The 60,948-nt window shown below is 37.2% G+C and overlaps 1 protein-coding gene across 2 annotated transcripts; it reads left to right on the forward strand.

The window, feature by feature from the left end:
• The first annotated feature begins 4,111 nt into the window (after positions 1 to 4,111).
• On the forward strand, positions 4,112 to 60,576 carry B3GLCT (beta 3-glucosyltransferase). 2 transcript variants are annotated; one of them, XM_064645490.1, is made up of 15 exons: positions 4,112 to 4,320; positions 12,378 to 12,439; positions 14,783 to 14,822; positions 17,765 to 17,874; positions 30,891 to 30,967; positions 34,577 to 34,688; positions 38,964 to 39,100; positions 40,408 to 40,471; positions 46,169 to 46,300; positions 47,178 to 47,247; positions 51,405 to 51,518; positions 53,375 to 53,474; positions 54,428 to 54,547; positions 55,717 to 55,861; positions 58,989 to 60,576. In XM_064645490.1, the coding sequence occupies exons 1-15, from the start codon at positions 4,230 to 4,232 to the stop codon at positions 59,154 to 59,156; spliced, it is 1,542 nt and encodes a 513-aa protein (XP_064501560.1). In that variant the 5' UTR covers positions 4,112 to 4,229; the 3' UTR covers positions 59,157 to 60,576. The 2 variants fall into 2 exon arrangements, with proteins under 2 accessions (XP_064501560.1, XP_064501559.1); XM_064645489.1 differs by lacking the exon at positions 4,112 to 4,320 and adding an exon at positions 4,329 to 4,792.
• The last annotated feature ends 372 nt before the right edge of the window (positions 60,577 to 60,948 follow it).

Consider the following 60,948-nt stretch of genomic DNA (forward strand, 5'->3'; position numbering starts at 1 on the left):
AGTGGCTTGGTCCGTAACAGTTCAAAGATGTTGAAATACCTGTGTCCTGCCCTCTGCTCTGAGTGTATATACTTTGCCTCTTGGACAATCCCATAATGAGCTCCAGAAAATATGCTACATAAGGTATTTTCACTGTTTCTGTGGCAGATGACACAGAGGAGCTGACTGCCACAGACAATTAAGCAGTCATTAGTGCCCCATAGGAAAGTAATTGTCTTTATCCTTCTTTACAACCTTCTAAGAATCTGTGACTGATTGCTTCATGCCCAGTGTTTTTCCAGGTCCTTTCTAGCGAGTGTGTAATCTAATAAAAGCAGTCTCTATCATGAGAAATTTCTTGATTGAACTCAGTTCCCGTGACTCTCTGCTACAGCCCCAGATCGGTTCTCTACAAAGCTTTGACTTTAAGACTTAGCTCAAACTTTGGAGTCCTCAAACTTTAATTAAGAGGCAATACTTCCCAGATTAACCCAGGAAGAAGGGAGACTAAACTCAGATTATACCACATGTTGCCATAGTGGCTGACTGCAGTGCTCAATGGTTTGGTTGTCAGGCTTACAGCGTGTGCGTGCTGGTACTGCAACATTATCAGTTCTTCTAAAAAGATGGGGCAAGTCCCAGACCAAGTGTCACTGACTGAGTCATGTCTAGAGCACTTGGGGCTTTCCCCACTACTGTAGATTTCTCCCAGGGAGAGCAGTTTAGAGTACTCCAACGGGGACAAGGAAGTGTATGTAGTTCAGATCTGAGTGACGCAGATTATCAGAGCTTCCATGCTCAAGCTCATTACCTAGCGTTTGACAAGTGTAGGTGTATTCCCAATGTATTAGTATATTAGGTTATATATTAATGTAACTATAATTGAGTTACTGTCTTGAGTGGCTGAAAGATGAAAAACTGTTTTCAAATGCATGTTGTGATTCAAAAAGTAACTGTGTGATTCTGAACTCATTTGGATCGGTTTTACTCATTTCCACAGGATTAGTCATAGCTTAAAGTTATGCCTCTCCTTATGTAACTTCCTGAGTAGGACAGAGAGGTCCAACTGCAGAAGCCTGCAGAAGAGCTGGAACTCAACTCACGTGATTTGCAGGTCTGTCTCTGCCAAAAAGACCTTTCTATTGAAAGAAACTCTACAAATACTCTGTTGTTCCTGGATTCATTAAACATTTCTCAAACAGCTGATATAACTAAGTAGTTGCAGTCAAGTTCTCTAACTCAGTAACTGCTGTTGTATCTTGTTCGTAATTTCTGTCTTTTCCCATATTATAGTCCTTCTACAGGAACAGATGGCAGACCCACCAGAGTAAGACACTGCTGCAGTGCCTGTACAAAAGGGCACCCTTGAATCACACACCAGCCTTTGCATTTGATATGTATAACTTTCCATACATATATTTATATATATATATATGAGAGGATTATTTCGTATTTGCAGCTCCCCTTTTTAATCTGAGAAGTGGGACAGCAACAGTGCTACATTTGTATTATTTATGAATGTAAGAGATATGTAATACTATAAGGAAAGGAGGATTGGTGGTGTTCTAAACCTCTGTGTTCCTCACCAGAAAATTCATTATTTTCATCCTTTCCAAGCTGGAAATTCTCAGTGGGGTAGTTAGAACAACAAACAAACACAACCTGAGTTTGTATGTGGAGCAGAATTCCAGAAAAATTTTTATTTCCTACTTCATCCTCCCAGCCCTGAATATAAGATTTAAAACACTTCAGTGCTATTTTTCTTAGCAATCTTAGAACATTAGGTTTCATGGCAGAGTTCCATATATCTTGGGGGTTGTTACCATGAAATTTTTCTTATATTTGTGAGAAGCCAAAATATTTATTACATCTCAGCAAAAAGTTGGGGTTTTTTTTCTTACAGACTTGCTGAGTGGGGAAATGTTTGAACATGGGTATATCTTAAACCATTTTGGAAGTGAAAAGTCTTATGTTTAGTCCCGCTGTTGTGGGCATGATCTTTGTGACCTAAATACTTATGGAAACCAGCACAAAACACAAAAATGGGAGAAAGGGCAGGAAACAGTGCTGAAACTTAGAAGGAAAACCAAGCAAATGCAGATATACATGTTAAGTAGAAGGTTTCATATCTGTTATATTGTTATAGTTCTATAAATGGAAGGATAACTTGACATTTCTCTTTTTTTCCTGGTAATGAGCATGCACATAAAATCAGAAAGAGACTTATAGTATGAAAGTTTCTACTTCATTTGCATCAGAATTATTATTCTTGAGGCCAGTAACTTATTTAGTGAGTTGGAATGTCGACAACAAGCAGTTGTTCTGTAAGGCAAATAACAAGCTGTGGTTGCTCACACCTGTGCTTCATTTTCCCTCTCTCAACCACCTGCAATATCAGGTGTGTGTAGCAAATACATAAAGCAAGTTGAATACTCCAAGCAAGTCTGGCTAACACATTTCTATTGAGATAGTTTTAAAGGAAAGTGTGAGGTCTACAACCAAATTACTGTGATATAGATGTGCTTGCCTGAACTTGCAGTGGGAATGAGTGTTTATCACTGTGAAAAGGTTTCCATTCACCTTCACAATCATCTCTCTTGCATATTTAAGGTACTTTATTGTAACCACTTGATCTGTCAGGATAATAATGCCGTAGATCTAAAAGCAGCAGAGTTTTGAAGAAAGGTCCAAGTTTGGGTCCCATTCTGTTGGCCTTATGGGATTAAAAATAGTTTATGGTTGACCTGGATATTGGACCATTTGTGTCCAGTAAGATCAGTGCATACTGAATGGTTGGGTTGGTAGGAGGGGTCTGTGTGGAAAGTATTTGATGGGAAGAGTGTTCATATAGACTTGGCTGGAATTCACTGTACCCAGCATGTAAGGAATCATTACCTAGGGTCACCAGGTAACACTCAGAGTCATGTTTAAGGCAAAGAGGAAGCAGGCCTTATATGTTATACACCAAGAATTTCTCATTTCTTGTTACTATGTGAAAATTCTAATAATTATTAATGCAGATCTAACTGCTACAGAAAAAGAAAGAATAACAGTGCAGTGAAAATTTTAGACACACTGCTGGTTTTCTACTCCTATTACTGCTTGTCTTTCTGTGGTTTCCCTGGGTCTGAAGGCAAGCAGTTTCATTCTGGGATGTATAGGAAGTGTAATAGCAAGTTGTCAGAGTGTAGAGTGCTTCACTGGGACAAATCTGACATTCCTGCAGATGATTTCTTCTTCCTTGCTCCAGAATTCATATTTGCTAACAAGGTTTTACACTCTTGATATTTCTTCATTGGTCTGCAGCTCTGTTAGAGCCAAATTTACTGTCCATAATGTCCACACTGACATTTATGCATGTTAGATATGCATAAATGAATCTGCTTTACCCCTAAAACCAGCTTTATGTGGCTCCATGTCTGCATTTCTTTGACCAAATATGGCTCAGGCATTGGCAGCTGTCGAGTCTCCAATGCTAAGGCTGTGCCCAGGGTCACATGCCTATACTCCCTGTTGCTAACCGTATCCCCACTTCTGGTCACACAGGTAGTTAGGAAAGGCTGTCTGAAGGTGCCACGTGCTCTCTTGGGTAAGAGTTTGTGAGATTGTTTCAGAGATGAATTAGGCCACTTTTTAGGGTAGACCAGGTTCCTGTCAAAAGCGTTGGGTAACATTTCACAGAATCACCGAATCAATTCAGGCTGGAAAAGGCCTCTGAGATCATCGAGTCCAACCTATGACCGAACACCACCATGTCAACAAGACCATGGCACTAAGTGCCACATCCAGTCTTTCCTCAAACACCTCCAGAGACAGCGACTCCACCACCTCCCTGGGCAGCCCATTCCAATGGGTGGTTAAGGAGAGTTAATGACTAAGAGGAGCTGTGCTCCCTGGGATTATTTAATTATTTATTATTATTAACTGGGCTAGATATTTAATCCCTAGCCCTAGGAGCGCCGTGGAGCTGAGGGCCGGCAGCGCGGGGCCGCAGGGCGCCGCCTGTGCCGCTGCCGCCCGCCAGAGGGCGCCGGGGCCCCCGCTCCGCCTCCCGCTCCTGCCGGCGCTAGCGGCCGGTCCTGCCAGGGAGGAGGGAAGGGGAGGAGGGAAGGGAAAGGGAGGAGAAGAAGGAGGAGGGCGGGCTGGCGGCGGCGGCACCGCCACCAGCCAGAGGCCGCTCGCCGGCGCTCCTGCGGCAGAGGCGGGCAGGCGGGCGCTCCGTGCCCCGCGGCTCTTCGGCCCCCGCCAGGATGTCTCGGGAGCCGGGCTGCTGCAGCCTCTGGCTCCTCTTCGCTGCCTGCGCCCACCTCTTCTTCCTTCTCCCGCCGCTCCGCACCCGGGGTGAGTGGCGGGGGCCGGGCCGGGACGCCATGGCGAGGTGAAGGGAGGAGACCCGGGACGCTCGGCCCCTCCGCGGAGGTGATGAGCGGGAGGAGGGCGCGGAGCGCTGGAGAGCCTGGAGGAGCGCCGGAGCCGCTGCCTCCCCGCTCCGTCCCGCCCCGCGGGGGGAAGCGGGCGGGAGAGCGAAGGTGTCCCTTCCCCCGAAGTTTGTTAGGAAGCCTGGCTGGAGTGCGGCCGGGCAGCGCGGGGTTCCTGCGCGGCCCCGGCTCCAGGGGAACCGCCGGGAGCGCCTCCCGCCCTCGGGGCGGTGTGCGGGGCATGGGGCGGCGCGGGCAGGGGCAGCTTGCGCCGGGGAATCGGCCCTCAGGTCGGGAACATCTTCGTGGAGCAGCCGGGCGAACCCAGCGCGGAGTTGTGCTCGTGTTGGAGCAGCGCCGCGCTGACGGGGGCTTTGCCGGGGGCAGATGGGAAGGTAAAACTGCCCGGTTAAAATGCCATCCGAGAGGAAAGCAAACTACTGCAGTGTTTTAGAGACGTTTGTAATGTGTCTAGTGAGGTGGGAGAAGATTAAAGGAGAAGGAATACTAGTATGGGTTGCTGTTGGGTTGCTGCAGGCTCCTGGAGTTGGGAGCTGCTGCTGTGAGTGTAAGAGACGGAAATAAATGTTTATATCTGTTTTGTTTCTCATTCTTTCGGTTCCTGAATGTTTCCATCTCTGTCAGCGTAGACTTGTCAGTTTCTTGTAAGCCTTTGGATTTGTTTCTCCTCTCCCGCTATGTCTTGTGCACCAAAATCATGCAGGGGAAACCTGGTACTAATAAATCCCATTTTCAGCAAAGTAAAACTGATATTTTGGTTTTTCTTTTGCAAAACACTTTTCCTTTCACTGACACAACTTGGTTTTTGGAGGAATCCTCATACTCTACAGCTCTTTCTAAAGCTGCATTTCATATTTTCTGGGATGAGTAGTTTTGCTCTAGTGCTTCAGCAAGGTACTGTAGCACTTGATAACCTCAAACAGATTGTAATAACAGTCAGAGAATAGCAGCTTCAGTTTGTCCTCTGTGTGTATGTGTATTTATTCTACATACTCACATGCAACTAGAAGGCAGAAATGGAAACACTTGTGTTCTTGTTTAATAGGTCTTGATTAATGTGTGGAATTTGCTCACCAGAAGCTTATTGCAGTATCATGGTTTTCTTTTTTTTTTTTTTTTGAGTATCCTTTTACATTAAAGAGTCCATCTTTCCTAAATAACCCATGCTTTTGAGATGGCCTGGATAGTAAGTTTGCGAAACAATCAGCTTTGTTCTTCGAAACCATATAATTTGGATTGCCTTTCAGAGAAGCAAACGTCTGTAGGTAGTTAAGTAATTTCATAAATTGCAGCTTGCAGGTGGCAGCTTACAGAATGGGAAAATGTATTCAGATGATTTTGTATGGTCTAACTTCTAGACAATCAGAAGGGATAATGATGATGCTTTTTCTTCTATTGTTTTTCTTTGCTTGCCTTTTATAAAGATACTGGTGTACACAGCACTCATTTAGACATTTCAGTGGTTTAGGTGCCCTCTTCCCATATGTGTAAGGAAATGTAATTAGTTGCTTTTATTTTATGAAAAGCTTCAGATGCTGTAAATTTGCTTGCATCACCCCTTCTTCCTCTTTCACCCTTCTCTCTTCCCATTTTAGTAGATAAATCCATAATCATTCTTATCTGGATAGACCAGTGTCTTTGATGCTGATAGAGTAGCAACAATGAAGAAATATTATAAAAGCTTGCATGTAAATACATGAAACTAATTTATATTGCTTGCTAGTGCTCACAGGCTGCCTCATCATGGAACATCCCATCTCTTTGACTGACAGCATCAGTGCAGATTTTCTCTGGAATCGTGTCAATCCATAGAATCTTATGTTCTTTGAAAACTTGGGAGGGGGAAGAAACACAACCAACCCCCAAACAAAACAAAAATAGACCTTTCATTAAATTATTATTAGAAGTATAAAGAAATTCTGTTTTAAATGTTTTGTCTACTATGTGCAACGTAATCACTGGCTTCATTATTTGAAGTGGTTATTATTAGTCATGGTTTTGTCATACATTGTCATAGAATTGTAAGTTTCTTGTAGCTCATTTAAACTGACCCAGAGTCCAGCGAGGTGGCTGGAATGACTTTGGGATCAGTCTGTAAAATCAAACTGTAAAAGAGTAAGATAACAAGAGGTGTTGCCTTTCTGTCTCAGACAGATTTGTCTGTGAAAGAAAAAGAGTTAACTCCTCAGTTTTTACTATCCTTTGCACTTCAAGGACATATGATTGCAAATGTTTGGAAGTTGTTTATGCTTGAAAGGGTAGTACTGCAGAAAGAATTGCTTCTGTGTTTAAAATGTGGTATTATATCATTATATATATTCATACAGTGTATTTTAATACTGCAGTATTTACATTCATTTTTCTAATGGTTTGTTGGCACATATTCCTGTGGTTCAGCTGCTGCACAATGAAAATAAAGGATTGAGTTTTACTTTCTAGTGTTATAAGCAAGTGTTCTCATCAAAATTTTAATGGAAATAATGGAACACTTGACAAAAATAATTAGTAATTGAAGCTGCTTGCATTACATTTTCAGATTACATTTCCAGGTTTTGAGTGGATCCAAAAATGTTGTAGTCCTGTTCTCAAAAGAAATAAAGATAAGATTGATGATAATAAAGAGCTTTAAAGTCTTTCTAAAATTTCTTTCCTTTTCTTATCCTTAGTTCTCGGACATCTGGGCAAAAGTAGGAGAGGACTAGCAATTGACATGATCTGCTTATGCCAAAGGACATGATTTTAATGCATGAAGTGTATTAACAAACTTCAGAATACACAGTACATTAAATAATGAAGTGACAAATACTAAATTATGGGTTGGATTTAAGATGGCACCTTGCTGGCCTGCCTGTGGTTTTTTTCTGCTTTGTTTGTGAGAAATTGTGCAGTTAATCACCTAGGCCTTTTGGTTACTGTGGTCCCTACACAGCTTGAACTTTTACCATCTAATAACTTTCTTCTTTTGTTATATTTTCTCTGTGCTCTATGGCAAGGCAGCAGTCCACCTGAGGTATGCTTGCATTGTATCAGAAAATGCAAAGGGATTAGAGGAAATTCTGGATTTAGCAAAGGTACCTCTAGCTCTAGAGATTGATCTGTATTTTAGGGAGTTATGCTGAAAGAAGTATGTCCGAATTAATAATGATGTTTGCGTGTGAAAAGTTACTGTTCTGTTATGGTAGCATCTGATAGCTCCTAGAGAGAGGTCATCCTTCTTTGTACCTGTGTACTTTGCACACAACAAAAAGATATCCTTGCCATAGAGAGTTTATGGTTTCTACCTGTGTCGTACAACTGACCTGGTCATGAGCTGCATGTGTACGTAGAATTTTTCTGTTGGTGGTCCATTCCTGGGCACACCTTTTTCAGAAACCTCTTGGGATTGAATTGCAGGTGGATGAATTAACCTTGGAGATGTCCACTTGTGCACATCTACCTACACTGTGGTACCTTTGTTGATATGTTGTAGGCCAGCTAAATTTACCACGTTCTTCTTCTGCCACCCTTTTCCCAGTAAATCCTTAGAAGAGGATATTTATTTCCAGGCTGAGAGATTGGGTTGCTTAGCCAGAACAGTCTTGGCCCCAGTTTACTCCTGAAGACTGCTTTATTTGTATCAAATATATGTGTATAACAGATTTGCTAATAAGGTAGTAGAGTGTTGCTAAGATAAATTTATACAATCTGTGTGAGTGAAAAGCTTGATTACTGGGTGAAGACTATTGAAGCTTTTTTTGTACCGTCTTCAGGGGTCTACTAGTCTGTTTTTTTAATGGTTCTTCAGTAGTTTAAAAATAGTCTGTACAGTTCTTATTAAAATGTATTAGCTGGAAAAAATCTTCCTGATATATTTAATGTAAAGGATATCAAGTAATTTTAAGGTGTTTATTTGTTGGAAAAGAAGTGGACGCTGCAGTTCTGCAATCACAGGGGATAAGAATAATGGTGTAGAGGGAGATTTTAGCATTCATTACAGGTATTGGTTGTTGAATAAATTACATGTCTGCATGTTGACGTTGCATTGTGTCAGGGCAGCTGCAACAAAAGTCATTTTCAGCTGTTGTCCTCAAAAAAGAGATGGATTGATATGGGAGATGGTCATAGAGAGCTGGTTGATTTTCAGCATTCATCTCCTACAAGCTCAAGAATGATCCATCCCCACATGCCGGAAGGCAAGTAAAGATGGCAGGAGGCCCACATGCATGAACAAAAAGCTCCTGGCAAAACTCAGCCATAAAAAGGAAGCACTCAAGAGGTGGAAATACAGAGACACTGTCTAAGAGTGCAGGTATGTCATTATGAAAGCCGGAGCCCACTTGGAGCTGAATCTAGTGAGGAATTCTACTTGTGAAAGGCAAGATAATGGCCTTCTACAGGTTTATCAGCAAAAGGGAACTAGGGAAAATGTGGGCCTGCTTCTCAGTGGGGGAGCGACTTGGTTAAAAGAAGGACAGGGAAGTGGGTGAGGAACTCGGAACCTTCTTTACCTTGATCTGTACTATGAAGACCCACCTTCAGCAATCCCAGGCCCCTGAAACTCATGGGAAGGTCTGGGGCAAGAAAGAGTTACTTTCACTGGAGGAGGACCAGTTTAGGGAACGTTTAAACAAACAGGACATACAGAAGTCCACAGGACTTGATGGGAGGCACACACAAGTGCTGTTAGAGTTTGATGATCTCAGTGCAGGCTACTTTTGATAATCTTTGAAAGGTCGTGGTGACTGGGGGAGATTGCTCAAGACTAGAAGAAAGAAAATATCAGCCCTATCTTCAAGGAGGGCAAGGAAGAGAATCTGGGGAAACTGTAAGTGGGCTGGTGTTATCCCAGTCCCTTGAAAGGTGGTGTAGCAAATAATCCTGGATGTCATTGCCAAATAAGAAAGGACAAGAGGGTGATTGGGAGAAATCACTGTATTTTTATGAATGGGCGGTCATGCTTAACCATCCTGAAAGACTTCTGTGATGACTGCCTTCGTGAATGTGGGGAAAGCAGTGCATATTGTTATCCCAAGTTTAGCAGGGAGTTTGAGTTCAGTGCTGTCTGCTATAATGTCACATACAATCTGATGAAGTGTGGACTGTATACGTGGACAGTGAGGTGGATAGAAAGCTTTCTGACTTGCTGGGCTCGTGAACTCTGATCAGTAGCATGGTGGCTCCACCTCTTCATTAATGACATTGACAATGGGATAAAGTGCACCCTCAGCAAATTTGCAGAATATACAAAATGGGCAGGAGGGATTGATGCACAAGCTGGTTGAGCTGCTATTCAGAGGGACCTCCGCGGTCTGGAGAAGTGGGCAAACAGGAAGCTCAAGAAACTGAGTTCAGTGCAGGGAAATACCAAGTCCTACCTCTGACAAGGAGGCACCCCATGCACCATTGCACACTGGGGGCACGTTGTCTGGAAAACAGCTTTGCAGAGAAGGACATCAGAGTCCTGGTTTGCACAAAACTGCTTATGAACTAGCAGTGTGCTACTGTGGCAAAGATGGCCAGCAGCACCCTGGGCTACACTAGAGAAAGCGTTGGCAGCAGGGCAAGGAAGGTGATTCTTCCTGTCTGCTCAGCACTGGTGAGATACATCTGGGGTACTGTGTCCAGGTCTGGGCTCTCCAGTACAAGAGAAAGATGGATGCACTGGAGTGAGTCCAGCAAAGGATCATGAAGAGTATTAATTGATTGGAACACCTGACAGATGAGGAGAGGCTGAAGGAGGTGGGGCTGTTTAGACTGGAGAAAAGAAGTTCAGGGAGGATCGTACCAACACTTGTAAATACCTGATGGGGAGCAGACTCTGGCGCTTAACAGGACATGAGGTAGTTTGCACAAACTGAAATAGAGGAAATTCCATTTGAACATAAATGCTTTTTTGTTTGTTTTTCTTTTTCTCTTTTTTTTTTTTTTTTTTTACTCCAAGTGTGATTGAGCACTTGAAGAATTTGCTCAGAGACTTTATGGAGTCTCTGTCCTAGGAAACACTCAAAACCTGACTAGATAAGGTCCTGAGGATCCAGCTTTGGGGGTTGAACTAGATGACCGTTAGGGATTTTCAACCTCAACAATTCTGTGTACTTCATACCAAGATGAACTAGGTTGTGTAAGTATTTCCCTGAAGAGCTTTATCTGTGCTCTCAAAGTGTGAAATAGGTTGGTTGGGGTTTTTTTCCCAGGTGATCTGATTATTGTTTGATTTGTTTCATGTGCATTAATATTTTATAAAGCTTAGAAGCAGTGTGGCATGGGTTATTGAATCTGCTACAGTGACAGACACATCATCTCTTGTCAATCACAGTTGTTTCAGGTTTCAAATGTCATTCCTTAGGTGCATATTAAAAGCTGGAAGTGATGAAATTTATGGTTGTAGTCAGTTTTGTGAATAAGCCGAATTTACAAGGTGATACTTTTTCAGGTTAATACTACATAATTAATACGTTTCCCAGAATGAGTGTGTTTTTTGTTGCTCTTGTAATTAGGATTGTATAAAGTAGAAGGTGTGGATCTGGTTTGTTCAGGGGAAAGGATTCTTTGTCTGAATTTGTAAGTGCTGTTATGTTGGGAGAGAAGGAGGAAAATGATCAGAACATGCTGTCAGCAAGGGATATAATAGGCAGATTGAGGCATTTTCAGTGTACTTTCATGCTGGAAGTGTAAAACATTTACTTGAGGACAACTTTGGGGTACACTCATACTCTGTTTTATTCTTCCTGGCTAAAGGCCGTATGGAAATGTGTCTATGATCAGCATGAGTCTACTGTGTTAGAATGATTTTTGGGATGTCTGGATGTAGTGCTGTGATTTGAGATTCAAGTTAATCATGACCAGAGATGTCATTGTGAACTTCAACTCCTAGACACTTGATGAAATTTGATCTCCACTAAAGGAGCATAGGGATGTAGGTAATGGGAGATGGAGCACCACAGACTTTGGATAATGTTGTCTTGCTTTGCTATATTCTAGGTTTCTAGTGTGTCAAAGGAATGACAGCAATTAGCAATTCACTTTGAAATCAATTTCAAGCAATAAATAATTTAAATTTGCTTTAAACAATCCATTTGGATCTACTTCCCATCCCAGTTTTTAAGAAAACCTTCGATCTGACCATGATTAATAGTATCTTGAATTCCTTCCAAATTATAACAATTTTCTTTCATTTGCATCTCTTTAGTACATTTGAGAAAAAAATTTCTTACAAAGAGTCTTAGCAGGGCTTTCTTATGTTAAATGGTACTACTTTTACAAATGAGCAAGCTGAGACAAATTGATTAAGTGACTACCTCAACAAGAAAAAAACCCCTAGCGCCAGAATGCTTTTTATGATTCTTTTTCTAATACAAACTAGAATAGGATGGTGTCACTATAAAGGATTTAAGATAATGTCAGGTCTGTGCAGATTACCTCTGTGGGTTCTCTATTCTTTTTGTAAACATTTATTTGGGCCTCATACATTAACAAGTTTGACTGTTGTTCAAAGATGGCGTTCAAAGCCTGTGATAGCCATCTTCACGTTTGATAGAAATTTCTGTCAGCTGCTGACAGTTTCTGTGGCTACACGTGAAGCTTTGGTAATCCAAACTTTACCTAAAGATGGAGTGGACTGCTGGTCTCCCATGTGGTAGCACGTTATGCTTTTACCAAGTGAACTACTGGATTGAACAGATTTTTTTTCTAAAGGGATTTATTTGCCTTGAAGGCAAGATGAATTGGCTTCACATCAAAAAGTGATTTTTTTTCAGCAATAGGATGGGAATTCTCAGGCAGCAAATGTATAAATTCCATGACAACAGACTGTCTCATGTTCACAAAGATTATTACTAATATGGTATCATTCAATGTGAAAAATATACCTAAATGTTGGCATGGGTTTTGTTGTTTGTTTTTTTTTTTTTTTGCTGCAGAACTTTGTCAGTTGTGAAAGAGAGCTCCTATAATATGAAAAAAGTCTGCTTTTTCTTTCAGCTTTTGCTGTAAGTGTAGTTCCTGAAGGTGCAGAAGATGAGACTGAACTGTCAGTGCTGCAGGTAATAAATTTTAATTGCTAGAGCAGACATTATAAAATAAGCTAGAAGAGACCAGAGCAGAAAGCCTAATATCTCTGACATTGATTATTTTGATCACTGATATTAGTGGTACTCATATCATGTCTTTCTGTTCAGTGTGGCGTATAAGAGATAAGTTGTTGGTGTTGTTCCTTTTGAGAAAAGTTTTTGAGCATATAATCTTTATTGTTTCAGAGACAGGTTTTCCTTTCTTTTTGGTTTTGTTATATATGCAATACCTTGAGAGGGAAATGGCTGCCTCTCTGCTAAATTAGCATTATTACATATTACTACTCAAGTCACGGCTCAAGTAAAGCCTGCAGATGAAATTTCAAATTAACAGATTAGAAGAACTGATGGTCAGAGCTATCCCGAGCTTTAAATAGCATAATGGGTGTTAGATATGTATGCATGTGTGTCCTTTAACAGACCTCTCTCTGCCATTTTGTTATTGTCTGTATTTGTAACAGATATTTGTGTGTGTATAAAAGAAATTTAAGGGAAGAAAATAAAAGTACTGGAATGAATGGAGTTAGAATCTATAACTGCCATTTAGATCAGCGATCTCAACATCAAATGCAATAGAAGTATAGTCAGAGGTATGCGTTTCTAAATAATTTGTGGTTTTGATGATGGTTGCTATATCTACAGTAATTTTCATAAATTAAAGAGGTCTCTATTGCAAATTGCTGATCTGCTGCAGTATATCTATAAGACTTGGTAATCTCGTTCTGTTGTCATTACTTATAAATTGCTCTTTCTTAAATTCCATTACTATCTCAATCCAGCTGTTTATGCTATCATTCTTATATAGGATATAATTTATGAAGGCTTTTCTACTATTTTAGAGGTTCAAAACCTTCCCTGAAGTCAGAGGTGCCTCCTAGAATTCTTCAGGCCAAAATATCTTTTTTTTCCGTCTTTTTTTTTTTAATAGTAACATTAACAGGAATGTAACAGGCAATAATTGTTCTGTGTTGCCTTTTAATAAAAGTAATTGTAAAATATGGCTTGCTTTTCCACTGTGTACCACAGGGCACACAGTTTTTTGTTTGCACAGAAAATTAATCTATGTTGTTTCTGATATAGTTTAGCTTAGAATTTAACTTACTGTGTGATATAATAACAGTGCTGTGTAGAGTCACCAAAATAACTTAGTCTTATAAGAAATTTTTTAAAATTTATTGACCCAGTCAGCAAAAAAGGATAATAAAAATGGATGCAATGCAGTCATTCTTAAAAAGGTTTTACAGATGGCTACCAAGGAAGTTAGAGCTTATGCATTTCAGTGCAAAAGTCAAACCTGTACAAAGGAGAGATCATCTGATGCAAGTAGAGCTAAAAGAATTGCATAGATCTGATATTAAAAAAAAGGGAGGGGGCTAAGTATCTATAAATAGAAATTGTCTTGTATGGCATTTCTATCTGAAAGTCTTAAAGCACTTGAACCAAGGTAAATCCTACAACATTCTTATGCAATTAGTAAAGATGATTTTTATTTTATATTTGGAGATACCAAAGCACTGGGGTGCTACCAGGGAGAAGTTGTGCATTAAATGAAGGCTCTGTTTTCCTTCCTACAATTTTTGTAGGAATTGCAGAGCTCTTTCTCCAGTCCTGTCTCTCTTAAGCAACACAGTTCCACCCAACCTCTGTTATTTAGAAGCAATGGAATATGTTCCTAAGATATTTTTATGTGTGTGTCTTAGTTTCCTGGTTAACAATGCAAATGCAGTGTCACTGTTGTCTCTTCCTCAGCACTCTGGTAAAATTCCAACTATCACAAATTTATGTGATACCTGAGTAAATTTCAGTGAAGTCATTTTAGGTACAGCAACCTTTTTATTTATTTGTCTTGATATAAATTGCTTCTGAGTCTTCCTTTAAGAACTGTGTTTCCATAGAAGCTTGATAGTGGATGAAATGAATAAGAGTGTGTTGGGTTTTTTTTAACACACTGAACAGGTGTGTTTGCATTGTAGAGTTCCATATTCCAAACTTAGTGCTCAGGAGATACATAATAAATAAAAAAAATAGTTATTGTTAGTATTAATTTAAAGAGCTCTGATATAAATTGAGTTATGCAAAAACTTTTTTTTTATTCTCTTACTATATTTTCTGAGTAATAATATGCAAGCACGTAGGATATCTGTTGCAGTTCTTGATGCTGAAAAATTTTTTATTTTTCTTATTAGGTTTTGAGTTAAAACCTCTATGTTTACATTTATAATCTGATGAATGCTTTGACTCCCAGTGTTTTTTCTATAGAAATATTTGAGGGTTTGTATGTATTCTTACTTGGGTTTTTTTCCTCCTTTCTTCTAGAAGCCTGAAGAAAGTAGAACAATCAGTAAAATAAGCAGAGGTAAGTACTGTATAGTCTGTATTTGTTTTCACTTGTGGCTGCCTTTTTAGTATAAACAAAATACAGTTATGCTTCGTAAAATGACTCTGTGAACAGTGCCTAAATGCTCAACAGCATTATTAGTTCATTGCTGATTCATAAATACCTTTTTTTTTTCCTTTGGCTCATGTAGTCTCATCAAAGAGAAACTTCTGAATCTTTGACTGCACTTGCAGTTCTTATAGTTAAGTCTTTTCTGAACATGTGCACTTCCACTATGAAACTCATGAATTGCTTTTTGTAGTACACTGTATTTTAAAATAAAATTTTATGATACCTAGTAGCTGTTCTTGTAACAATTTAATATGAAACTCGGTTTTACCATTCTGCTAGGCTCTCGTGGAACTTTTAATAACTAGGGTTATCATAAATTTCTTGTAACAAATCATAATAACTTTGTAATATCTAGAAGTAAGTATTTAAGAAGCATGTCAAACGTTATAAGGTAAAATAGTGGTAAAATAATTTTTTTGCTGATGGACATGTGTGATAAATAATGAGAATAAAAATTCTGCAGGGTTCTGCCTTTTCTGAAGACAAGTGTGGGGTCCTTCTGGCAAATAGTTAACAAACCTGAGATAAGGACTTGCATTCTCTGCACTGTAACTCTGGACTTCTCATTCTGCTAAACCCTCAGGACTTGGCTCTTCTTGTTCTGAAGGGAACCAGCTTAATTATGTCTCTCTTGTAGTAGTTTCTGAGTAGTTGTGAGTTCATTCTGACATTAAAGCTGAATACCAGGAAGATTTAGTGCTTTTGAGATAGATATTAATCTTTGAAAAGACTCCATTCTTTGTTTCAATTGGTAGACTGTTTCTCAACTTGAGAAACAATTTAAGTGTTTATACCTATTTTCTGTTGACATTTTAATAGACTGAATATGTCTTTTTATCAACTATTTTAAACTCCCTATAACAGAGGAAACTATTTCCATTGGATTAAAGCAGTAATATCAAAGTAGGTGTTAGCTTACTCCTAGAAAGTATTCTATTGTGGATTATCACAGTTGTTGTTAAATGTACTGTAAATGAAACTGAGCATAATTCAGATACTTCCATATCTGTAAACACACTGATACTAAAACAGTAATTACATAAAGAAATGTGGTGTTTGCTTTTTATCTCTGGGGATGTTTTTGGTGTTGTGCATGTAGATTTAGCCCTTTGACTGTCATTAGCATCAATGAAGTGTAGTTTCGATTTTTGCAGTGATTTTAATTTTTGCACAGGAAATCTAGTAAAGATCTTACTAGACAGCAAATAGTTGCCATTCAGAAGGTTTTATTATGCATGGGTTTTTTAAGCAGTTTGTTTGGTGGTGCAGAGCATGAACACTGTTCATTCCTACACTGTGTTGGAAAAATGTGAAATTAAAACTGATATCTAAACCAGTGCTTATGCCATCTCTGCAATATATCACCAGAAGCCTCAGACAATTTGACAATGTTAGAGTCTGTCTTGCTGAGTAAGCTAATAAATTAAGGGAAAATAACAATAAGGGAAAAGTAGAAAAACATTTAACTACAGGTTTGAGCTGTCATAGGTTTAAATTATCAAGTAACTGTTCAGAGGAGCAAAGCAATGTAATTGATCCTCAGGTCTTGGACATTGCAGTTTTCTCATAATCTTAGTGAAGATGTTTGTGGTAGTGCACTGGTTTTTATTGTGATCCTTCTTCATGTGTTCAGTTTTATTCTTTTTCCTTGTGACTATTTCTTTCCTTATTTTGATGGTTTTTTCTTCACCTTTGTTCTTCTCTTCTGCATTCATCCTACTCTATTTACCGAGTTAGCATATAATTTTTTTTGGTGTGAACTTTGTTCCTTCTCCACATTTTTTGACATTCTGTACAGATCCCATGGGATATTAATTTCTTTCCTTTTGGTGCTGTCTCAAGTTGTTATGTTCTGAGTTACCTCTTGTGAATACTTTCTACATAGTATCTGTAAAGTTCAGCTTTTTCTGGCCAAACAAACAGTAACTGCAGTATCATGTGATTCTCGTCTTAGACATTGATTGATACTTAGTTATGGTCTTGAGAGAGTTATACAGCATAGATCAAACTTGTTAAGAATACTGGAAAGGGCCTCTGTCCACTTTCCTTCATCTTCTCATCTTTTGTTGTCCTCTGCTGTCTTCTGCTTCTCAATGGGATCATATCTACCTGCTTCTCTTAGTTTTCTAGGTGTTGAGGGACTGTTCTATCTACTGTCATCAAGAAAATTTGGCTGCCTACTTTGTCACCTACTTGCATTTTTTAATAAGCACTTTTTTAAAATTCCATAAATGTTTGCAAATCTACTTCATTATTTTCTTTTAAATATATCAGTAAATTTGTCACACTTCTCTCATATTTATAGTTCTTAACTACGACACCTTTAAACACTGTGAAGACACATGTGAGATATTAGTGCTGTCCTATTAGACAAGGGTATTACCTCACTGTTCTCATATGTGTGCCTCTCCATCTGATGTTTGTGTTCGGGTAGGGATTTAAGTTCTTTTTTGGAGAAGCATCTTTTCTGTGTCATGTTCATGCATTGCTTAGTGAGGGGAGATGCTGGTCTATGACTGACACCATTTAACTACAGTAATAAGGAGTACCGGTGTATTGGAGAAAAAGCAACTCCGTGAGTGTGGCTACTGTTCATTGTGGGCATGTAAGATCTGCTGCACATCTTGTACTCATGCCGTGCTTTTTATAAGTTACTCCTGAAGAGGACAGTTTTGGATTTTTGTGTGTGTTAAATTATGCCTTTTTACTATTTCATGAAATGTTTTTATAGCTGAAGAAGAAGCTTGCTGTGTAATAGATTCCCCCACACATCTGGTTCTCACTAGCTTTGGAGCAAAACAGAAAATAACTTCTTTTGTCTTTAAATCTTCTTATTTTCTCGTTTACAGAATTAAAAGAAATTGTATTTGTCATCCAGAGTCAAAGTAATTCTTTTCATTCCAAGAGAGCAGAAGATCTAAAAAGAGATATTTTAAAACAGGCTGCAGATCTTGGAAAGGTATGTTGAGAATATAAAGTATACCTTGTATTGCTGTTATTGCATTTTACCAAAAATACTGGGGTTTGTTGTGCCTTTTTTGAAATTCGTTTTATTCCTTTTGTTAATTGTCTTCTGTGTGCTTACAAGAAAACTATTTCAGTGGGTATGTACTGATTATAGGCTGTGATTTATCTCCAAATATTTTTAATTTCAACTATCAACCTTTTTGTGTAACAGCTGGTTTTGTTTGGAGGGCATTTGATGCAAAAGTGATAAAAAAGACTTTAAAGAATACAGTTTTCTAATACCACTGTAGAGCATTTAAAAAATTTACAAAAAAAGGATGCATTCTTTGTGAAGTGAAAAACATAATTTTAGTTAGAATAATTTTAGGTGAATATTTTATTAGAGCCAATGAAGGTGCTGTAATGTAGATTTTGTCAGTATTTCATTGCGCAGTTGTGACATTGTAGCAGTAAATGAAAAATGTGTGTGGACATTAAAATCCTAACACAGGATTCCCTATTTCCTACAGCACTACTCTTGCAGACCTCTCTTGCCCATGTCCCTCCATCATGCAGTACCTTCCCTAACTATTCCTTGTTCCTCTGCCACTCCACTGCAGACTGAGCATGCTGTGCTTCACCTGTTGGCCTGGGAGCTGCATGTTGTACTTAACTTGTACACTCTAACTTGAAATTTTATTTGTAAAACTTTAGCCTAGAGAGAAGAGGTTTTTAAGAAACTTACATTGAAAGTTCAATGTACTTAAACAATGCTTTATTTTCTTTGTTTGTAATAAAAATAAAAAAAAATTACCGTTTGCATACATCCCCTGATGTGAAATAGCTTGCTGTGAGGTTGTTTGACCTATTTTTCATTCCCACGTTCTTTGTTGTAAAGGAAAAAGAAGTGTGATTTAAATTGTCTTATGTATCTTAGTCTTGGAGTGCCTAAATCATATTGCTGGATGTTTTAGACTTCATTTATCCAACCTTATCAAACCTGTTGTAATTAAATCCATTCTGAATGCAGTTTTTAATCCCTTAATGAAATCAGTCATGTGAACAGCCTTTGTTCTGCAGAGTTCTGCTGTTTTGGGGTCCTCTTCGGAATTGAGACAAGTGTTCAGATACAATGTATGCTGAGGTGATTATGGTGTCAGTTGTTAAAACCAAGGATTTTAGTTGTGTGCTGTAATTGATGTTGCAGAATAGTAATGAAAAGATCAATAAGTGGAAGCACAGATAGTTTCAGTGAGGCAGGAATATAGGCATGTTTTATGGGAGAGAAATAAAATCTATTTGTGATCAGAGTTGTACCTGAAACTGACCTGGCTTTTAAAAAAATTTATTGCCTAATTAAGGAGATTCCTTTATGGGAATGCTGAAATGGGATGCTTTTCCAATATTAACAGGTAAGCGTTAAAATGCAGTCATAGTGTCTTGAGAGAAGCAGTGGTGGAAATACATCACACCAAAAATCTCATGTCTGAAATCTGGGAAAAGGGGAAAGCCACCAGTGCATAGGAAAAAAAAAAGGAGCATAGCGAGCAGGTACTTGGTATGTGTTGACTGTTTTGGTCAACTCATAATGTCGCTGTGAGGCATGACCTAATAATACTAATTATGGAGAAGGGCCAGATGATCTCTGCAATCCTGCATTTGCATTTACCACAAATGAATGGGCATACATTCTTCTTCTTGACCCGCAACAAGCTCTATAGCTAAAATTTCCCAATGGTTCTTGGAGTAGGTCTGAACCATACCTAACTGTAAAATTCACATGCAAGTTAATAATGTTGTTGTTATAAAATTTGGTGGGAAAAATAGCTTTTACACGACAACTGAGTTGTTTTTAAACTGATCTGTATATTTAGATAAAACATCCACAGACGTAATCTGCTTGAGACATTTCAAAATTAATGCCATAAATGTAATGTAATCCATCATATACCTGTAGTTTCAACTTTCAGATTACTTGCTCAAATTCTAGATTCTAGGATGAAAACCTTGTTTCCTCCTTTCCCTCCTTTAATGACTTGCCACTGCACAGAAGCTGCTTTCCAGCTGAGACTGATCAGATGATTCATTTTTGGATATTGCAGTTTTAACAAGGCTTAATGGATTATATTTAAGTGAAGCATTGGGCTACATTCTACCTGCCCATCCATCTCCATGTCTTCAATAGATTGTCTTTATGGCAAGATTTCCCACAATCTCTTGATCAACTTTATTTTTTTAATTAAAACAGATATGTTGTAACATCAAAAGCTTTAAATTATTTGATTTCTCAGTGTTATTTGATCAAGTCCCCCCTTTTTTCTTCTTTTTTGTAAAATGCTAGTGTGCCCTCTGTTTCCTTCCTCGCAACAATTTTCCTTTCTTCTGCAAGAATTTATTAATGTAAATAAATCCTGTAGCCTCATGGAATGTGCTTATTAGCTCAGTTCTTAAGTGCTTATTCCTTAAGATGTAAAAGTTTATCTTGTCTGACAGTGGACTGTTTTGTTGGCAAGGTTCTTTGGCATACTTTCTCCTTTAGCTTTCCATTATTTGTCCCTCTCGTACAGGGATCAGATGCCAGTCAATACCAGAGCTGTTGGGGAAGATACTGTCATGTCATCTGTGATATTAGTCTTGTACACCACTCTTCTTGCCTCGGGCCCTCCTAGTCTTTGACTGATCAGCAAGACTCTTTCCACAGCAAAGTCATGAGTCTGATACGTGACCAGCAATTGAATGTGTGAAGGTATCTTGCTGAGATGACAAATCCTACTCTTCTCTGTGGTGAGGACAGAGATGCTGATGGAGCATCTGGCACCTCTTTCTCAAAGAAGTGAAGTCCCTGCAGAGATCCCTCATGGAAGGACTCATGCAATTAGAGTAATTAGGGAACATGGAACTGTGGTGAAAGAGAGGGAGGAAGAAGTTCCAGCTGTTCTCAGTGGCCTCCTGAAACCACACAAATCTTTGTCCAGAAGTTTTGGGTACCTCTTATGTGTTGCTTTTGTAATGCTTTTTTTTCTGTCTGTATTGCTTAAGTCAGATTATACTACCAGTAACTACTAAAATCCATGTATCATCTTTGGTTTATGAATAGAAAAGTCTGGAAACAAGATTTTTTTGTCATTTTCTTTCTTCTGTCCCATCATCCTCCCCCTTCGCATTTAAACAATGAACACCTAAATATTGCTGTACTAGTTGAATTTTTTTCCTAAACTTGCGTATCTGTACCTTGTGTAATTTAGATTTCTTCTTCAAAATAGAGAACAAATTGGTGGATTAATTTAGCATTTAATATGGCCTCATTTTCAGATTACTCTATAAAGTTTAGTGGGAACTTCATTTTAACCAATCTTTCTTCTCCCCTTGCTTTGCTTTTGTTTTGCCCGACTTGTGTTTGTAACATCATCCAAAACTTTAATATTTACATTTATTTTTCAAATCTGTCAATAAAACTTCACTTATATTATGTGGACAGAGCTTGCAGTATAAACCCTAATAAGCATTGCATTTAAGTGCTCAGTCTATGAAGTTCCCGTTTCCACTTTTTTATCCGTATTAACATCTGTGTTTGTTTTATCTTGTGTTACTTATTCTGCTCTACATACATTGTCTAATATCAGCATGTTCTAGTCATTTGCTTTCCTGTTGAGTCCCTAGTTTGTCTCCAAAATGCTTAATGCAACTGCTCATTCTGGAGCCTCAATATTTGGGTGCTCAAGTTCTGAAATGCATCTAAACTCAATTTTGTTGAAGGATGAGGTGCCTTCAAAATACAACCTTTTGAAAGTATTCCAGGAAAAGTGCACAGAGCTACTGTTCAGTTTTGAAAACTTATTTCACAATTGTCTTGAATGTCTTCAAGGGCTTGAATTGTCTTGCAAGGCTTTACAGATTTGACTGACTTTCGTTTTATCTTTGCTTTCCTCCAGCTGTTCTCTCAGCTTTTTGTTTTAATTGTTTGAACTCTGACTTTCTGATATGCCCTTGCTTCTCATTCTGCAAAGGTATCAGCGTCCTTTTGACAATTGACAGGCTTTATTATCAGCAAAATTGATGTCTAGTTCATTAACTATTGAAAGTGTAAAAGTTACCTACACTGTAGTGCTGGAAGGTGAACAGGATCATTTTCCTGTGATAGATACCCAGCAGATTTGAAGGAATTGGTAGAAGTCAGATAATTCTGCACTAATGAGATCTTTTAAATGTTTTAGTAGGGATAAATGGGCTCCTCTCAGCCCTGCCTTACACATCATATACCACAAATATGTGGTAATTGCCTTGAATTTTTTATGCAGAAAACAGGACCTGTCACCTCACAGAGATGATTTGTCATGTCAGGGCAAAATATATACAAGAAATTTGGAAGTTTAAAGTGCTTTAGGCTATGTGCTTCTCTCAGCCTCTTCTACACCAATCTCTGCATACCTAATAGGATTTGAATAAAACCATTTTACTAAGGTGTATCTTTATTAGTATAGAATAAGAAATTGCTATAAAGCTTCCTCCTCCACTGCGACTGCTGTCTGCTGTATTAAAATTGCTCAGTCATCTTTGAACAGAGTGTTCAAGTATACATGAGAGTAGAATTACTAAATCATCAAATTTAAACCCTTAAAATCAGTACCTGTTGACAGTTTTAAGTTCTCCTGAGCATCTGTACAAGTCCTTAAAATACATTTACCAAATTTCTTGCCTTGTGGAAGCTGCTTCTGCTCTGCTGTTCCTTCCCTTGTTCCTTAGTTAAAAACCATATTTTAGGTCTTTGGTAAGACTGTTGAGGGGGAGGGACCTGCTGCCCCATGTATGACACTAAGTTAGCTATGGAGATGACTGCCTCAAACTTGCTGTCAGTGAAAGATGCTTCAGGCTTATTTGTCGTTAAATATAAAAATCTACTTATATTGCCAATCCTGCTGATATTAAAAGAATCAACTGAACCTCATAAATTGCTTAATTTCATTGTTCGAATCATAGTGTCATTAAGGTTGGAAAAGACCTCAGAGATCATCAAGTCCAGCCTTTGACCTAATACTGGCATGCCCACTAAACTATATCATGAGATGTCATGTCTACTTGATTTCTGGAGCACTTTCAGGGATGGTGAGCCCACCATTTCCCTGGGGAGCCTATTCCAGTGCTTAACCACTCTTTCAGTGAAGAAATCTTTCCTAATATCCAACCTGAAATGTTTTTATTCGTTAGTTATGATTGAGAAGGATTTTACTTTTAAGCAAAAACTCACTTCACAATACTAAAATCCTATCTTACATTCTAAACAAAGAATCCTACATCAGTTGGCAACATAATTGTAGTGGTTCACCATTAATTCTTACTTTCATGAATAATAGAAATGTACTGTATACCACGTCTGTATTTTGTGTGATTGCATTTATTTAGAATTCTTGTAAAGCGTGAGCTGTGAAGATAGTATTCCTCACTGCTTTTTATTCACACAAGTGAAAAGCAAACAAATGACACTTTACTACAATGCACTGTTGCCATTGTAGGCTACTGTCTAATTATACACACCTGTGGTAGCATTTATTATAATAAGCACTTGAAACATTTCCAGATTTTTTCCACATCTTTTTATTTGGCTTGTTACAAAATAAGATTTAGTTTGTGATACTGAACAGAACAGGAAAGATATGGGATATCTAGGGGGAAGATGAGGGATCTTAGAGGAGGAAAAATAAAATTAAAAGCAGACTAAATTGGTGATAACTTTCATACTGATTAAGTTTCTTCCTCCAAAACTACACTTTTATTTAGCAAGTTAATAGTCTTAGTTTTCAAAATTCGGACTACTGCTTAAACTAAATGTTAGACTGACTTAAAATACAAGTAATTATATTATTATTTTATTAAATCCCAGTTAACTGAAAGTATAACAGATGTGCCATACTGCTTATTTGGACTATTTCTATACTAGCAGGTAGTGTTGTACAATAGGAGCAAACCTGGAGAGCAGTGCACTTGTTGCTGAGGAGCTGGCCCTTGTTTTACATGACACTGCAAAGGGCTTTACTTTGGACTAGTTCTGAGTTGACTCTATGAACTGGAGGTCCATTAGCAGTTGCGGCACATCCTTTGGTTTAGTTTCATCCCAAAGACATACAACTTGTGCACCCAACGATGCACAAGATAGTGCAATGATGAGGGAAAAAAATGCACAAAAGTGGACTAACTTGTACTGATTATATGAGGCAGTGCTAGGAAGCAGTAGGAGCTGCTTTTGGTCAAGGTCTCAATTGTACTGATAGGTTTGAATTTTATTTAGTAAATAAGTCTTTCTTACAAGGTATTAAGATTTATAATGATGATAATCAATTTGAAATGTGTCAATATCTCTGAATGTTGTTCACATCTCAATTAGAAGAATGAAATTGGTTAGGTTTTTATATTGTTCCGTTTGAAAGGTCAGGAGTTGACAAATCTATCAGCAAGCACTAATTGAATACTCCAGAAAACTTCCTTTTGGTCTTTGAAACACGTAGCCCAGATAATTAAAGCTACTCTATGTCTTTTGCCTAACTGGAGGATGGGGCACGTTATTGATTTGTTGATGAACATATTTTTTTGATGAAAAATATTTATTTATTTGTTTTCGATTTAGTAGTTCCTTGAGTTTTCTTATGTCCTGCTCATCTGAATTATGATCTGCTCAGGTTTTCACCTCTGAGGTTGGGAGCAATTGTGTTGATGTTGACACATTTTTTCCTCCTGACAATGGAAAACGTAGGTGTATTTATAAATTCTTTGTATGACAGTTTGCTGCAGGGCACTTGTTTGTACCAGTAGTTGAGGAAAATCTTGTGATGCCACATCAACATAATGCAAATCAAATTAACTCTGATTACTGCTGAGCACAGGTGAATTATTTCTGGATCACAAAAACCTTACTGGACCTTCTCCTGATTTTCCAGTTGTTGGAAGTCTAGGCAGCATGTTAGGAACTGGCAATGTTGCTGAAATTTACTCCCGATATTGTTGAAGAACAACCCAATAAAATAAAAAGTCAGTGGCTGCCAGCATCCTTACCACATGAAAATCTTACATCAATGATGATTATAGATTTTTGAGACAGAAATATATTGTAGTAAAAAGCTTTCTTTTTGATGATGAAATAATTTATTACATAAGCTAGCTGCATAAGAAGTCCCATCAGATACAAATCCTTATTGTAACTGTTTTCCCAGGCAATGAGTTGTTGGTTCTAGCATGCAAGCGCTTGAGTCAGTGCTTGGTTATGCATTCAGGTATGTTTTGGGGCAGCTAAGTTGTGTTCTGAGGATTTTGATATAACGTATAGTAGGAAAAAGGATTAAAATTACTTCTTTGATAAAATGTCTTTTTTTTTCCCTCTAATCTGTAGTTAGAGTCAGGAACGCTCCAAATTACTTTAAGCTCCAGTTATTACTTCCATACAATTAGGTAAATGCTTTGGTCTTCTCTTTAATGTAAGATCATTTGATGACAGACATGCACAAAGTACTTGATCTTGATTTATGAAAGCAGGGTACTGCTATGGCCTTTCCCTGAACTCTCTGAAATTACACATAATATATTATGAAAACTCAGTTCCTTTTTAAAATGATAACCAGGCATCTGAGAGTAGAACAGAAATAGAGATTCTCTCTAATGGAAAATAGTAGATTATATTTTATTACTTCAGGCTTCCTGAGGAGCAAAAGATTATTGGATATTATGCTTTATTAGCAACATGGGGTTTGTTGTTGTGGAGTTTTTATTGTGGCCTTTCAGTACTTAAAAGGAGCTTATAAGAAAGATGAGAACAGATGTTTTAGTGGGTCCTGTAGCAATAAGAAAAAGGGTAATGGTTATAAACTAAGAGGGTAGATTCAGACTAGACATAAGGAAGAAACTTTTTACAATGAGGGTGGTGAAATGCTGGCAGGTTGCCCAGAAAAAATATCCCACCCCCAGAAACATTCAAGGTCAGGCTGGACAGGGCTCTGAGCAACCTGATTTGGTTGATGTCCCTGCTCATTGCAGGGGGTTGGACTAGATGACCTTTGAAGTCCTATCCGACCCAAGCTCTTCTATGGGTGCAGCTTGAAGGGAGAAATAGAGCAAGGATTAAAATAGACAAGGCAACTTTGGAGAAGATCCCAAATAACTGACTTGTTAAACAGAAGCAACATTCTTTTGTTACAGTAGTATTGTAAAATAGTACTTTAAATCATCTGTGGGTTTTATTTGAATGAGTATATTGAAATAATATTTTGTCCTGGATTCTTGGACATAATGCTCTGATAAAATTGATATTTATGTCTTTAAAACATGAAAAATATTCAAAACGTGTATTGTAATTTTCAATGTTTAAAAAAATTGTTAGAATATAGAGAAGACATCTTGTACAGTGTAATATTTGACGTTGGCAGTTCCTAGCAAATTGTCTGCCCCACTGGGTTTAGAAGCAGGAGATTTGCTCTTACTTTATGTAATTTTAGAAATCCTTCAGGATATCTACAGAATTGGCATGTTTGTGAAAATAAAGCTGTAGGGAGACTTCAATATGTATTCCACAGCTCTACATTATCAAAGTAGTCATAACGGATGACTGTAAGAGCTTGGCTTATTTAACCTCCCAAGGGAAGGCTGAGAAGAGGGTAGGTAGGCTAGCTCTGAATGTGTCTTAGGATTGATTACTGAAAAGAAGATGAGAGAGTAGGGAAGATGTTGTTAAGTGCTTGTAGAGCATGTAGAGACTAGGAAAACATTTCTAACTCTGGAGCTGTGCAACTGAACAGCAGTGTCCAGGGTTTAAGATCCCCCTCTCCTGCCTCTCAGCTCTGGGCTTCATGAGTATATTAAAATTACAAAACACGGGGATATATGCAAGACACCTGCAGATATTGGCATATGGGACTCATTAAGAGCAGATTCCTATACACTCCTGTGTTTTTCTATAATGTGTTACAAGCTTGCCAATTGCTCTGATCAGGCGACTCAGTAATATAACAATGAAAAGATTACTACAATGTTTTACATTTCATCACAGTTCCCTGTCTGTTTTTATGCTCTTCTTACATGTCACATAGGACATACAATTGATAGTGCTCAGCAAGATCTAGTTTGAATTATGTTCTAATAAAGCATGTTCTCACAAAACAATACACTTACTGCAAGGTTTAGTTCTGCTTAGATGAAATTCAGTGAACTCTATTCTGTAGGAAAACAAAGCAAGAACAGATGTGCTAGTGGGTCATAGAGGATATGACCTAGCTGTGGCTCTGGATATCCTATTTTAGATGGGGATGATCTCTGCCATGCTGGGTGCTTACAGAGACCCATTTTAGCCCTTTAGTCTACGAAACCTTTGTTTTTACACTGTACTGTTTTGTTCTCTGTAAATTGTGCATTTCTCATATAGGGTTTGGTAGATTAATATGAAATTGCAGGTAGTGCAGAAATAATACGTATACTTGTTTTGGGTTAGCAAGTCTCTTAATTAGTTGTTTAAAATTCTTTTATTCTGAATTATCTTTTTCTTTATTGGATATGCTATTCCCACAGGGGTTTTCATTTTAATGAAGAGGACTTCCAATGTTCAGATTCAAGAACCAGAGTTTGATTTTAGTTCTGTTGATGATTTGCTGTGAAATTGAGTGTGCTGCTAGCATCTTCAACTTGCATAAACAATACTTAATGGTTGTAAAGGTACAAATGAAGCTGTGTCAATGTCTTTTGAATTGATTTGAAAAAGTGGATCTAACCCCTTTATTCACACTTAGTTTTTTGCTTATGGAGAGTTTGAAATTGCAATCTGTAGCAGGTATTGCTGATCTCACTGTGATGATAGAGTAGGTAGTAAAAATGGAGTAAAAATGTCTTATATTGTATTTCAGACCACAAGCAATTCCATTTTTTTGGTTTTGCCCTTTAAAGTCAGCTTAGTTGTGAAAGTGGGGAGGGCAATAAATTATTTTATTTAGATTATTAGATACTTTGCTTGTGCCATACATAAAATGTTGATACGTGTGAAAACATATGTGCCCTGTAACTGTGAAAACAGTAGTTTCAAGATAGAATAGCTACTGAATGCAGTACAGGCTATGGATGCATTTGTGGGGGAGTTTTATGAGATAAGCAGACACAGTGTGTAAGTCACATATCACTACCTTGACTGTCTAGCCATCCCCTGATGAGCTCGCCTGCATGTGCCCTTCCACTGTTCAAAGCTGACATCAGGTACTTTTTACCTTTTTTCCCCCATCCATGTACTGAAGATAGAATAAATAAAATGAATAGGTCAGCCGTGTTCGACAAGGTTCAGAGTGAAAATACATAAAATGAGAGAAAAAGCAACAGAGATCATCCTGTATTTTTGAAAGAGGCTATTTTACCTGTACAGTGTGTTTTAAGCATCTCCTTTATTAAATCAAAATTGATTCATTGTTAGAGGTGAGTGGAAGCAAAGGAACATGAAGGGACATGTATTTTCATGTTTTAGAGGAAGTTGGGTAGAGAAAAAGAACAGGCTTATGAGAATGCCAAAGAGAAAAGATACCTTCTAAAAGTGTTGGATTAGCTCAAGAGAGAGTGCTTTTTCTTTATAACCACTCCTTTTATCTGCACAAAGGAAATAGGTGGGCATTTTTTGTTAAAGAGATACCTGAGCATATGTTACAGCTACTTAGATTATGTAATTTACTTTGTACCTTTTTCATGGACAAATGCTTTTTTTTAATCTGAAATTAACCTACCTTCAGCCTTTAGTGTGATATAGACACTGAATATGCTATTACTAACTACTTTTTTCTTTGTCTGGATCCTATTGTACATGAAATACATGGCTACCTACAAATACTAGCATAACTGCAGGGTTTGTGTGTTTGTAAAAAAAAATGTTCTTGTAAAGACAGAGGTCTGCTTTTTTATGTTTCTATCTGCAATCCCATAAGCAGACATAATTTTATGTTTTTACCATGAAGTGGCTACATTTTAGTCAGATACCAGATATTGAGCATACTATGACTAAGATTTGCCACTTCCACAAAAAACCCCTGGACTTCTTTGGTTTTGCAGTGAATTGGAAGTAAGCAGAAACATATTTGATAGACTGGCTTGAACTGGAACCATAAATCATGAGATGCAAGTGAATATCTTGTTCCAAATTAAAGTTTTGATATTATTTCTTTTCAATTTGGGTCATTCCAAATAGCATAAATATTTTCAAAACCAGTACATCTTTATCTTTGTGTAAGGTTGATGCATTCCTGAGACACAGTTATTCCTTAGAGCAGTAGAGATGTTTTCTTGAATGTATGAAATTTGGAGGGTTTATGTATTTCTAGCTGCTGTGCTTAATTGCTTTTAAAAAGGATTTAAAGTAAACTTGACTGAGTCAGCAGATAGTGCAAACTTTACCTTACAGCTTTTCTTAGAAGATAAATTATTTTTATGTTTACATGTTAATTTTATATTAATGGAATTGTTAACAAAAAGCATTCATCAAACAACGTTTGTCATAGGTGGAAAAGTCGAAAGGAATTAGGCCCTTGAGAGAGCAAGGTGGTTTGTCTTAGGAGCTCTGAACCCACTAGGCTGACAGAGGCAAGAGGCTTCTGCAGCTCTGTGTCCCTAGGTCCAACCAGCAGCAAGGCTGAGCGCGTGTTCCAGTTGGGCACATGTGTGTGCACACACACACACACAACACATTACATGTACACATATACACATGGTCTTCCAGTTAGATCAACATGGACACCACAGCACTCTCACAAACACAAACTGGAGCAGTAGCCTGACCTTGTTTCACCTCTCTGGCTGGTCAGGATGAAAGCCTGCTCCATTCTAGTTGCTGGTGCTCAGCCCTCCTCCTGTGAATCCACATTTATGCACACACACACACACACACACACAGAGAGAGTATGGATCCTCCCAGTAGCTTTTATATTCAGTGCATTAAGTAGTTGACCCCTGGCCTCACACACAGACACACACATGCAAATGGACCTTTCTGGTACCTGGTACAGACTTAGAACCCTACCAGTAGCTGACTCTTGCTGCCCAGAGGATCTCCTGAAGCTGGGACCTCCTGTTTCCTAAACATCTCATAATAAAATTTGGTGCCATCCCAAAGTGCTCTTCCCCTGAATCCTGTGGTGAACCCTGCGTCCCTGTGGGCAGTAACCCCCTGACAGGCTGTGAGTGGGGAACCTTTCCCTTCTCTTTAGCTGGTGGGTGCCAACACCTAGACAGAATGATGCTGCAGTGTAGGATTGTACTTGTTAATGGAGTAACACACTGCCTATATAGGGGATGTATTATGGGAATTATGTATCTCCAACTTTTTACATATGTTATAAATCATGCAGTTTGATATATCAGAAGGCCATGTTTAAATGGTATTTTCTTAGGAACTACCCAAGAATGATAGCTTATCTGCTAGACATTGGGATCTGCCACATCAAAGAGGTTTCAAGTAACAAAAGAGCAAAGAAATTTATGAAAAAGATTTTCCTTTGTAGGAATCTTCTTTGATATTTCAGAAAGAAAAAATGCTGACTCCTCATTTTGATTTCTTTGTGAACCCATGGTTTTTTGTCGCGACGTTAGTGCAACAGGTCAAAGCTCAACTCAAAGCAGAGTGTTAGAACTGTTACCTTAAGATGTGTGTAACAGGATTGTCCAATGGAAGCCTTTGTAGAATAACCCACGTTATTTATTAGTATTTCTTTACAGTATAAGATTTAATGGTATGGTAAAGAAATTACTATGATGTATTGATCACATGGGACCTATACAAAGCATTTAATTTGAAGTCTGTTACCTTTATAACTAACAGAGAATTAAGAAAGTATGAGTTGGAAGAAGCACTTCCCCTAAATTGCAGATCACCTTGTTTCATACCATCTTAAGTCATCTATTCTTCAAGGCTACTTGCCAGTCAAAAACAATGAAAGTCATTCCAGAGTAATTTTTTTAAGATTAGTTGATATTTAGGAAAAAAGTACATATAATTCAAGTTTAATGGGAATATTTTTATTTTTCTTAAAGGAATTCCCTACGGTTCTGCTTATTCATCAGATGGACAGTCATGAAGGTGCATGGACAATATTGCCATTAATGAGAGAGTAAGTGTAATGAATGCCAGTTATTTTGGGAATTCAGGCCTCTTTTCTCAGAAGTTTTCAAATGAGAGTTGCAACCTTATATTTTCACTTTCTTACTCTACATTTTTTTTGGTTTTCCAAAGCAATTTTCTGTTAGTTAAATCAGAGAAAGCTATTTTAAGTAACAATAATAATAGAATGTAACTGAACAACTACCTTCTTTGAATCGTTGTGCGTTTTAAAATTATCAGGGAAGTAAACTAGTCAAAAGAAATAACATTTTTAAGTGTGCATTTTTCTATTTGGTTCCCAGTTCTCACAGAATAAGGTGTGAGGTATTTCAGAACTTTTGAGCTTTCAGATTACTTGACTGAATGAAGTAGATTCATTAAAAAAAAAAAAGATAATACTGTTTGGGGTCTCTATCTGTTACAGTTTATAGTGTTTATAAGAGGTGGTATGCCTCTATAGGGAGAAGCTGTAGGTTTCAGCATCTTTTTAGAAGCTTATCTAGCCAATTTTCATCTTAGTCTGATAGGAGAAGGCAGGTAGTCTCAAATACCTCTTGGTTTTAGCTTATGCCGATGAGCCTAAGGAAGACATGCTGCATTTATGGTAGTATCTTGCAAACTGTCAGGAACCAATGATTCTTATTTCAGAAGGTCCTTAAGCTCCATGGTACTGAGGGCTATCTTTTGTTTGAAGCTTGTATTTGAAATCAGTGCCAGAGACCTGGCAGCCTCTCGAGGTTTAATTTAGTCAATGTAATTTATTAGACTGACTCAGGGGGAGGTTTTTCTGTCAGAGTGGTTGCAGGACAAGATGCTTTTCCTTCTGCTCTCCATGGCTTTCTGTGTGTGTAGGAACATGAAAATAGTGCTTGTATAGTAGCTGTCTTTGAGATATATGTAAACTGTGAAAAGTAACAAAGGAGATTTGAACTAAAATGAAAAACTGGAAAATGATGTTCCAACTATCAATCATCTTTTTTTTTTTTTTCCTTCTTAACTCCTGTTTCAATGACCTAGTAGTTCCTCTTCTGAATTGTTTATATTTGGTGACAGGATTTACAGATACAGCTTTTCTAAGAGAGCAAAACTTGGAATGAAAAATAGAAATGCTCATTTGTGTGAGAAAGCAGAAGAAAATTCTTCAGAAATCAGAAGGGGAATCTTAAGTAGAGGATTGCCATCTTAATACTTCTGTAATAATAATTTTTTTCTTGTCTACTCTTTCACTTACTGCTTTTGGCAAATGAATACATGGAATAGTTTAGAAGTATATTGAGGCTTTTAAGGTTTTGTTTTCTCAATGGACAATAGAGGAAGAAGGGAGTTTGGCCCACTCTGCAACAGCTGGTGATGCTTGTAATTGTGATATAAAATGCAGTACCCTTATTGTGTCCAGAAGGCCCACTACATTTCTTCTCGGTAGTCATGTTCATTAGGCAGAGAATAAATCCCTTTTTAAAACATTATTATCTAAAACAGTATCTTAGCTGAGTAGTTCCAATGGCTCCTTGCAGTCTGAACTCCAAAGTTGTGTACTATGAGGTCTACATAAGACTCTCTGCAGGCCTTAAGTGCTTAGCCTTGAAAATAATTCTCATTGTCCATCAATAGGTAGATGAACAGATCATTCTTTTTGTGAACTTATTTGTGCTATATTCGTGAGATTCCGTAATTCTTTTTGTGGGGATCACTCTAGTGTTTTCCCTTTGCCTTTCACCCACCTGCTTTCCTGTATTTCCAGACATTTCTCTCCTGAAGTTCTAGCTGAGCCTTAAAGTGTGAGAGAAAAACCTGCAGTCTTCCCAGGGCATTAAATACCGTACATATTTAAAAACACGACGGTATCTGATGCACTTTCTGTACTTGTTTGGCAAGTTTCAGAGGGGGGCAGCTGTTTTTCCCAGTTGATTTTATCTTGTTTGCTTGCCTAAATGTCAGAGTTACCTGGATTTCAGTGTTGACTAGGCATCAAGTATATGTTCTTATGAACTAAAAGGATGAATGGATCGTGAGTTCTTCTGGCTATTGTAGTTTAGCAGATTATCTTAAGAAGAAAGCAGTGAAAAATAAAATATTGTTGCAAGACACAGAGGAAAGGTAGCTTTTCAGGGTGGTGACTGTCATGATTCAGCCCCAGCCAGCAACTAAGTTCCATGCAGCTTCTCACTGACTCCCCCGTGATGAGATGGTGGAGAAAATTGGAAGGGTAAAAGGGAGGCAACTTGTGAGCTGAGATAAAGACAGTTTAATAGGTAAAGCAAAAGCTATGTGCACAAGCAAAGTAAAACCAGGAATTCGTTCACTGCTTCCCATGGGCAGATGTTCAGCTATCCTCAGGAAAGCAGGGCTTTGTCATATGTAACAGTGACTTAGGAAGACAAATGCCATCACTGCAAATGTGCCCCCTTCCTCCAGCTTTATATGCTGGGTATAACGCTGTGTGCTCTGGAATATTCCTTTGGTCAGCTGGGGTAAGCTGTCCCGGCTGTGTCCCCTCTCAGTTCCTTATGCACCCACAGCCCACTCGCTGATGGGGCGGGATGAGAGGCAGAAAAGGCCTCAAAGCTATGTAAGCCCTGCTTAGCAGTAACCAGCCCAAATCAGCACAATGACTTATCCCAGATGAAAAAAGGCTGAACTAGTTTAACACCTGGCAACCATCTTGTGCTTCTAGCATGTAATTAAAATACCTGCAGAGGCAGGTATCACATTTTCTAGCTGAAGTATTTCTCAGATAGTGAGTTTGGCTTTTTGAGGGGATTTGTTTGTTTGCTGACTTAACAGTTCTGCTCTTTCTTTTCATTGCTGATTTTATCAGTAGCAAATGCTGCAGAGAAAGCAAAATGTGATGTTCATAGGTACTAGTTTTCTTATCCCTCTCCTCAGACAGTTTGTTTAATTGAATCCACGTAAAAGCCATGCAAAGGAAACTAGACAAATAAAGATTGTGGTTTTTTCCATTAGGTTGTCATTAATAAATAAGGCTTTGTTCTGATAAGTAGTGGAAGAATTAAGCCAGGAGGAGCAGAAAAACAAGAAATGACTTTTTTTTTTTTTAAGGAGTCAGGAATCCTGCATTGAGATTATTGCTAGCCTCAAGGAAGGTAGGGTAGTCCTTTCAATCTATAGTTTCACTGTACTGGAAAAGCTAATGAAGCTTTTAGGTTGGGAATGATCAGTGTCCAACAGCTGTCAGAAAACCTGTCATTAGGCATTGATTGTTGCAGTGCTGTTAGATGCCCAATGGTGGGACCCCTTGGAAGAAAGCTGAGGTACAGGGGGGAAGGTAACTTAAACTGCTATCTATGAACTTCTGAATTCATAGGTGGCTATTAGATCTATATAGTACCTGTATGTTTCTGAGTAGACATCCTTTATGTATCCCTGTTCCCTTTCTTCTGGAATAACTGGTGCTTTTTAAAGAGATATCAGCAGAGTCATTCTCTTTATCCATTCACTGTAGTCCTTTATTATGTAATTCTAAATTAGTAGTAAAAGTTTCTGTTTCTGTATAAATGAATAATTGATTGCAAAGTACTTATATTTGGGGAATGTGCCTTGAATTTGTCATTTTGTTCATTAGCCACTTCATTGGTAAAATTTTAATTTCTGTTTTTAGCTTCTCTGTTACCTATGGTAGGAACTCCTCATGGATTTTCTTCTGTGAAGAAGATACAAGAATACAAGTTGTAAAACTGCTAGAAATACTTGGAAGATTCGACAGCTCTAAGGTGAAATAAAAATTTAGATATGTAACTTTCTTTTGAATGTGGTTGGGTGAGTTTTTCCAAGTGGAAAACATATATCTAAACAGCTTAAAACAGGGAGATAGATTTCTGTTGCTGAGGTTGAGAGCCAGGTATTTAACATGAAGAAGTACAAATGCTTGTCTAGCTGTTGAAGAACTATTAAAATCAAACAGAGAAACCATTTTTTCTGTGGGTAGCCTGAAAATGATGTACCATCAATAAAAAGATGAATATAGTCTGCTGTGTGGTTCCCTCTCCCCATTTTCCTGTCTACAGACAGTTCTGATTATCATCACACAGAATGACTGATGTTAGTCTGTCTCTCATCTAATATAGTAAGGTATTTTGTATGCATTCTGTTTCTGAACTGTGTTGGTGATAAGTTTTCTGTACCTGCTGGAAAACAAAACAACACCAAAGGATTTGAGGAACAAAAAGAAAAGTGTAGCTACCAAGAAACAAAGTAAATTTGGCAATGCAACCGACATGAAAGGTGTTAATATTTAGAATTTTCAGTGTTCAGAAAAAAAATCACCTTGGTGTCAGCCTGTATTAAAAGAAACAAAAATCTCCTTTGTGAAATATGTTCTGCCTCTTTATTGCAACTCTGCTTCAGGACTCACTTCAGCATATTTACTTCTTTTGCAGGCACATGGCCTTGCAATGTCTTCTCACAATTCTTTTCTAAAATGGGAATAATGATTATTCAAAGATCTTACCTTTTTAAACACTTGGCTTTCAAAATGGCTGACTGAATATATTCAGACCCTTGGAATATATCCATTTTTTTTTTCCTGTTTCAGAAACACCTACTCCTAATTGACACTCTCAGAATAGAAAAATGAACGTTTTTTCTAGATGCTACCCTTTTGCTGGTTTTAGTCTCTCCCTTGCGTTACATGCAGATTCTATTAAAATAACGAATTATGTTCCAACCTGAATTAAAAGGAAACTAAAATGTTTGCTTTTGTACATAGTAATTGTCATCTTAGTGTAACAGTCCATAACTGATTCCTTATATACAGTAGTAGTCCACCAGTCACAAAATTTGAGGGCAGTTACACCAGAACAAGCTCATTCATTATTTGTTTTAAAATATCAGCAGTCTCCATAATAAAAAGTTGGTATACAGTAATCTCAGTAAAAGGTGTACAATGGCCATGTGAATACGTGGTGAATCTGTTGCTCTTCAATCTAGATATGTAGAGATTAGTAGCAGAGCTGTTGAGACTGATACGAATGTAATATTGAATTCACTATTGAGTGAAAACAGATGTATCAAAGCCTCTTAAGAGACCATGGAGGAATGTTAAGAGAATGATTTGCATTGATAACCAAGAACATTATTGACTCAGTAAAACTGAAAAACAGTGAGGAATATCTTGTTTGCATAAAGACTTTAAAGCAAGCATTCAGATGTTGAATTATACCTGAACATCAGGAAACACATTTTTATTGTGCACACTGACTGTACATTGGCACACATTGACCAAAGAGGAGTCTCTGTCCTTGGAGATAACTCACAAGCCATTTGGACATGGTCCTGAGCATCCTGCTTTGTAGGTGGACCTGCCTGAGCAGGGCAAGTTAGACCAGGTGATCCCCAGAGGTCCCTTCACCTCTATGATTCTTTGTTTCAACAGTAGATTGATTCAATCTGTGCTTTCATCGTGGAAGATGGCAAGGTTAAACCAAATTGTATGTGCTGCTCCTCTTCCTGGCATCCTAGCAGGATGATAGACTACAGCCCCAAAGACATTCAGAATGAGTAAACCAAGTTGATGGGCAGTAATGACTTACTAGCTGTTGACACCTATAGGGTATAAAATAAAAGATCTGTCTAAAGGACAGTTTGCCTTTGAGAAGCGTAAGAACTCATAAAATATCTCACTAATATACAGCGATGCTGTGACAGTTGAAGTCTCCTGTCCTCTCTGTCAGACATGACCCTTTGAGTTTGGCATACTTTCCTTGGTATTTCTGAGTAAGTGGATCAAAAAGTGAGTGGGTAGAATCAACTCGATGAGCAAATTAGGTAAAGTCACCTCTGCACTCCCTGAGGTCTGCTATTGAGATTTGTTGCATCACGTTCCTTCAGCTATTAAATTGTTCTAAAGATTTTGGAGTGCTCTTATTCAAGGTAGGTCATTTTTGTCATTTTTGAAACACAGTATATTAACTGATCCAGTGGATGGTAGTTATCCACAATGGAAATCATGTACTTTTTTTTAGTTCACATTTTTCCCTATATGCAATTTGATTACTGCAATTCCTTAAATTATTTTATAAGTTCATTTGCATATAACTAATCCAATCTTGTTAAGACAGCCTGCACAAATTGACTTGTCCTACATATCTGGGTAGTAAATAAACAGTGTTAGGAACCAATAAGCTTGGAGAACGTTGGCTGTAACTTGTAATGTCTTCACAGTGATATGTGACTTAAAATTGCCAGAAATAATACTGTGTGAAAGCCTGTGGAGTGTGTATGTATGGATTTAATTACAGAGAAAGGAAGGTAGGGTTGTCTTTTTTTTTTAATCCATAGATTGTTTTCATGTAAAAATTAACACCCAGAATTAAGATAACGAAAAATTTTTTTTCACTATGTAGCATAACAAATTAGACTGGAAGAGTCCAGAAAAAAAAATTCTGCAGATGGTATCATTGCATTAAAATGTTACTATTTATTAACTGTTTCTGAAACAGAACAGTATGATTGTGTTATGAACATTTTGAAGTCTTGGAGGCCCTAAAATAATTTAAAAATGATGTGCACAAATGCTTCTAAGGAATTTTTGTAATACTTTCAAGGCATTCATCTTTGTGCATAAAAATTAATGTTTGCCCATTTTCATTTGCCTCACAGCATTTTGTTTGCTTTTAATGCTGTAGTGAACACTTGAATCCTTCAGTAAAGTAAGGAGAAAACAGAGCCTGTTGTTATTGAAGATCTAAATTATAGGCTGTGTGTAGATACTGCATAGAAAGGTTTGTTAACCACCATGAAAGTGATTAAGAAAACAGTGGAAAAAAATGCCCAACTTTATCTCCTCTATGTCAATATGTGTGTAGTGTTAGTTTACCTTTACTGTTTCCTCAATAAATTGCAGAACTGTCAGCCTTAGGAGGCACATAGGAACAAGTTTTCAGCATTTATGTTACCTGAAGAAATCACTACTCAAGTAGGAGATACATTTGACTTGTATTGAGAGTAGCCGATCGAAGAAGAGGGCAGAACTATGCGGAATTCATGGGAAATGCACTCAACACATTACACACATATATACACGTTACTCTTGCATCAGTCCCTTGGAGAGTCAGTGTTCCTGGCAGGAGTGGCATCCCATATTTTTGGCTCATGTTGCTTATATGGGTCCTGACCATCCTTGCAGGTGGGGGTTCTTGAAGCAGGCAGCACCCAATAGCTTTGACTTGGTGTGTGTGGCAAGACAAGCATTCCTGGTAGCACCTGAGGGCTGCCTTTTGTTGCCTTTTGGGGAGCCAGGTTGAGTCCTGGCTCACTGACGGGGAGGTTGCCAGGCTGAATGTCCTATGGGACAGCCATAGTCTTGCCAGGCTCAGCTGAGTTTGGCTGGAGGTGTCTCCTGGTGCACAGACCTCTCTTCTGTTTGCTGCCTGCCGTGCCCTGGCTAAATCTCATTTGTCACTTCTTGTTGACTCTGGTGAGCTATAAAACTTAGTCTATATAGCAACATCTGCTTAGATTGGCTACTGAGGCACAAGATCCTCTTGAGGTTAGACTGGGTTTTTAGGTCAGATGTTTCTACAGTACTTCTGCTTGAATATTTTCACTTTTGTCTTGAATTTTGTGTAAATTATTTGTTTCATGTGAAGTATGTAAACTGTGCTGATGCCTTGAAGGAGTTTTGTGGAAAAAACAGTTGCCCAAACCTGCTTTGACAGACCCTGCTTGAGTAGGGGAATTGAACTAGACAATCTAAAGAGGCCCCTTCTAACCTTAACTATTCTATGATTCTGGGATTTCAGTGTTGTTTGAACAAGTGAAATCAAGGGCATATGCTGGAGTTTGAAAATACAGCATATAGTTGAATTCAGAGAACTACCTTTAGTTTCATTTCTTACCAAGTACTTTTTTTCCAGGTTATTTATTGTCAACAGTATGCTTCCCTTGTTTTTGTTTTCAGGTTTGCTTTATTCAGCATGAATGCAGTCATCATCTTCACTAAAAGGATGCTGTAGATGAACCAAATTGTTTCTTAATTTCCTTTACAGGAGTGGTTTTTAGGTAAAGCATTATATGATGAAGAATCTACAATAATTCACCATTATGCCTTTGCTGAAAATCCGACAGTCTTTAAATTTCCAGATTTTGCTGCTGGTTGGGCACTTAGCATTCCACTTGTTAACAAGTAAGAACTGAATTTTTAATCCCTTCCTACTTATTGATAGTTATTAAGAATGTTTGGTTTATACAATTTTTCTAGATGCTAATCAATATTATCTTATTGTGTTATGATTTCACATGGATTGATGTTTTCTATAAAAGATGAAGGTATTCCTGCAGTAAGGTTGAAGATCTGTTGCAGATCATGTAGATATGCAGAGTCAAATTTTTTCAGCTGTCTTTGAATTGAAGCTTCTGATTGCAGCTTAGCTATGACAGCTTGGGATGTACTCAACCAGTGCACGCTGGTGCACTGGTTTCTCATGGCTTTGACTTCAGAGCCTACACTGAACTGTTGCTGCTGCCCCCTATATTAACAGCACTCACACTGATACATATCAGTCTGCTTTGAGGATCTAAGGTGCATAGGTAGACATTCAGCCAGGCACAGTAATGTAAAACTAGCTCTGGGCATGCCTACATAGACTTGTGCTCCCACTATAACCGTAGCCAGAAAATTCTCCTTTGATAAAATTGCATTTTTTCATTGTTTGATATATTCCAAGCATAATTATTATAAACACTTAAGAAGTCATTATTAGACAAAGGTACAGAAATAGATTTTCTGTGCATGTGATTTATTTTACTTTGCTCTGCCTATGTCATCTAATTAATAGTTGACCAGTACTAGTCATTCAACTAGTTCAATACCATATTTTGTAATTTAAAAAATTTATTCTCCCCCAGACAGTGGTTTTATTCCTGGATCTTAGAGTGACTGCGTTGCCCTCTAGAAGTGTTTCCCATGTTGTAGAGACAGACTATGTGTTTACTTCACATTAGATGCTTTCAAAGGAGATTTCAAGTTCATAGATTTCAGAAGTTGAATGCACCTTACTGTAGCAAGGATTGATGTTTTCAAAAATTGAAAGTGCCTGAACACTATTCTTTGGAATACACAAAGAAGAGAATATTGTCTGAAGTTTGAGATGCTGATCAATACTGAGCTTCAAATGTACTGCTGCTTTTAATTTGTTGAGAATGTACATCTACTCCAGGTGAGAACTTTTTTTAGGGCAGGAAAAATGTGTCAAAATGTGTGCTGAAAATTAATATTAACATCATGACACTGGGCTCAGATGAAAAAAAATTAATACGATAAAGAAATATAAGTTGCTTCTTGAGGCAATAACTACAGAAATGTGATTTATTATTTTTCCCCTTATAAAATGGTCACTAATATACCATTTTCCAGTAATATACATCCTGCAAACACTAGTGATTGATTTTTTTTATATGTCTGAGTAAATTTCTTCATCTTTAATTGTATAGGCTTGCGAAGAAGTTGAAGAGCGAACCACTGAAGTCAGACTTTACAATAGATTTAAAGCATGAGGTAGGAAGTGATGTGATGAAAAAATATATAAAGTTATATATTTGAATGATGATAAATCAAAATGGAAATATGCCATTTTTCTTAAACATTGCTAGAAAGTTTGACTGCAATAGCATGTTTGATTTCTTTCCCTTTCTTTAAAATATTGTAATACTTTAAAATTATATTTTAAGCATAGAGGAATTCATTAATAAAATTGCATTCATATATGAATGCGTGCGTGATTGTATACAATAAGGTATATTCTAAGGCTTGCTCTGTAACGAAGGAGAGACTTGCAATTTGTGAAGCATGAGCTGAGGTGAACAGTATCTCAGGTACTAGCCAGCCTCACTCACTTTCTAAATCAGATTGTCAGAGCTAAATATGGTGGGGTTTGCCCTAAATAGTCTGAGGATCCCAAGTGTTGTGTGAACAATCAGTGCTGCAATTTGCAGCATGGAAGTCTGCAACTGTTATTTTTTGTCTCTGGTTTGCAAGAGCTTCAACAGGTTGTCACTAGGTATTTCAGACTCTGACTGAAACATGAGAACAAAGGAGTGGGGGGTGGATCTGGAAGAGTATCAGTGCTACTTTTTCTGAAGCTTTTTTATTTTTTTCTGCATTCAGACTATTTGTGTAGCACAGGGTTTTGTACTGTGTTTAGTTTTTTCACCCAAGTGAACTTCTGAGCCAGGATAGAAGAGGAGGATGAATCTGGAATAAGCTTGTTGATTTTGGCCTGAAATTGGGTGATATTGAATTAGTTTTAAATATTTTAAAACTCTTGAAAGTCAGCTATGAATTATGGTTCTGGTCCTGAAGAAAACCCACCTTGCTTAAAACCACTGCTGCTGTTTCAGATCTTGTAGTGGTTATAAACCTCCTCATTTATAACATAAATCTACAGTGTATTTATAGAGTATAGATTTGTAGCATATTTAAATGAATTTGGGTTTGTGGCAACACCATTCTTTCACATAGTTTCCCCTTCTTGACTGATGTATTTCTCATTAGCATTAGGACCTCTCAGCTTTCATTTTGCTACATGAACAAGACAACAAGCTGTTTCTTTCCTCTTGTTAGTTTTTTCTAAATGCAAGATCTCGGGCTTCACACTCTTAATCTTTTTTTTTGTAAGACAAAGTCATTCGTATATTCCCAATATTCCAGTCTACCTCAGCACTGACAAAGTCTCTAAACAGTGTCATAAAAAAGATCATTAAGAAACCTCGCTTTTATGTGCCACAGATTGCTTAATGAAAAACAATTGATCACTCGACCAGCAAAATTACTTCCATCCACTTCTCATTCTGTTAGCAGGTTTTTGCATATGTTTCATTTCAAATTTATTGCCATTGATAACCTAATTCAGCCCTGTAATTATTCTTTCTGCACAGCCTCGTCTCCCTAGAAACAGTTCCATTTCCCCTCATTGATTTTATAAATCACCAGCTTCTCCCTCTTAAATAATTTTTATCTCTACGTCCTTCTTGTGTGAATCAAGGTTGACAACAAATCAAAGGCTATAATCTGTTATCTTTAATGATTGTGTGTAATGTTTAAGTTTTTGAAGGATGAGAAATGTTTTGAGAAATGTGAAATATTTTAGGTTGATAGAGTCCTAATAACATATGCCTCTAGTCTTTGGTATTTTACTGTGCTCTGTATCCTTTTCTTTTTCTTTTTTCCCATAACATTTATATCACTTCCCTATCTCTCAGATGCAGTAAAGGATTTTTGTCATGCTGCTCATTTGTAGGTTGTTGTTTAGACTTTTTGTAACTATATAATATCTAGCACATTCCTTGATGCTTATTCAAAGCTGGAAGAAAAAATTGATTTTTTGTATGTCTAACACTAGATTTGAACTAGAACTAAGACTAATCTTGTCTTTTTATAGTAAATCCATTTCCATTGTTCTAGTAACAGTGTGTCATCTGCACTATAACCCAAAATAGCATTCTGACCTCACTTCCGAAATCAAATAGCTTCACACCATTCTAAGGCTTTCTATTGCAGATTTCATTTTCCAGTGGGAAATTTTAGCGTATTGTGAATTTTCATAAATAATTAATGTTAAGTTACAGTTGTTAAATATTCCTTGTGCTGCAGGAGCACTGCTTCTTTGTTGGTTCGTGCGATAGACTTAACACTGAATAGCTGAATTCTGAACTAATACAGGGATGACTGGTTAAGAAGATCCAGGAGCACAAGTGATGTGTTCTCCTTTATCCTTCCAGTTTCAGGAAACGATGAGGGAAGGAACAGGAAGGGCCAGCAAACCAATACGTGGCTCTGAGCCTGGTGTCAATGGCAGAGTTTGAGGTTTTTGATTGTGGGTCAGTTTACATGACAGCAGGGCTGCTGACAACAGATGGGGTACACCTGTCTCAGATGGGGTAAAGGCTCTTTGCCCAGGAGTTAGCAGGGTCATTGAGAAAGCTTTAAATTAGATTTGGAGGGGGAAAGGGATAAAACCAGGTTCACTAGAGATAGGCCTGGGGGCACTACACTGGTGTTTGAGGGACAGTATGCTAGTGAGGTCCTCCAGTCTGCTGTCTCAGTGGAGGCAGAGGATGGAGATCCATGTGGCAGCAATGACACAAGGTTATTATTGGTGTGTTAGAAACCATGGAAGCACCTGAGAGTAGTCACATAGGAATTAGGGTTCTCCCCTCCAAAAAGTGTTGGGATCAATAGCCCAACTGAAATGCATCTACATGAATGCTCATGGCATGGGCAACAAAGAGGAGAGGCTGGAAGTCATGGCACAGCAGGAAAGCTATACATAGTTGCCATCTCAGAAACACAGTGGGATAACTGGCTCAATTGTAGTGCTGCAATGGATGGCTATAAACTCTTCAAAAGGAATAGTCAAGGAAGGAGAGGCAGTGGGATAGCCCTCTAGGTCAGGGCTTGTCAAGTGCTTGACCATGGTGTTAATAGGATTGAGTGTTTATGGGTAATAATCAGGGGGAAGGCCAACAAGGCAGACATTCTGGTGGGATTCTGTTACAGACCCCCCCAAACAGGATGAAGAGGCAGATAAAATGTTCTGTAAGCAGCTGGGAGAAGTCTCACAGTCACTAGCCCTCATTCTCATGGGGGACTCCCACTTACCAGATGTCTGCTAGAAATACAATAGAGCAGAGAGGGAACAGTTCAGGAAGTTGCTTCCTGGCACAACCGGTGAGTGAGCACTGCTGGACCTGCTGTTGGTGAACAGAGAAGGACTGGTGGGTGATGTGATGGTTGGAGGCTCTCTTGGGCATAGTGACCACGAAATGATGGGTTTTATTCTTAGAGAAGTAAGGAGAGGGGGCAGCAGAACTACTGTCTTGGAGATACAAAGGGCAGACTTTGGCCTGTTCAGGACACTGGTTGAGAAAGTCTCTTAAGAAAGTCCTGAAAGGCAAAGGAGTCCAAGAAGGCTGAACATTCTTCGGTAAGGAAATAGTGAGGTGCGGGAGCAGGTCATCTCCATGTTCCAAAAGATGAGCCACTGGGGAAGAAGAGTGGCCTTTCTGAACAGAGAGATTTGGCTGGAACTTGGGGTAAAAAGGGGAGTTTAAGACCTTTGGAAGAAGAGGCAGGGAACTCAGCAAAACCACAAGGATATATCATGAGGTTATGCAGGGAGAAATGCCCAACTAGAACTTAGTCTGGCTACTGCTGTAAAAGACAACAAAAAATGTTTCTATAAATACTGTAGCAACAAAAGGAGAGCTAAGGAGAATTTCCACCCTTTATCAGATACCAGAGGGAAACATAGTGACAAAGGATGAGAAAAAAGCAGAGGTACTTAATACCTTCTTTGACCCAGTCTTTAATGGTAAGACCAGTTGTTTACAGGGTACCCAGCCCCCTCAGCTGGAAGACAGGGAAAAGGAGGGGAAGTGATCAGTGATCAGCTGCTGCACCACTTAGATACACCCAAGTCGATGGGGCCAGATGGGATTCATCCAAGGGTACCAAGGGAGCTGGTGGAAGAGCTTGTCAAGCCAGTTTCCATCATTTACCAGCAGTCCTGGCTAACTGGGGAGATCCCAGTGGACTGGAGGTTAGCAAATGTGACACCCATCTGCAAGAAGGGTCAGAAGAAGGATCCGTGGAACTACAGGCCTGTCAGCCTGACTTTAGTGATGGAGCAGATCATCTTGAGTGCCATCATGTGACACATACAGGATAATGAGGGGATCAGGCCTAGCCAGCATGGGTTTGTGAAAGGCAGGTCCTGCCTTGCTGTTGAGTGTGGCTAAATGGTAGGATTAAGAACCACTTACATACCATAATGTGAATGTGGTGACAAGGCAAAATGATAAATTTGGAGATTCATGTGTGTTTATTGGCTGCTCCTTACAGTGAGTGTATCTCTTACATGCCAATTCCCTACTCCACCTCTACTTCAAGCATGATCAACAGCATTTGTCTTAATGCATAAGCGTGAGTGGCAGTTTTCTTCCATATAGTGTCCTTTCCCTTGAATACTTTGTTGAACTCATATGTAATGCTGGATTCATCTGTGTTTTCAGAAGCATTGCTTATTAGTGAATAATAATGTTTGTACTCACAGTTGCTGGTAGCCTGCATCTGCTCAATTGCAAGGAAGAATACAGTAATTTAAACTCTTTTCAGTGCAATCAAACTAAATGTTTTTACTTAGCAGTTGAGGTGGTCAAAGGGTATATGTGTAGTTACAACAGCCCAGCTACAATCAGCAACTTACTAAAAAGTCATTGGTTATTGTGTTCTATTATGTGACTGTGCCCTGTTGAAAATCTTTCAAATCTAGAAGCTTGTTTCAAATACATAATTGTGTTCTAAACCTGACCCAGTCCTAACAGGGCATGTAACAAACTGACCTTCTATTTCGTTCCCTCTAAGTTCCAGAAATTACTATGGGCAGGTAGTTGAGATTTTCTGAGGTTGTTGAGACCTAAATGAGACAGACAGGAAAATCATAGAATTGCAGAATGGTTTGGGTTAGAAGGGACCTAAAAGATATCTAGTTCCAACCTCCATGTCATGGGCAGGGATGTCAAAAATAATCATCTATAAATTAGAAGTCTGTGACTGCTTTGATGACTTGGGCTTGTTCAGTCCACACTTAATGCTCTTGGTTCTTCTGAACAAGGAGAATAATAATAGCATAATGATCACATTATTTACTAAAAGAGGAGTTGAATTCTGGCCCTAGGCTGGGGGGCTAAAGCTAAAAGTTCCTAAGTAGGCATAAAACAGTGAAAAGGAAACTCATTTTCATTGCTTTTAGTGTGTGCTGGGTCTGGCACCATATTAGAGAGGAGCACTTTGCTTGTTTTCCATTCGAGTCATTGGGAATATGTGTAAATAGTATGAGAAACAGAAACTAGAACCCAGGACTAATTTTGCTCCATTGGAGAAGTGTCATTCCTCCTGTAAATTCCAGTTGAGTTAGAGATAAGTAAACCTGGAAATCAGATTTCCTACATCTTGAGTATATGTTCAAACAGCTCATAGAATTTCTTCTATAGTAAAAATATTACGTGTTGGCTCTAGAAACATGAACAAGAAGTAAGGTATGCAACTAGTTGATTGACTAAGGGACAAGTCTTCTACAGCATTCCATATTCTTCACTTTTCCTGTTAAGTTTGCCTTGTAATATGATTTCTTTGCATGCCCTGAATATTTTTATACAGTGTCATTACTGATATAAATGTTACCTATTTTGACAGATTGCCCTGTACATTTGGCAGAAAGGGGAAGGACCACATCTTACTCCAGTGCCTGAGTTCTGCACAGATGATATGAACTCATATAAAGTTGATTATTGTGCAACAACATTCAGTAATTCTCTGCCACTTTGTGTAAGTACCATATTTTAAATATCATTCACTTAGTAAATGTAAAATTCATAATAAAATGCATAATACTCGACTTCAGAAATCTCAAAATTTAAGAAAATATTTTTCAATGAGTTAAAAAAGACTTAACGAAGTAGTTTGTTCTGGATATTTCCTAGCAATTAATATTGCAAATGCTTTAATGGGTCTTTCTACCACAATATTTGATCAGCACATGATCTGTAAAGTATTTACCCTTGCACTTCTGTGAGATACTGAAGTATAGATGATCATAATACAGTATTTGTTGCCCTAAAGTACAACCCATCTCTTCCACCTCTAGGAGAATACATTTGTGTTATTATGACTTAAGCATTACTGGAGGCCAAAAAGTGTTCCGTGCTTCCCGGAGAGAGAAATTCTAGGTGCCAAAAATGATAATAAATAAAAGTGGTCAAATGGTTTATTACAACTGAGAAAATTAAAAGATTTTTAGTGTATAGCATTTAATCTGCTTTTTCCAAGTGTGATACAATTTAACATGTTCTCATAGTGATTAATTTAAAAGAAATTAAAAAAACATTCTTTTTCAGACCTAGTTCATCAAGTTCTTGTATTAATTTTCTTTTCCTAATGATAAGTGTTTTAGTTCATGTTCGAGTTCTTTATCGATGAAAAATGTATTTCAATTATGTTATTTCAGGAATTTTAAACAACCAGTGACTTTTTTTCAGTAGATAAAAATGTACTTCCTAATGTATTACTAGTACACTATTCTGTTTGATATGCTCTACAATGAAAAGGTATTATCTGTTTTATTATATGTATGGACATGCATATCCTGTAAAGTATTACAGGCAGAGCCTGCACTTAAAGATTATGTTTTGTTCTGTTCATATAGGGAGAACCAGTGAAAAAGGAAGACATTTTTGTTGCTGTAAAAACATGTCGAAAATTTCATGATGACAGAAGTAAGTTGTTGAATGGTCAAGGTACTAGATTTATACAATATAGTTCATTAAATGAATATCTGAAAAACAAGCTGATCTTTGCTGTCTCTGTAGCTCTTGGGACTAATATTTGCGAAATCAGCTTGGAAACAGGAAAGTTTCAGAATTATAAAGAGCTTATTCTTTAGACAGAATTTTTTTGCTGTTCAGAGTCCTCAGGAGTGCTGTCAAACATTTGAGATGAAAAGTTGTGGTTGTTTGATGTTTCATCATTAGTGATTCTTGGCAAAAAACTTGAAGTTTAATATCTAAATTAAAATATGCATGAAGTTAGCTTAAATTGTAAATTGGAGCTCTTGCAATATTAATTAATATAGCAGCTATTAATATCCTTCAGTGACTTTGCCCAGATAATTGGTTCACTTCTGTCCTTTGTACTAGCAGTGACAATTGTGCAGCTCTATGGTGACTGATTTAGAAATCTGAACAAGCTGAAAGGTCCCTCATCTCCTCCTTCCTTTTGTACTGCCCTCCTCTCCAGTAAAAGATTGAGCAGCTTATGTTGTCATATTCCTTCTGGCTGTTGTCACACTGTGCAATTCGATGTGCACATGTGTTTTATAATGCTTCCAATGGGAAATTTTGTCTCTTGTAGATATTTGGTCATATGTAGTACTTTGTCCAACCTGTGACCCAGATTAAGAATCTCCCAAGTGTGTGAAACTCTATGGCATGTTTTTGAAATTGTAGTGTTATACAAGTAATGATAATCACCAAAAAAATAGGACTTTGATATCCATGCTAAGAACAACAAAAAGAAAACCTAGCACCACCCAACAAGATACATACAGTGAGCATTAACTTCCTTCTCATAGGCATGGAAAATAAAGACACAGAGAGACACTCAGCTTCAGCTAATACACAATAATGCTCAGATAAGTTAAGCTAGATCAAGTATTGCAGGAAAAATTCTAAGTTCTAAATCCGCTGATTTAGCAGAAGACACTCTACTTACTAGATGCCACCTACCAGTGCATTCTAGTTTACTTCTAGACATTTGTTAATAAAGAAATTCAGGAATAGATTTATTTCCAGGAATTTGAGTTTTGTGTGCTCTTTAATACTGCAGGTGCATAATATTGTCACCATTAGGCTTGGTTTGTTTGTAAGCATAATTTTAAAGTAATTATAATTGACAAAAAAATTGAAAATTAAGTAATGGTTAGTACCTGTACCAAATTGGGGAAGGAGGGTTGCCACATGTATTGTCAGAGGACAGGATGAAGAGAAAAGCTCTTTTCTTAACTAAGTCTGGTTAAAAGCAGATGGCTTTTTTTTCTTAAGAAGATTAATGAATTATTATTTTTAATCCTACTGCACTTGAAGACACATTTGTAGTATTTTAATAACCTAATCATTAGGCTATCTTTAAAGTAGCTTTTGACAAAACAAAATTGACTGACCTGTAATCGGAGTTCACTGAAGAGTTCTTCTTTCTGGATCCATGTTTATTTTCTTACATCAAAATTTGAAAAAAATCAAAACAAAACAACCTAGAAAGTCAGACAATAACATAAGGCTTCAAAAAGATAGCGTAAACATCCTTCAGGAAACAGCTGTTGAAGACTGAGGAAAATTCTTGAACTTTCCTCACAGCTTCCAGTGTTATGCAGTAGAGGATAATCTTGCTCAAGATTTTGAAAGATTAATGAATGCCAGCTTCAGAGAGCTCTTTTTACCTGGTAAGTCATTCTTTATTGTATGCCAAAAACTACATTAGTGCAGCTTTTAAGCTTGGAAATTGATGTGCTTTTAAAAGCAGCTAAATTTTACCTCAGAATTTACTTCAGATACAGCTCTTCTTACACATATCATACGTAGTTATAAAAGAAATTTTCAAGACTGCAAACATGGATCAAGGTTCTAGAAACTGCACAAATAAAATGTCATTAAGAGCACAGAGCTGACCTTCTATAAATATCTCTAGTGGTATTAAAATTTTGGTGTGATCACAAGTTTTAATACGTTGATAAATATCTGCATTAGCATCTAGCCCAAAATTTCATATAGTTGTTCTTTCTTTGGAAGATACAAGTTGCCAGAAATGACAAAGTATTGTGGGATTCAATTTACAGTAGACATTAGTCTGGTGGTGACACTTCCATCAAGACAAGCAAGGAAAAGAGAAAGACACTTTAGCTAGTAGCCCCCTTGCTAGACCATTTAACTGAGGTGAGGTTCAAGTCCTTGCTTCAGTGAACATACTTCATTTATATGCAGAAGGGGACTCACTCCACTGAAGAAATTGAGAGGCTCAGTCTGTAATAGCAAATATTTCAGTATGTTAAAGCACCCTGTTGAGTTTCTGGTCCTCGTTTGGAGAAAGGTAAAACAACCTTTACAGATGTGTCTCTTCTACCAGGTGAAGGTTGGACACTTTTGTATATCTGTGATACTTCTGTTCTGGGGCCTTGTTTTCTGAAAGCTTTCAGGTTTTGTTCTTCTAAGAGACATTTTTAAGTAGAACATTTCCACAAAATAAGAAAATAATTTCCTGCCTACTTGTTTTCTTAATCTAGTTGAAAAAAAAAAGTTTACTCTGCCAATCAGTGCCTGATTATGCATTGTTATATGATGTAATGTGACTTTTTATTACATAGGAGGTAGAGTTAATGCTTTGTGAAATTCCTGGCTTTGCATTCAAAACTCTGCTATAAAGTTGTATGAGTACATTTTTTTGTACATAATTCCCTTTGTTTTTTTAATGAAAAAAAATGAGAACACTTTTACATTTCTTTAAAAACTTTTAAAAGCGGGACGGACCATTGCACACTGCTATGGAAATGATTTTTTTTCCAAATATTGAAGCCTTTCCACTAGTGCATTGAGTTCCTGTTACTCTGTCTTAACACTAAAATGAAATAAAAGGTAACATCAAACTGACTATTGGTCAATCAAGAATAATTAATCCTTCAAGTTCTTGTGTGGTTAGAGTACAGGGAAGTGAGCAAGTAGGTATGCAGCAAACATTAAATTAGGCGATGGATGATTCTAGCAAGAGACTAAAATGAGTTGTTCACAAGCATCAAAGTTATATAACAGCAAAGGGAAGTTATATGAATATTTCCTCCATTTAGAGCACTAGCTGCTACCAGTGAGACCTCCTGGATGGTGTCAGAGAACATAAAGCATAGAAACAATGACAGCAGAATGCACAGTGTTTCAGAGTACTTGCTCATCTAAGGTCATCTAATTTTTAAGATGGAAAAGAGATCATTATTTTAATCTGATAGTTTTCTTCCAAACACCCTGCAGATGGTTGGGGTTTTTTTGTGTTACATTCACTTCTGGATGTAATTTAAACATTCACAGCACCATTGTTAGAATTCTGTGTGATCAATTTTAAATGTTGATGTGAAATGCCAAACTAATAAGAAAAGGGTTGCTTTTGTAGAGAAGCATTAAGCAATCCTCCTTTGAACAGAATCTCCATGGGATCAAAATTGGTTGTATGATATTTATAAATTACACAAATATTTTTATTTATAAATAAAATAATAAATATTTATACATTTATAACAGGAATGGTTATAAAATGCTCTGTGAGTGTGCCTCCATAGATGGGTGCTTTTGAGCATTAATATGACGTTGCTGTCAGATAGGATGTGTATAACACAAGTGTAACATTTCTAAATGCATATTTGGTCTGTTTCTAATTCAGAACATTTTATACGCTGTACAGTTGGATGTGTTGTTTTTAAAATGTGGCAGTTTCAATACTGGAAGTAGGATTGATTTCTGATTGTGTTTGTGCTGATGTGTGCTATGAAGTCTACCATAGCAAGTGTAAAAGTAATGAATTCCACGCTTCGGTTAGCCAAAATGTAAATATCACAGTTTTCAATGTAATATGAAACTATAGTCATATTTTAAAATAATTTTTTATCATGTGTATAAAACTGTCCTGATTGGCTTTCATAAAGATATAAAATTGGTTCTAAGTATTATGGGAAAGAAAATAGAATGAACATTTAGAACCATAGTGCTGTATTTGAAACAACATTTTTATTACCATGCTAAGGAATGTGGTTAACAATAAATGGTTAACATAAATTTTTTGATCAAGTACTTGTTTTTATCAAGTTACTTGTGTTTCAATGTCAATCATTGTTTTGCAGTACCCGTTGTAAAGCAGACTTGGGAAAGAGAAGCTGCCCTTATTGAATACTACAGTGATTATGCAGACATGTCCATTCCCACTATAGATTTAGGCATACCTAATACTGACAGAGGTGAGCTATTAACTATTGTTGTCAGTTTTGCACAAATAACTGTCTGAAGAAGTTAAGTTTTATGGATGATATGTGTATTTCATGTAAAGTATGTAATTTAGAAATTATGTCTGCGACGCATCTGTGCAGCCTAAAAAGAATGCTTTTGCCACAGGAAATGGATGGAGAGTACATTGGGAGTTCCCCTGTGTAGGTAACATGTTCTTTATAGTAAAAACCTAAATACCATGAGTATGAAAGCATGGCACACTGATATACTCCAAGACAAAAAAATTGGTATTATTAGTTGGGGTAAGAGTAATAACTTCAGTTACTGATGATCTTGAGTAAGGTCATCAACAGTAGCAGAAGTCATAAATTTATTTCAAAAGACCTTAGGCAGTGCCAGCTGAGCACAAACTGCTTGCCATGTGGTTTTCAAATATAAAATTCTTGTGCCTAGTATATCTTGGTTTAAGCACAAAAACTAAATGTTAAGATTTAAATGTTTGTATGTCAAATAATGGGGTTTTAAATTAATTTACTTTGTGTTTGAATAGAAAAAATACTACGGACATGGTGTCTTTCGTGAGTTTATTAATTTTGATTTTTTTCTTTCATTTGATCTATTTTTCTTAGGCTTATAGTCTACAGGCTATACCTTCTGAATTAGAGGTGTCCAAGCAGTGGCCTGTTAGCTTTATCTGGCCCACTAGGTCAATCGTTCTGATCTCTGGGTTATTTCTGCCCTTCTTTTTTGTCCTCCACTGGGTCTGTTAGAAGCAGAGATAGAATAGGCAGGGATTTCTATTTGCACGGGTGCAGTGGGACATATGCAAACAGAGCATGTTTTCAGGAGGCAGCAGGCCTGATGGGCGTATGTGGATCATCTGTGAAAGCCATGCCCAGTATTTCCAGTTATGCCAGGGGGAAGGGACCTTCCACATTTTGTGGTGAAATAAAATATAGAAATCTTGGCTCTAATTTTGTAAATGTACATACATCGGTCTGCATTAAGTTCACAGTTTCATAAAATCAGCACAGCCAGGACTTCCTTCATTTCTTAAGCATTCCTTATGGCATTTTCTCAAAAACATTTAAACTGGAAATAGCTTCAAATATAATATCCTATCCTTATTTTTAATGTTTATTAATTTTAATATTGATGGTGACAATTGCTTACACAGCCAACTGTGTTGAATAAAGACTAACTGAAATTAGTTTTTTCCGAGATCTAAAGAACATTCAGTAGAAATCTGAAACTCCTTGTTTGTCTTGTCCTGCTCATTCTGAACAAGGGTGTTTCACTTCTTCATTCCTAGTAAAGGGTGTCTTACCCCTCCAGCTTCATTATAGTCTTGTGATAAATATTAAGACCTTTCCTTGGGGGGCAGTTAACAGGACCCGAGTTGTAGTGATGAATGCGGAGGATTAATATAGATCTAAATATTTATATAAAGGCAATGGATCTGCCTGATGCATCATGAAATGCTATGAAAATATCTTGGAGTATTTTGCAGAACGTGTTTCTATCATAGTCTCTTAATTTTACAGTTTTCGAAATTAAAAGTACCAATCTGTCCAGTATTGTCCAACAGCTTAACAGGATAGTTGGAATAAAGGTTATTTTTAATTCAAAGAATTAAATCCTTCAAAAGTGTGTTCCTGCACAGAAAGCAGTGGTTGTGCTGGAGCATTTTTTACAAATACCATTCTGCATAACAAAGATTGTAACTTAAACTTGCATCTCCCATATTTTGGCAGTCATTTCCAAAATGTTTTACATAGTGCAGTAGAACATTTATTTAATTAATAATAGTTTATTGTAAAATCCTACTTTATTTAAATGTATATTCTGTTAATTTCTCTTTCTTTAGGTCACTGTGGGAAAACCTTTGCCATTTTGGAAAGGTTTTTGAATCATACCTCTCCCAGAACTCCTTGGTTAGTCATAGTGGATGATGACACACTGATAAGGTATAAATTTCATTACTGCAGGATTTACCACTCTTCATGCCAATAAGAGTTTTAGCAATATTCATCTATTCTTCTGTATTCAAGAGATACGCCTGTTTTATTACTTACATATCTTCATATTTCTTCAAGAAAAAAACTGTCACTTAAGCATTTTTTTGACAAATATTAAAATCAGTGTAATCTTGTAACTTGGTTAAAACTGTGCATATTAGTATTTTCATGTAATCATATAGTCTGAATATGATTACACATTGGTTCCTCAGTATAGGTGTGTCTGAGACGGTTGGTTTTAGTCATTGACTAATATGCTTTCTAAGACGTATTTCTCACATAAATGTGCAGAAAAAAGGTTCCATAAGCTAGGGCAGTTGTCCAAGCTACCTAGACTGATGTTCAGAGACTTGCCTTTGTTAGAAAATTAGATTCCATTCACGTAAAATCTGACACTGCGATATAAGCAAAAAAAAGGCACAGTGATCAATGAGCAGAATCACATGGACATGAACATAAGTAGTTCAAGACAATACTTTACATGCAATCATGTGGCAGAAGAATTTGGAAGAGGATGTAACTGTAGATAGAGCAGTGTTCATATAACTAAAACTACCTTTTGTTTTTCAGTTTGTAAATGTTCATTGGTAATTTGCAAAGATCTTACCATTGATCAGAAAAAATAATTTCAGATTTTCTCTGAGATGAGGTGCACTTTTGCTGACAAACTTTACCTACCTCAGAAGAATATTTTAAGCTACTTGATTCATCACTTGACCAAAATTGGCTGTCATATCTTATATCGTAAATATCTAACAGTTTGTGTCTCTGGGATTTTTTGGTAGAATTTCTGAATTTCTCCTGGTATCTTTGTGCTACTTACTAGAATGCTATTTAAGCTAGCAATATGTTTACAAATTAAGTTTTACAAGATTTTTTTTTAATGGATTTTCATACTATAGTATCTTCAGACTCCGAAAATTACTCAGCTGCTATGACCCAAATGAACCAGTATTTCTTGGAGAGCGTTATGGTTACGGCTTGGGAACAGGAGGATACAGTTATATCACTGGCGGAGGAGGGTAATTTATTTAAACTCCTACTGAGATCTACATTAGCTCCTCTTTTGAGTGCAAATGTTTTAAATTACAACACAAATCAGTTTCAATAGAAACAGTGATGTTTCCCCCAAATGTGTGCAATTTACCTCACACCTGTGTAGCAACACTAGCTGGTCACAAGTCCCAACTCTTCCCCCTTACCCCCAGGCTCTAGTTTATTGTTCCCTCTCTGTTTGTGCTGACTCATACGACTTCCTATTGTACTCTCTGGTTTTTTTCTTTTATTATATATACAGTCTTCAAAGTTGCAATGATATTGATGGAGTTTCTTACTGCTTTAATCTGACAATATTCTAAAGTCAGTCTTTTTGCCTTAGCATTCAGTATTTGTAGAAGTTTTACCATATCCCAGTGTCAAGTGAAGGATTACCATACAGTGAATGAACTCATGAAGCCCTGCAGCAATTTCAGAGTGAATCTTTTTAATATAATTTGTAGTAGCTAGAGTACCCTTTATTCTGATTGGACTGGGTGGATAGAGGAACTTAAAGGCCTCTATGGAACACTAGACAAGATTGTAGTCCCTCAGATGTTGAACTTAAGATATCAACATGTTCCTGATCTATTTAAGGCTTATTTTAGTGATACTGATCTAACAGCTCTAGGCTCTCATTGATATTTAGATGAGCAGCAAAGCTGGGATGAACAGAAAAACCTTGCAATGGCTTAAAGGAACATTTTTTCAGTTATGAAGGGAAATCTGTCTAATAGATGATTCAAGGAATGACAGTCTAAGTTTAAACTTCTTTTCAGTTAATGGCTACATAATAACAAACTGGACAGTACACTTGAGTAAGACAGAGAACACCTCTTTCACATCCGAGCCAAATTTAGGAGGAATTATCAGCTGTGGTAAAAATGGTGGATAGCTAAGTTATCGTTGGAATAACTATAATTGGCATAATTGGTATAATTAATTTACATTCTGTAAAGTAATTATCTTTCAGAAAATGCCTCTTGCACTGTTTGTCAGTTCCGACTTCTCAGATTTAAAAACTCCCAATGTGTTGTATCAGAGGGCTACATTTGGTCTTGCAGCTTTATGTCATTTAGCAATATTTATTAATTACAGTATTTGGCTTCTTTAATAGCTATTGTCTTATATATTTCATGTGCTTTTTTTTATTCAGGATGGTTTTCAGCAGAATAGCTGTTCAGAAACTACTTGCTAGTAAATGCCGGTGTTACAGCATGGACGCTCCTGATGATATGGTCCTTGGGATGTGTTTCAGTGGCCTAGGAATCCCTATAACACATAGTTCACTTTTTCATCAGGTCAGAGAGTTATTTCTAAGTATTTAAAATATATTGCATTTTTTAAGTGTACATAAGTACTGCAAACTTGAATAATATGTAATAACAGTAACCAAGATGCTGCTGCTATACCTTGTTTCCCCGCAGAACAAGATTGACCAGGCAAATAAGAACATTCTGAAAGCATGGATTACTATAATGCTTTAGTAGTTATGGTATTTCAGTTAACCTATAACTACATGTTATAAAAAATGCAGAGGTGGGTATTTTGAAAAACAGATAGAATTAGGAGCCACATGCTTTGAATAGTTGTCATATGTCCTCTAAGAAAAGAAAAAAAACCCACAACACAATACTTTTTTCTTCAGGTAATGGAGAACTGACCATGAAATTTTTCAATAAATCTGCCTTGTCTACTTACCCAACTTTTTTATTGATTCAATATTTACTATTCTGAAATATCCCATTAGTGAAGATAGATCCCACAATATTTAACAAGCTAACTGTAGTATCAGGGTGGAAAATACGATACATTGAGGCCTGTAGAGATTTTCTGCCTTGTCAACCAAATCCTTCCATGGCATTAACAAGAAGCACTAAAGATTTTTTTTTTTAAAAAGTGCACAACTTTTTAAAAAATCAGCATGTAAATCAGTGTAGTGTTTGGTATTTTTCAAGTGTTGGTCCAGTTTAAAAAATGGGAAGACCTGTTTATCTGAATATGAACTGAGATTAAGATAACAGGCTACTTGAGAATTAGTAAATTACCATGTGGTTCCAAGTAGCTGTCAGTGGAAGAGGGGGTGTTCATTTGAATTACCAGTTTTTCCTATGTAAAGTTCTCTTTCTGATTACATTTTCTATTTAGAGAAATGTGAAGACTGAGAACACATTATTCAATACTTTAATTCCTTGTCCAAAAAAAAAAAAAATCATATCTGTTTACTTTCCTATTTTGTTTATCATTGCTTACTCTTTTAAGTATAAAAAGAAAGCATGTAATGCATCTTATAAAATCAACAGTTATTGAATAGTTTGCGCTTGCACAGATGTTTTAAAAAAAACCAAACCAACCTACTTAAAGTGAAGTTGGAAAGAACAGAACTCATTTTATAGATAAAAAAACAAAGCACCTCCTTGTAATCCTTGCTGGTGTGCATTTGATACTGAATTGACACTGAATCGATACTGAATCACTGTAAAAGTGAAATCCTAACAGTTTGATTTCCCACATAGAAAATTGCACTTGATTTGTAATTCATCACTGTTGCTTATAGCAAATTCTAATTTGACATACCTTGAACAAAAATTAACCCTGGGGAGAAAACTACTGAATAAAAATTAAATGTGCTTATTCTGCAAATTCCACTATTATGCAAATGAGAAAAAAATGAGAAAACCAATTTTGGATTTTCTGTCAACCGGAAAATTATTTTTTTGAGGCTTGACTGAAATATGATGTATGATGTTCCTTGAAGTACATGAATTCAAAATTGTTCTTAGATATTTATTATGAAACAGAAGCAAAGATATCTTTGTCCTTAGAGTGTGATGTAACAGTGTTTGCTCACTCCTACTGTTTTCCTGTTGGCTACATGCTAAGGTAGATACATACATGTTCTGTAACTTGTTCCAGAGGCTTTTGACATGATGAGTCTCTTAAAGACAACAAGAACCTTCCCATGTTGAGTAGCAACCAGGATTGTGATCTTAAATGTTCGATCTGTCCACGAGCAAGTATATGGGTTTTCTAAAATACCAAATACAAATTCTAGAAAAGAAAAGAAAAGAAAAAAAGAGCAAATATTACAATAATAGATTCCACAAAGTGTAGGGAGAGAAGAAGAAATTCAGGGAATTTATATCTTTTAAGTTTAACCACCTATAAAGCTATATGATTCTCAGAGAGTAATGTAACAAAAATTATACAAAACACCAGAATTTTGTGTATAGCTCAATACAAAGCTGTTTGATTTTTTCAAACAGCAAAAATCTTTGGTCCCAGATATCTAAAAATTGCCTCTACCAAAGTAAATTCTTCAGATTTTTGAAACCTGCATGTTCTTCAAAGTGTGTTTCAAAAGTCTTGAGGGATATAGGCTGCCTCTTGATTTCTCCAGTGGAGTTTTTAAAAATAAGCACTCTGTGGTTTAAATATCAAAATTTAAAAAGCCACCAGCAACACATTCAGATTTCTTAATGTCAAATTCTGTTGCCTAATTTTATGATTGGACTGTATACAGAACTGCATGAAGAACACTGCATGTAGAATTCATAAATGCCACCATAAGTAGGTGAAGTGTGCAGTATTGAATCAGTTACTAGCTTAGGCATTAGATCAATTATTTGGTATCCAAATTACTCGATTTTCTTTGTGCACTTTACATCTAGAAAAAACAACAAAAGTTTGCCTTTTGTGCATTTCTCTTTGCAAAGACTCTATTTATGATGACAAAATGTAGTTATTTTATCAGGAGCCAATAAAGGTGGGGCTTTTTTATATGATGATGCACTTATGAGCCATTAAACTGCCAGAGAAAATAAAACACGCATGGTGCATTTAGACAGCAGCTGCATCATGGAGCTGTGTTGTAATTCTGTCTGGTTTGATACAGCCTGATAAAGAATAACAATGCAGTTTTCTGGCACCACAATGTATCCCACATTTGAAACCTTTACCTAGCATAAAACTTCATGTGTTTTGGCTGTTTATGGGTTTATTAGGATCCTACAATCACACTGGCAGGGCTGGCAACTCTCATTAAGAGGAGGAGGAAGAGAATATGACTTAAAATTATTTTGTCATTACTGAGCCAAACCTGCTTATTAAAAAAGATGCAATACAAACTACACTGTCACTTGTTTTCATAGATGGTGACCATTTAATCCCAAGAAATCGGACATATTTAATATCAGTGTACTTCATTTATAGCGTGATGACTGCAGTGCAAGTTGAAGATTTCAACTAATGCCTATCAATGGATTTAATAGAATGATGTAAAAACCCCTTTCTTGCCATCTTGCATGTTTTATCAGTGCTACATCGCTTTTTTATGTTACAGAGGCCATTGAACGGTGATACTTTCTCCTTTTAAAATTATTCTTGATCACTGAGTATGAGTGGTTTTGCTTTATTCTTTCACCTTAGGCAAGGCCAATGGACTACCCAAAAGACTACCTTTCTCACCAAATTCCAGTATCATTTCACAAGCATTGGAATATTGATCCGGTGAAGGTGTATTTTGCATGGCTGGCACCAAACACAGAAGAATCACATAATGGAAAAAAAGTTGGATATAACAGAGAAGATTTATAAGCAGTAGAAGAATGTAAGTTCTGCAGATGACAGACAGTCAGTACTGTGATTTTTTTGTTTTGTTTCCACTTTCTTCTGTTCATGACGTAAGAAGGCAGTGTTTTGTTCCTGTTGGTTGAACCTCCTCAGAACAATGGAAGAAGGCACTTAAATGACTTTGGTGTTCTTTTGCTTTTGTATATCAATGAACTTGATACACATTTAAAATGTCTTGTACAACTTTACCTGTGTTCTGATTTGGACTTGTGTCAGACAGCATCAATTTACATTTCCTTCCTTTATTCTCTCAAAAGCTGAAGTTATGTATTTGGGAGCCTAACACTGACTATGTGTTGAACATCTATTGAACATCATCTCTCATTGACCTACAGAAAACAGTTCTCTAAAATGTTCTGAAACACTTTCTTAATAAATCATAGAGAAAAGTTGACTTTTTGTCTGTGACCAGGCTCTAGATTGTGTGAAGGCTGTGCTCCTTTATGCTCATTTCATATAGAAATACTGTAATTTCCTGAGGTAGTTGGACCAGGCACGACCCACTGCTGTACATTTTAAGTTTATTGGCATTTGTGTGGAATGTCCTGTACAAAATGGAAAAAACAAGGTTAAGGACAGGGATTTCTTAAGTGGCCACGGGAGGTCACTGTGGCTCCTTTTGAAACCTAAGTCACTGTGCATCTATTTGGCAAGAATAAATGTGACTCTTAAGGATTTTTTCAGAACTAACACTTCAGTATTTCTGATGTGTGCATTTCAATAGCATATGGATGCCACCTTTAAAAAGTTTGTAGTATTCCTAATTTATAAGTGATTTTATGCATACAACATGTAAAGAGTGATTCATATTTAAAATGTTCTTGAATTTTTTTTTAGTAATTCAGTTTTGTAAAAATGTTTGTACAAAAACTGGCTTTAGTATGTTCTAAACTAATTTTTATATCGTAAAACTGCTTCTTTTAAGATGACAGTATATGACACTTGTAGGCTGTTAAACTTGGCTTGCTATATTGTTACCAAATACAGGGTCTTAAAGCCATACTGCTGAAGTAACTTGTGTTTTGGTTTCTTTTAGTAGGTTGTAAAATTGATTCCACTCCAAAGAAAAACAATACTTGCTCTAGAGTCAAAGTAGGGGAGCCACCGATTCCGGTTTTGGTAATTACCAAAGTTGTATACACATTTGTTTGTAAATGTAGCTTGTGGAATTTTAAGCATTGAATAGCAAGCACATATTTATCAAATTCTGGTTAAGTAGGAGCAATCCATGCTTTTTTTCTTCCCACACTATCAGTGCCTTAAACAGTAGACATTTTACTGATACCAGAACTATGTTCTCCAGTACCATGGGTGAATTGTTAATTATGTTTACTGTTTAGAACTGTGACAGCTGAAAGCTGAATAAAAACATTCTTTAACCTTTTGCACTTTCTTTGTCTTTGCAAACCAAGTACAGGATTCTTTAAGCGCCAGTGAAATAATTTTACCACTTTAATTGTATTTACTGTCAGTTGTACTGAAAGGCAACTTTTTTTTTTCATGTTCTGTCCAGACATACTTCCCCAGATTAAGTTAATTTTCAGTCTCTGGTTTTGTGCAAATGGAAAATGCTTTTTCAATTAACACCTCATGTGATTGGGAATCTTGATGATATCACAGAATATATGTCATTATCAAATTCTCCAAAAGTCTTGCAACACAGTCCAGACAGTTCCAACTTCCAGCTGGTGATATTTAATCTCTCTTTGGACCTGGTAGAGGCAGATTAGATCAACAAAAGATGATTAGCTTTGGG

The sequence above is a fragment of the Pseudopipra pipra genome, chromosome 2 (genome assembly GCF_036250125.1).
Source record: "Pseudopipra pipra isolate bDixPip1 chromosome 2, bDixPip1.hap1, whole genome shotgun sequence".
Lineage (NCBI taxonomy): Eukaryota > Metazoa > Chordata > Aves > Passeriformes > Pipridae > Pseudopipra > Pseudopipra pipra.

Excerpts from the sequence above, each read along its gene's own strand:
- B3GLCT (XM_064645489.1), top strand. The coding sequence starts at position 4,402 with ATGAGCGGGAGGAGGGCGCGGAGCGCTGGAGAGCCTGGAGGAGCGCCG. Across the intron at positions 40,472-46,168 it reads CAATAGATTTAAAGCATGAG|ATTGCCCTGTACATTTGGCA; the intron begins GTAGGAAGTGAT and ends CTATTTTGACAG. Across the intron at positions 54,548-55,716 it reads TATATCACTGGCGGAGGAGG|GATGGTTTTCAGCAGAATAG; the intron begins GTAATTTATTTA and ends TTTTTTATTCAG.